The sequence below is a fragment of the Pocillopora verrucosa genome, chromosome 9, assembly GCF_036669915.1.
Source record: "Pocillopora verrucosa isolate sample1 chromosome 9, ASM3666991v2, whole genome shotgun sequence".
NCBI lineage: Eukaryota > Metazoa > Cnidaria > Anthozoa > Scleractinia > Pocilloporidae > Pocillopora > Pocillopora verrucosa.
Window position 1 is genome coordinate 11,166,710 of NC_089320.1, and position 71,569 is coordinate 11,238,278.

General features: G+C 37.6%; 5 protein-coding genes across 7 annotated transcripts in view; 3 read left to right on the top strand and 2 right to left on the bottom strand.

Annotated features, from left to right (window-relative positions):
* Positions 1-4,813, bottom strand: part of LOC131793880 (cationic amino acid transporter 4) — a 6,444-nt gene extending 1,631 nt beyond the window's left edge. Inside the window, exons 1-4 of the mRNA XM_059111385.2 lie at positions 4,681-4,813; positions 3,629-3,671; positions 2,064-3,196; positions 682-1,240 (exon numbers count right to left, since the gene is read on the bottom strand). Coding sequence (XP_058967368.2) covers positions 682-1,240; positions 2,064-3,196; positions 3,629-3,668 — 1,732 coding nt within the window. The 5' untranslated portion in view covers positions 3,669-3,671; positions 4,681-4,813. The remainder of the gene's footprint in view (positions 1-681; positions 1,241-2,063; positions 3,197-3,628; positions 3,672-4,680) is intronic.
* Positions 4,814-21,682: 16,869 nt separating this feature from the next.
* On the top strand, positions 21,683-22,984 carry LOC131793886 (uncharacterized). Its single transcript, XM_059111392.2, has 3 exons — positions 21,683-21,832; positions 22,116-22,223; positions 22,418-22,984. Exons 1-3 carry the CDS (start codon positions 21,739-21,741, stop codon positions 22,597-22,599), a joined length of 384 nt encoding a protein of 127 aa, XP_058967375.2. The 5' UTR covers positions 21,683-21,738; the 3' UTR covers positions 22,600-22,984.
* Positions 22,985-34,576: 11,592 nt separating this feature from the next.
* On the top strand, positions 34,577-42,473 carry LOC131793870 (interferon-induced very large GTPase 1-like). Its single transcript, XM_059111371.2, has 4 exons — positions 34,577-34,588; positions 35,218-35,262; positions 35,880-37,823; positions 38,611-42,473. The coding sequence occupies exons 3-4, from the start codon at positions 35,901-35,903 to the stop codon at positions 38,905-38,907; spliced, it is 2,220 nt and encodes a 739-aa protein (XP_058967354.2). The 5' UTR covers positions 34,577-34,588; positions 35,218-35,262; positions 35,880-35,900; the 3' UTR covers positions 38,908-42,473.
* Positions 42,474-42,612: 139 nt separating this feature from the next.
* On the bottom strand, positions 42,613-47,400 carry LOC131793809 (epidermal retinol dehydrogenase 2-like). Its single transcript, XM_066172438.1, has 5 exons — positions 47,256-47,400; positions 45,902-46,173; positions 44,354-44,598; positions 43,736-43,867; positions 42,613-43,178 (listed from the first exon to the last, which is right to left on the bottom strand). Exons 1-5 carry the CDS (start codon positions 47,398-47,400, stop codon positions 43,070-43,072), a joined length of 903 nt encoding a protein of 300 aa, XP_066028535.1. The 3' UTR covers positions 42,613-43,069.
* A 17-nt stretch (positions 47,401-47,417) lies between these two features.
* LOC136276904 (uncharacterized) lies at positions 47,418-58,819 on the top strand. Of its 3 annotated transcripts, none has more exons than XM_066172018.1 (5): positions 47,418-47,833; positions 48,805-48,857; positions 50,501-56,010; positions 56,157-56,227; positions 56,923-58,819. In XM_066172018.1, the coding sequence occupies exons 3-5, from the start codon at positions 51,420-51,422 to the stop codon at positions 57,322-57,324; spliced, it is 5,064 nt and encodes a 1,687-aa protein (XP_066028115.1). In that variant the 5' UTR covers positions 47,418-47,833; positions 48,805-48,857; positions 50,501-51,419; the 3' UTR covers positions 57,325-58,819. The 3 variants fall into 3 exon arrangements, 2 of the variants coding, with proteins under 2 accessions (XP_066028115.1, XP_066028116.1); XM_066172019.1 differs by having other exon boundaries at positions 48,805-48,854; XR_010718714.1 differs by having other exon boundaries at positions 50,501-56,227; positions 56,923-57,000.
* The last annotated feature ends 12,750 nt before the right edge of the window (positions 58,820-71,569 follow it).

Sequence of the window (71,569 nt, forward strand, 5' to 3'; positions counted from 1 at the left end):
AACATGGAAAAAAATAGACGATCAAATGAAATTATTCACTTAGAAAAAATTGCTGAAGGGAATAGTACAAATTATAGCTGTAAAAAAAACGTAACCATCTTACTTTCCAAGAATAGGAGTTTCATTAGATAATTGCAGAACAGACTTTCGTTTGGGCATTAAGTAGAGCATACATAGCGTTGAGAGCGAGACAGCGAAACATCGGCATCGGTTCTACCATCCGTTCTGGGCTCATTCTCCTTGTTATTTTGTTGTCCCATTGGAGATCACAGATCATGGGATAGGACGCCAAGAATTGTTGTCTTAGAGATTTAGTAATGTCAATGCTTGTTTGTACCATTGATTTCCACAAAAAAAAAGCACAGGAACGACCCAAAGATTGCAAATGTATTTGTAATTTTCAAATTGTTTCTTTGCTTTCGCATCATCAACCTATAGTTATATCATCATCATCATTATTATTGTAATCGCTCGTTGCGACAGTAGGGGCTTAAGGCCGTCACATTTTCCGCCCAACCCCTTCCGTGTGTCGCGTGCTAGCTATATATGGGTTAAATTTTCTCGGTACTCGTTTCTTGTTGGGAAGATGACTATTAAAAATCAGAGAAACTCAAGAAGTCGGTAAAGCGGTAAGTCACTATAAAAACGTTCGAAAAAGAAGTGTCCTCGAGATTATATTACCTGGAATTAGCCACGCGCCAAATCGTACAAAAGACAAATAATCCAACCCGGAGATCAGAAGTATATTAACAAAAATGGTGATGATTGGTAGCCAGGGAGAACACGGCACCATGATAGGAAACTCTGCATGGTTCTTAGGCTGTCGCGTTAGGAATGTAACAGCAGCAACTATAAAAACTCCACTCATGCCAGCAGCAAAGAATGCCCAGCTCTCCCCCTTTAGGATGCCATTTGACATAGTCATGAGGACAGCGGCGAGGCATGAAAGACTGAGAACCAATAAAAATACAGCAAAGGTGGCATTATCACGTGTCATCGTGTTAGGCTTTTTCCTAGTGTTACTTTTTTGGATGTCACTTTTCTCATGTTCTGATTGATCGAAGAATGGAGGTGGATATCGTGATGCCAATGTGATTGACTTCAGCCACTCGTTTGTTCGTTCAAGCTTAGCTGCTTTCCCGTACACTTGACTTTCCACACCAGGCTGGTAACGTGCTATTAAGATCGAAATAGCAACCAAGGTGTAAGCCAAGAGGGTGCCAATTGAGAGAAGCTCAATCTGAAAAGAATGCAACACCTGATGGGATGTTCAGTGATATCAAATGTACCACCCAGCTCGGAGACAGAAATTCTAGGTAATTCAGCTATATTATGATTGTTTGTGAAATAAAATAAAGACGTGATATTCAACAGAAAGGATCAGGGCTGTTTTTGAGGCCTGTGAGGTATTTCAATTATACCAGAATCATTTTTATACCACCACAAGTTTAAGCAGCTTGTCTTTATTACGATTATTCTGTGTTAACAAGACACCTCTACAGCAACTCTTCAAGAGCCATGCAAGTGTGAGCTTACCGTGATTGCGAAGTATTACTCGTGGGAAATATAATCTTGATGTAAGAAAATATTACTCGTGGGAAAAGAAACTGTATCACTGTTAATCAGACAACGAGCAACCCCTTTCTGGTACGAATCAGACTAAACTGGGACGGAATTTCATGAACATTTTTCTGATAGGCACATGACAAAAATGATACGACAGAAAAAAACATGGTGTTAGCACTATATTCAAGAGCTTGCCGGGATGATTACTGTACCGCGAGGACTCTCATAATCGCGGCCCCCTGATACACTCACACCGTATCTTACGATTGCTTACTTTAACCAGAGAAACAATGTCCAAAGATGTAATTTTGACGCAAATAGTTGTGTAGAGCCGGGTGTCAAAGAACTGTCTATCAAGGAAAAAACAAAGCTGTAGAGATTTGCTTGGAGGCAAAGATTTCTGTATGCAAGTACACACTGCGTGGAATGAAAAGCATGCAAACGAAAAATAATATCAACAACAACAACAATAATAAAGAAAGTTAGCCATAATATACCAAATGTTCTGTGGAGAACAAAGCTGCCAAGCATCCACTGAACACACCATGGACAATGGAAATTGTTGTTAAGGGACTGGATATTTCATCAATACAAGCAAAGCCAAACAGAAGGCCATCAAAAACCATAGTGCAGAAAACGCGAGGTGCCGCCAGCGAACACGAGATCAAACCATGTGATGTTGCTGAAATTGCTCCAATAGCAACGGCATAGTCAGCCCCTGGAATAACGCGAAAGATCTTAGCGAGGGGCGCGAAACCGCTCTTTTCATCGAAAGGTATTGCCAAGGTGAAGATAACAGTAGTTCCGCAATACATTATTGTTATTAAAGTAACTGTTAAGATTGCAACTAGGGGAACCGATGACCCTGGTCTTTTTATCTCTTGGCTTGCAGAAGATATGGCATCCAGGCTAATGAAGGTGAAGTAGCTCTTAGCAGCGGCTCTCAAAATGTCATGGGCACCATATGGCAAAGCTTTATTGTGTGTCCAGTTATCTGGTTTTGCAAAAAAAAGACTGATGACAAGAAGTAGGATTAATATTGCAGAACTGAAAGCTAACATGGTGTGGTTGAAGAATATGGCCCATCGCATTCCCGCAGCAATGATACAAGTCACGGCTATTGGTAGAACGAATGCAAGAAAATCTGGAAATGGAGCCAGAAAAGGATCATTCCAAGTTGCCACCTCGTCTTTAAAAAACTGGTAAGCCCTTCCTCCGAATATGTAATCAATGTACTCGCTACATGTTCTTGCTAATACTGCTGTTACGATCACATATTCTAAAATCATTGTCCAGCCCACGATGAAAGCCCAAATCTCACCAAGAGCTGCATAACAATAAACGTAGGCTGAGCCACACTTTGGAATCCTTGAGCTGAACTCGGCGTAACATATCCCGGATAATAAAAAGGATAAAGAAGTCACAATGACGGATAAAATGACAGCAGGCGCTGCAATATCTCTTACAAGCTTTGGAATTATGATGTATACACCAATACCAATTGCTGTACCCGTTCCCAAGAGTGTCAAATCCATAGTTGATAAAATTCTTCTGAAAGAACCCTCTGACAAACGTGAAAGGTCGGGTTTGGTTCTTGTTATTTTTGTCAACAAACTCGGGTATTTTGAGCCTAAAAATGAAAAGACTTGTTGTTAACTATATGATACGTGGTTGGATCTGTTTAAGATTCCCCACGAATTAACTATTATTGAACAAGGTTACTCTTATACTACAAGGCAATATTTGGCTATCGTCTCCTCATATTTGCACAAGCAAGGGTGCGAATATGTTACTATCACGTTTACGCTGTAAATGAAACTTTCAGAAGTAATAGTTTCACCTCAAACAACTTCCTTGGAAAATTGTTGTCGTTAGAGAGGTTTTTTGTCATACACAGACCTAAAAAAGCCCAGAAGGGGAGCTTTAGTTGCGTGATTTATACTACCCTTCACCAAACAAATTTCCTTAGAAGTTTTTGTTGAAAGGGAGATTCTGTTTTACATGCTGAGCTGCAGCTACAATGCACCATGATTAGGAAGATTCTAAGGCGCATTTCTCTTACCGCTTTGTCCTTCGTCGTATTCTTCGAGATTCTCTGACATTTTCTGCAAAACAGAATGTATAATTCATTAGCTTAACATCGCTTGATGTCGGTGTAATCAGTATTTGACTTTCAAATTTTTTTAGAGATATATCCTTCCTTCCTCAAGCTATCTTTATCAAAGTCTATTTTTATCACTTGGTTCCACGTAGACATACAAGAGATTGAAGAAAGATTCTAGACTATCAGGAATATCAGGCAACCAGAGCGGATGTTTTAAGATTCTCTTCCTTGACGTTATTCGAATACTCGCTTGTTAACTCAGATTTTCTCCTTTCGCCCAACGCACGAGACGACGCCGTTTAAGACATCTTTCTTTATATCTCTCATCTATTTCCATAAAAACGAGATTAGTTGTAACTTGACACAATAAGGTAAATAAAAAGTAAAATGAGGTGCTCGAGTTCATTGTTGGTGACATAGATAGATCGAAAAATCGAAGGCATGGTCGATATTTTAGTCTTTATATATATAACACAATCAACCTCTTGGAATATTCATGTTTTCTTGTTGTAAGGACAGTAAAATTACGAGAGTATTCCGATAGGAAAGATTTTGTGCTTTATTATGGGAAATAATTTATGCTCTACCCTCAAACGTGTTTCAAACATTTGTATTTCTCGCTTGTGGCCATGTAAATTTTTGTTTAAATGGTTATAAAATTGCCTTGTTCTTTTTCAAGAAGCAAATAAAATCCTAATTCCAATCCATTCCGCAGAGAGCTAGAAAGGTAGCATGGTTTTGTTTCATACATTTCCATGAATTTGATCAAACGATAACATGGAGTATCTCTTGATGAAACACTGACCTACCACTTTCTATACCAGCTAACCAGTTTCTCTGCCAAATTATTCTGAATAACTTTTCGAGGATTAATATCTTTAAAGAGTTTGTTAAAGGCCAAAGTTTATCAAGGAACTGTTAAAAATTAAACCTACCTTTTTCATATCGATATTTGAAATGCAAGGCCTCACTACAACATGAAAACAAAGAAGTCATGCCAGTTTACTTACCCTGAAGGTTTCCGGTTGGTCCGTTCGATTTGTTTTGCCGTAGTAAAATCAAATAATAAGAACTGTGTACTGAGTACTGTGCTTATTGATAGTTTGATTTAAGTTACTTTCCTTTTTCTTTATTGTAGTAACGTACCCGTCAGTCAGCACCGGCTCCTGGGTGATGGTTCAACGTCAAAAGAACTTTTCTTATATTAGCATTTATTTCATGCCAAGGCAACCAGATTTGGGAATATTAAATAACGCCCAAATTAAAAGGTACGATACCATTTATTCAACAGGAACACGTATATGTTCTAAAGACACACATCTCACAACGGCAGTTAACAGAATGATAAACAAAGAAGTTATGTAGGGGCCCGCACCACGAAAATGATTTTAATAGAAGATCTTTCGCTCCTGAAATTGTCCTTAAAGATGCCAAAAACAAGTGCAATTATGGCATTGCTTTTTAGTCATAATCAATCCATTTTAAAAGTTACACAGAGCTGGAACCCAAAGTAATTCCCCTGTAAAAATAGCGGTCGAATTTCAAAACTCATCGAAACAAAAAATTAGCCCTATGGCAATACTGTAAAAGGTCAAAACATGCAATACTTGCCAGAATTTTCACACCAATACAACTTCCCTTCAGTTGAAAAATAGCCCCTGAAATTATTCATGTCTTATCATAAACGTTTATGTGATTGCATTATGGTCTGATCAACCATGCAAATGTCGATAATTTTCTTCATCAAATTTAACTCAAAATTTTAATACCTCTCTCAGTTGATGCTCGCGCTATAATATAGCTCAGTTTTGCTGTACAGCCCCCTTGATTCAAAAGTTTGTTTGAAATGAAATCTTATCCTCTATCTCAACCCATTATACTATAATAAATATCTTGCTAACCTCGTCTTTTTCGGTCGACACTGTAAGTTACGGAACCTCGATTTCTTCCACTCGGATTCAAACTCGGTTAGTAAGAAATAATTAAGTAATTTTTCTATTGAAGCGTATGTGGCTAAAAATTTTACGTTTTGATATTTCCAAATACAGGGTGGCTATTTGAGTGTCGATTTAAGTTTTCTTAGCATTTTGATATGTTTTATTCTTCTAGCCCCCGTCTTAGATATCTTTCGAACAGCAACTGTTGTGGAGGATATAATTTGCATCTTTCAACTTGGGTCCTCCAGGCGGCTATGAGCTGGTTCTTCACGTACAAATGAAACTGCTCTTGATGAACATGGGGGATTGGGAAGGGGTGCAAGCGTTAATCGAGGCCCAGGCTTTTGATCGGGATCAAGTAACAAGTAACTAGAATTATGAGCAGCTTTACTGCGACATACTGCTGCTTTAATTTGGTAATTTTTTACATGAAAATGTTCAAAGGAAATGGAAGAATTCTCATGGAAGACCCAACGACAGATTGTTGCGGCTGGACAAATTTAAGGGGAAAAAATATGCCATCTTTACCCTCTATTTCCGAATAATCGCCGGTTAGTGGTTGATTCGAAAAGGCCGGGTTTCAGTGAAGTAAACACTGGGGGCGGTTAATCGAAAAAGAAGAAGTAATAAAACTTAAATTAATGATTTCACAATTCAAAATATGTAGGGTGAGTTGTTTCTTCGATTTTGCTCTCAGTTATGGTCTTTCACGACTGTTGCTGTTAATTTCGATCTTCAGTTAAGTTGGGCTATTACAAAGTGGGAATCAATGCATGATCATGCAAATATTTCTATGTTAGATATATCACTTTCACCAAAGAAGGCTTCTTCCATTTCAGTTTCTGAGTAATCAACACTTCTGTTTGCTCTGTGGTGTATAGTAATTCCCTACGCTATTAATATGAACTTATTTGTAGGGGCAAAAGATGAAGCCCTTCTCTCAAACATAACTACCGTTGAAAATAAAAAAAAAAAAGAAAAGAGAAAAAAATAAGCGAAACAGTCCTCGCTTTCAGTTGATTGATAATGTGTTTTGACTGGGAGACTTCGTAATTTTTGCAATGCTCAAAGCGGAGCGTTAAGTGTCGTGTACCTTACTGACTAAACCGAAGCTCACTAGAAATATCACTATTGAACACTAAGGTGCAACGTGCTCGCCAGACGTTCAATTGAATGCTTTGTTCCATTTCATAATTGCCTAATTTTCAGAAGTCGTTACCACCTCAGTTATAATAGAGTGTGAATGCGAACGAAAACTCGGTTAATGAAAAAAATTGAGGGTACACAGAGAAACTGCCCCACGTAAAGAAAGAGACTGAAAGGGAAATCCAAAGACCAGTAGCAGTGACAATCATATGCTGCCGACAACGGTAATGTTTAAGGTGATTCACAGAAATGGTTAACCCTTTAACTCCTAAGACGGACAAGCATGTAATTTCTCCCAACAGTATCACTTCTGAATTACACATTAAGGTCATGAGAATAAAGGAGATGGTCACCAAATATAGAAGCTCTTGATTGTTAAATGAATTCTCCTTGTCAGCACCTTAGAAACTGTATCGAGAACTGTATGGAGAATGTGCATACTGATTTTAGGGTGTAAGGAGTAACTGTTAATTATCTATTTTCTGTATGAGGGCTGTCAGACTTATACCTGATTGAGATAAACTCATTTAACAAATCAGACACATTTTTATTCTGTTTTACACAAATTGATTACATGAAGGTGTCGACTTCTCAGCGTCTAAATGCGAAGATCGAACTAAGCCTTCTTTGAGCTGTGTCTCAGGTTGCTCTAATTATCAAGAGGCTGTCCTTTCGCCCTCAAGCCTGCTTGTGTAAAACAGCAATACCATCTTCCATTCACAATCCCTGGTTAAAAAAAGTTTTCAACTGATCAGTAAAAGCGAAGCAAAGAAGTCATTGAACAGATCTTAACGATCCTATAATTAATCAACTTTATATAAAAGATAAGTTAAGAAGCGTGAAATGCAAAGTCAATTTTACCTTCCTGTCATTATGAGTTTTTTCAACATCGGACGTAACACTTTACGTCGGGAAATACTAAAAGAAGCAAGCCTGATTAATTCTTACGGTCGTTTCTTCATAATGCATATTTCTTTAACTGACAACATCTCTAGCTACTAAATCATAAACTTAAAATGTCGAACTTGTAACAGTTTATCAGTGGCTATGATTGCATATGTGACGTGAGAAATAACTTCATAAATATCAATTATCGAAGAATGATCAGTTCCTCATTGAAGCTGAATAAAATAAGGATAAGATCTGAATAACAAACCTAATGTGCGTTTCTCTCTGGAGAAGCGACCATGATTAAAGGTTTTCTCTATGTGAGCTCTTTGGTCTCTTGCCTTCCAGTCGTTCCACCAAGCAATTATTGCCTCGTTCTCATAATAATAATCAGAGATACTGTCCAAGGCTAAGAATATTAAAAATAAATGCGTAGATAAGAAACTTGAAAAGTTAATAAAATATTGACGTTATCTTTTCAGAATACCGCAATCATTCGTTTAAAGCAATTCAAGATATATCACTTTGTGGAGTAGTACTGTTTTCAAAGCCTACTATTTCGAACTCTCCTGTAACTCGAACTTGAAGCCTCGTTCCAAAGCTTTGTCAGCAATTTTGTTCTGATTTGACCTGGTCACTAACTCAAACAACAAGAGTCTTTCTCACAAGGTTACCCGTTTAACTCGAAGTAGCATCAAGCGAGAGCAAATAAAACAAATGTTTATTACGAGTCTCCATCCCCATAATGGCATGGAATGCTCTGTTGCCTTAGTAAAATTTCACCTGCCTCGAATGGCATCTATTTAGACTCGCCGCAACCACCAGTAATCTTTGCGATTTGACATTGTTGTTGCGGTATTTCTACTCAGTATCTGAAATGAACCTGTCAATCCAGTATCTTAATGAGTATTCGGTATTTATATGGGAATGAAATCCCGGACAGCAACTGCGTTACTCGAGCAACTATCAACATTTTGTTAAGCTTCCATATAAAAAGACACTCCGAGGAATCTAATTTGCAATCTTCCACTATACTGAGCACTAACCTTTCGTTCCAGTTTCTATCGCCTGGTTTAGAACTGCAAGTCCTGCTTGAGCTCCTGCCATAATGACTGTTCTCTATTTCCCAATACTTCTTACAAATAAGTCTATTAAAAAGATTGTCCAGTGTTATAAATTCTTAATCAATACTGCAACCCGCTAAATTATTACAAAAGGGATGTGTTTTTACACCAGAAATACGGCGAAGGGTTGTGTTGGGTGAAGGATGAAAGTATAGTCAAGAACAGCCTAATGCCCGTGTCTGCCATTTGTAAGACGAGCAAGTTAGGAGTAGTACTCGAAAATAAAAAGTATTACAAAGCAAAAAATGGGCCTAACCTTTTATAGCGTCTCGAGTGACCTCCGAATGATTTAGCGAAGTAAGCCGTTCTTGACTTATAAACTTTCAATCAGGAACTAGATGTCAACATGCCAATCAAATCAAAGATGGTAATAAATGATCGCCGAAAATGAAGAATGGGTTGGCCCTTGCCTGTTCGATGTTTAAGGTGATCTTTGAAAACAGGAAATTGTATAGTAAAATAGGAACGGGAAAAAAGAAATACAATACTAAGATTCCACTTAAAACTAAATCAATCAAAACAAGATACTCTGTGCCAGCTCTACTGTGCTACGTGACTTTTCTTATTTTTGAGTAGTTTTATATTTAGTGAAGAGTTGTTCTCATAGAAATGATTGTGAAGATCACCCAAACACTTTGGTATTTCCATCGGTTTTAGATGTTTAGTCAAAGTACAAAGAACAATTGCTGGGCAAGTCTTCGGTGAAAGCAAATCTAATGAATTTGCTTGTTAGGACTGGCCACTGCAAAACAATAGCATATTCCTCTAATTGATAATATTGATTTGGCTTTGTATGTTGTACTGATTGACAGAACTCAATAACATCCTTCTAGAAACATTTATTTCCTCATTGGAGCGGATGAACTGAAATGTGAATCATTTCTTAAAATATTTGGAAATTATGCAATGAAGGGCCGGCTTGTACTTGCTTTATGGTGCAGTTTGATGAGCGGGCAGGTATTCCGGCTGAATAATCCCCTTGCAAAAGTTCAAGACGTTCTTCACGATTGCAACACGGATAAAATCTTCGGAGGGCTTGGTATGTTAGCTACAGCAAAATCTTGTATGTTTCAGCCGCATACATGGTCACATGTTATTATTGAGTGCTGTCTGCAGTCAGTGAAACGACAATCGTTCTCTCAGGTACACAAGATTTTAAGACAGAATGAAAAGAAAAGAGCGCAAGACTCGCACGCCGGTGGTCTCTGATTTAAGTCCTGAGCCACGCCTGTGCAGAGTGCAGAGCAACAAGGGCTGGCAACTTTTTTCTGGATTCCTTCAAACTGCAAACTTGAGCCAAAAATGAGTAAAGGGTCATACGATTTTAGCGGTTACATCTCGAGCTCACTACCTGATATAACAATTACTTGTTTACTATAGTCACAGCGCGAAACTATTTCAAGTAAATATAATTAGAGTGAGGTGCAGGTGTACTTGGCCATAAGGAGCCAATTTTTTAAAACTTTTGTAGCAAGAATGACGGCTCCAATTTAGGATATTTTGCAGATAATATATCGCAAGTGTGATCCAAACCCAATCTCTTAATGAACACTTTCTTTAGTAATCAACAGTCAGCCAATCGAGAAAATGTAAAAAGAGAAACTTCAGTGTATGCAGTTATCACGAGCCAACCAGGTAGATGTTTCTGATCTCAGGAATAAAAGAGTCACTTCTAGGAATACTATTGTGTGTTTCTTATTCTTGTCGTCGCTGTCTCTGTTGCCAGCGCCAATTCCTTATTGCGCGATTAATTAGAGAAAGCCACTTTAAGTTAAACTGCAACATTTTTCCAAATCAATAATAAGATTACGAAAGGGCTTGCTTGATGTTGTATCGGGTTCCCGGCGACTAATTGCGGTCGAGCCAACGTTTTTGAGCATAAACACTTTGAAAGGTAAAATAACACTAAGAGTGATAATTCTCAGAAATTAACCCAACGACAGTTTGTTGCGGTTAGACAAATCAAAGGGAAAAAATCATGCCGTCTTTACCCGCTAAACCTGTGTCTCCTAAGCAGTGTAAAAAGAAACAAAATCGGAGAAATGTGATGGGTATGAGTTTATTTGACAAAGCAAGAGTGGAAGTCCTTCACTTAAACATAACTACTGTTGATAAGAAAGATGTTGACCTTCGTCTTAATTTAATAGATGAAGTGTTTCTGTTGACTAAAAGGTCAGTTCCAAGCTGAAAATAACCCTTTACATTGAGGTGTCCCTTCCTGACTGAACCGATTATCAAATATCACAACAAACTCTGACATGCAACGTGAAGGCCAGACGTAATCGGCTTCTTGATTTTGTACTTTTGTACGATGCTTTTCCTTGTCGTGCGATAATCTTCAATCTCTAACCCACTTTAAAAATTGGATTTAGGAATTGAACGGCGTTTTAATTCTCTTATCTTTTCCACTTTGTCTTCGTATTCTTTTGAATGCTTTATGTTCCTACATATACTTTTTGTGGGCGATCAGTGAAATGAGGGAATATTTTGGCCTGTTCTTCGCAGGGAAGATTTACACTTGGGTCAGAAGAAATGAACAATATTGCCCGCGTGAATATTTTTACAGTTTGAGAAACATCAAAAAATTGTGATTGCAGGTCCAAATGTGTAGATTGCTTTGTGCGTATCACGTGGAAAACTTATCCATTTGTCTTGATTGAGCTGAATCAAGAGAACGCAAGTTCTCTTGGCCGAAGAGATGGAGTAATATGGGTTATTACACAAGCGATCTCATCATGATGGCGAAATAGGACTTTGAAGTCTTTCCTTGATGAGTTTGAACAAATGTTTGAGAAAATCGAGTCGAGCCTACGATTCTGCCGCCTCTGGCTTGAGAATATTCGTACATTATAGATTTCACCATTTTGCATGTCATAGTCTTCAGTTCACTTGACTTTCGGGCCAACTGAACTGTAAGTTTACTATTTGCATTTTAAACGACATAACTTTAATGGAACGAAAAAAGTGAGAATGGAAGAACGTACCCACGAATGAACTGTTGAACGGTTCAGTTCAGTATCAATTCAAGTAAGATTCCATGACAGCTTTTAAGACTTTGGTTTCAGTCAAATTAGCGGAATAAATCACAGGATCCGGAAAGAGGGAAGGATGGGCCCATGCCTGTTCGACGTCTGAGGTCATTTTTGTAAACAGGAATTCGTTATTTTTCCCTTTTGCAACAGGCAGTGGCGTGAGCCTTGTTCACTTAAACCGGCCGTCATTTATCATAGTGGCACATGCAGGCCCAACTAATTGACCCATTGTTTGCATCGTTACCTTTCGCCGTAAAGTGTTTGATGTGTACTGAGATTTATTCGCTGGCAGAATGCCTTGATTAACAGGAAACACTCAATTCACAAAGTCACAATTCGTTTTCAAACAAAAGCAGAAACATAGACTGATTGAATTTACAACTTCTTGCAAAATCATGACAAGAATGCAACCATTTCTCTTCCACGGATGAAGCCGAACAGAAGGAATGCATCGTCACTTAAGCAAGATAGAGCGCGCCTCTTCACTAAAGTTCTTGATCTTGAGCACAAGGAACGTGACGGAATGAGAGACTTCGTAATTTTTGCAATGCTCAAAGCGGAGCGTTCAATGCGTTTGCCTTGCTGACTAAACCGAAGGTCACCAGAAATATCACAGGTGAACACTAAGGTGCAACGTTCTCGCTAGACGTTCAATTGAACGCTTTGTTTCATTTTTTAATTGCGCCGTTTTAAGAAGTCGTTAATGAAAAAACTGAGGATACACAGAGAAACTGCCCCATATCAAGAAAGAGACTGAAAGGGAAATCCAAAGACAAGTAGCAGTGACAATCATATGCGGCCGACAATGTCAATGTTTAAAGCGATTCACAGAAATGGTTAACCCTTTAACCCCTAAGACGGACAAGCATGTAATTTCTCCCAACAGTATCACTTCTGAATTACACATTAAGGTCATGAGAATAAAGATGATGGTCACCAAATATAGAAGCTCTTGATTGTTAAATGAATTCTCCTTGTCAGCACCTTAGAAATTGTATCGAGAACTGTATGGAGAATGTGCATGTACTGAGTTTGGGGTGTAAGGAGTAACTGTTAATTATCTTTTTTCTGTATGAGGGCTGTCAGACTTATACCTGATTGAGATAAACTCATTTAACAAATCAGACACATTTTTATTCTGTTTTACACAAATTGATTACATGAAGGTGTCGACTTCTCAGCGTCTACATGTGAAGATCGAACTAAGCCTTCTTTGAGCTGTGTCTCAGGTTGTTCTAATTATCAAGAGGCTGTCCTTTCGCCCTCAAGCCTGCTTGTGTAAAACAGCAATACCATCTTCCATTCACAATCCCTGGTTAAAAAATATTTTAACTGATCAGTAAAAGCGAAGCAAAGAAGTCGTTGAACAAATCTTAACGATCCTATAACTAATCAACTTTATATGAAGGATAACTTAACAAGCGTGAAATGCAAAGTCAATTTTACCTTCCTGTCATTATGAGTTTTTTCAACATCGGACGTAACACTTTACGTCGGGAAATACTTAAAGGAACGAGCCTGATTGATTCTTACGGTCATTTCTTCATAATGCATATTTCTTTAACTGACAACATCTCTAGCTACTAAATCATAAACTTAAAATGTCGTACTTGTAACAGTTTATCAGTGGCTATGATTGCATATGTGACGTGAGAAATAACTTCATAAATATCAATTATCGAAGAATGATCAGTTCCTCATTGAAGCTGAATAAAATAAGGATAAGATCTGAATAACAAACCTAGTGTTCGTTTTTCTCTGGAGAAGCGACCATTATTATAGGTTTTCTCTATGTGAGCTCTTTGGTCTCTTGCCTTCCAGTCGTTCCACCAAGCAATTATTGCCTCGTTCTCATAATAATAATCAGAGATACTGTCCAAGGCTAAGAATATTAAAAATAAATGCGTAGATAAGAAACTTGAAAAGTTAATAAAATATTGACGTTATCTTTTCAGAATACCGCAATCATTCGTTTAAAGCAATTCAAGATATATCACTTTGTGGAGTAGTACTGTTTTCAAAGCTAACTATTTCGAACTCTCCTGTAACTCGAACTTGAAGCCTCGTTCCAAAGCTTTGTCAGCAATTTTGTTCTGATTTGACCTGGTCACTAACTCAAACAACAAGAGTCTTTCTCACAAGGTTACCCCTTTAACTCGAAGTAACATCAAGCGAGAGCAAATAAAACAAATGTTTATTACGAGTCTCTATCCCCATAATGGCATGGAATGCTCTGTTGCCTTAGTAAAATTCCACCTGCCTCGAATGGCATCTATTTAGACTCGCCGCAACCACCAGAAATCTTTGCGATTTGACATTGTTGTTGCGATATTTCTACTCAGTATCTGAAATGAACCTGTCACTCCAGTATCTTAATGAGTATTCGATATTTATATGGGAATGAAATCCCGGACAGCAACTGTGTTACTCGAGCAACTATCAACATTTTGTTAAGCTTCCATACAAAAAGACACCCCGAGGAATCTAATTTGCAATCTTCCACTATACTGAGCACCAACCTTTCGTTCCAGTCTCTATCGCCTGGTTTAGAACTGCGAGTCCTGCTTGAGCTCCTGCCATAATGACTGTTCTCTATTTCCCAATACTTCTTACAAATAAGTCTATTGAAAAGATTTTCCAGTGTAATAAATTTCTGAATCAATACCTGCAACCCACTAAATTAGTACAAAAGGGATGTGTTTTTACACCAGAAATACGGTGAAGGGTTGTGTTAGGTGAAGGATGAAAGTATAGTCAAGAGCAGCCTAATGCCTGTGTCTGCCATTTATAAGACGAACAAGTTAGGAGTAGTGCTCGAAAATAAAAATTATTACAAAGCAAAAACTGGGCCTAACCTTTTACAGCGTCTCGAGTGACCTCTGAATGATTTAGCCAAGTAAGCCGTTCGTGGCTTATAAACTTTCAATCAGGAACTAGATGTCAACATGCCAATCAAATCAAAGATGGTAATAAATGATCGCCGAAAATGAAGAATGGGTGGGCCCATGCCTGTTCGATGTTTAAGGTGATCTTTGAAAATAGGAAATTGTATACTAAAATAGGAACGGGAAAAAAGAAATACAATACTAAGATTCCACTTAAAACTAAATCAATCAAAACAAGATACTCTGTGCCAGCTCTACTGTGCTACGTGACTTTTGTTATTTATGAGTAGTTTTATATTTAGTGAAGAGTTGTTCTCATAGAAATGATTGTGAAGATCACCCAAACACTTTGGTATTTCCATCGGTTTTTGATGTTTAGTCAAAGTACAAAGAACAATTGCTGGGCAAGTCTTCGGTGAAAACAAATCTAATGAATTTGCTTGTTAGGACTGGCCACTGCAAAACAATGGCATATTCCTCTAATTGATAATATTGATTTGGCTTTGTATGTCGTACTGATTGACAGAACTCAATAACATCCTTCTAGAAACATTTATTTCCTCATTGGAGCGGATGAACTGAAATGTGAATCATTTCTTAAAATAGTTGGAAATTATGCAATGAAGGGCCGGCTTGTACTTGCTTTAAGGTGCAGTTTGATGAGCGGGCAGGTATTCCGGCTGAATAATCCCCTTGCAAAAGTTCAAGACGTTCTTCACGATTGCAACACGGATAAAATCTTCGGAGGGCTTGGTATGTTAGCTACAGCAAAATTTTGTATGTTTCAGCAGCATGCATGGTCACATGTTATTATTCAGTGCTTTCTGCAGTCAGTGAAACGACAATCGTTCTCTCAGGTACACAAGATTTTAAGACAGAATGAAAAGAAAAGAGCGCAAGACTCGCACGCCGGTGGTCTCTGGTTTAAGTCCTGAGCCACGCCTGTACAGAGTGCAGAGCAACAAGGGCTGGCAATTTTCTTCTTGATTCCTTCAAACTGCAAATTTGAGCCAAAAATGAGTAAAGGGTCATACGATTTTAGCGGTTACATCTCGAGCTCACTACCTGATATAACAACTACTTGTTTACTATAGTCACAGCGCGAAACTATTTCAAGTAAATATAATTGGAGTGAGGTGTACTTGGCCATAAGGAGCCAATTTTTTAAAATTTTTGTAGCAAGAATGACGGCTCCAATTTAGGATATTTTGCAGATAATATATCGCAAGTGTGATCCAAACCCAATCTGTTAATGAACACTTTCTTTAGTAATCAACAGTCAGCCAATCGAGAAAATGTAAAAAGAGAAACTTAAGCGTATGCAGTTATCACGAGCCAACCAGGTAAATGTTTCTGATCTCAGGAATAAAAGAGTCACTTCTAGGAATACTATTGTGTGTTTCTTATTCTTGCCGTCTCTGTCTCTGTTGCCAGCGCCAATTCATTATTGCGCGATTAATTAGAGAGAGCCACTTTAACTTAAACTGCAACATTTTTCAAATCAATAATAAGATTACGAAAGGGCTTGCTTGACGTTGTATCGGGTTCCCGGCGACTAATTGCGGTCGAGCCAACGTTTTTGAGCATAAACACTTTGAAAGGTAAAATAACACTAAGAGTGATAATTGTCAGAAATTAACCCAACGACAATTTGTTGCGGTTAGACAAATCAAAGGGAAAAATCATGCTGTCTTTACCCGCTAAACCTGTGTCTCCTAAGCAGTGTAAAAAGAAACAAAACCGGAGAAATGTGATGGGTATGAGTTTATTTGACAAAGCAAGAGTGGAAGTCCTTCACTTAAACATAACTATTGTTGATAAGAAAGATGTTGACCTTCGTCTTAATTTGATTGATGTTTCTGTTGACTAAAAGGTCAGTTCCAAGCTGAAAATAACCCTTCACATTGAGGTGTCCCTTCCTGACTGAACCGATTATCAAATATCACAACAAACTCTGACATGCAACGTGAAGGCCAGACGTAATCGGCTTCTTGATTTTGTACTTTTGTACGATGCTTTTCCTTCTCGTGCGATAATCTTCAATCTCTAACCCACTTTAAAAATTGGATTTAGGAATTGAACGGCGTTTTAATTCCCTCATCTTTTCCACTTTGTCTTCGTATTCTGTTGAATGCTTTATGTTCCTACATATACTTTTTATGGGCGATCAGTGAAATGAGGGAATATTTTGGCCTGTTCTTCGCAGGGAAAATTTACATTTGGGTCAGAAGAAATGAACAATATCGCCCGCGTGAATATTTTTATAGTTTGAGAAACATCAAAAAATTGTGATTGCAGGTCCAAATGTGTAGATTATGTTGTGGGTATCACGTGGAAAACTTATCCATTTGTCTTGATTGAGCTGAATCAAGAGAACGCAAGTTCTCTTGGCCGAAGAGATGGAGTAATATGGATTATTACACAAGCGATCTATCTATGGCGAGATGGGACTTTGAAGTCTTTCAATTATGAGTTTGAACAAATGTTTGAGAAAATCGAGTCGAGCCTACGATTCTGCTGCCTCTGGCTTGAGAATATTCTTACATTATAGATTTCACCATTTTGCATGTCAGTCTTCAGCTCACTTGACTTTCGGGCTAACTGAACTGTGCGTTTACTATTTGCATTTTAAACGACATAACTTTAATGGAACGAAAAAAGTGAGAATGGAAGAACGTACCCACGAATGAACTGTTGAACGGTTCAGTTCAGTATCAATTCAAGTAAGATTCCATGACAGCTTTTAAGACTTTGGTTTCAGTCAAATTAGCGGAATAAATCACAGGATCCGGAAAGAGGGAAGGATGGGCCCATGCCTGTTCGACGTCTGAGGTCATTTTTGTAAACAGGAATTCGTTATTTTTCCCTTTTGCAACAGGCAGTGGCGTGAGCCTTGTTCACTTAAACCGGCCGTCATTTATCATAGTGGCACATGCAGGCCCAACTAATTGACCCATTGTTTGCATCGTTACCTTTCGCCGTAAAGTGTTTGATGTGTACTGAGATTTATTCGCTGGCAGAATGCCTTGATTAACAGGAAACACTCAATTCACAAAGTCACAATTCGTTTTCAAACAAAAGCAGAAACATAGACTGATTGAATTTATAACTTCTTGCAAAATCATGACAAGAATGCAACCATTTCTCTTCCACGGATGAAGCCGAACAGAAGGAATGCATCGTCACTTAAGCAAGATAGAGCGCGCCTCTTCACTAAAGTTCTTGATCTTGAGCACAAGGAACGTGACGGAATGAGAGACTTCGTAATTTTTGCAATGCTCAAAGCGGAGCGTTCAATGCGTTTGCCTTGCTGACTAAACCGAAGGTCACCAGAAATATCACAGCTGAACACTAAGGTGCAACGTTCTCGCTAGACTTTCAATTGAACGCTTTGTTTCATTTTTTAATTGCGCCGTTTTAAGAAGTCGTTAATGAAAAAACTGAGGATACACAGAGAAACTGCCCCATATCAAGAAAGAGACTGAAAGGGAAATCCAAAGACAAGTAGCAGTGACAATCATATGCGGCCGACAATGTCAATGTTTAAAGCGATTCACAGAAATGGTTAACCCTTTAACCCCTAAGACGGACAAGCATGTAATTTCTCCCAACAGTATCACTTCTGAATTACACATTAAGGTCATGAGAATAAAGATAATGGTCACCAAATATAGAAGCTCTTGATTGTTAAATGAATTCTCCTTGTCAGCACCTTAGAAATTGTATCGAGAACAGTATGGAGAATGTGCATGTACTGAGTTTGGGGTGTAAGGAGTAACTGTTAATTATCGTTTTTCTGTATGAGGGCTGTCAGACTTATACCTGATTGAGATAAACTCATTTAACAAATCAGACACATTTTTATTCTGTTTTACACAAATTGATTACATGAAGGTGTCGACTTCTCAGCGTCTACATGTGAAGATCGAACTAAGCCTTCTTTGAGCTGTGTCTCAGGTTGTTCTAATTATCAAGAGGCTGTCCTTTCGCCCTCAAGCCTGCTTGTGTAAAACAGCAATACCATCTTCCATTCACAATCCCTGGTTAAAAAATATTTTAACTGATCAGTAAAAGCGAAGCAAAGAAGTCGTTGAACAAATCTTAACGATCCTATAACTAATCAACTTTATATGAAGGATAACTTAACAAGCGTGAAATGCAAAGTCAATTTTACCTTCCTGTCATTATGAGTTTTTTCAACATCGGACGTAACACTTTACGTCGGGAAATACTTAAAGGAACGAGCCTGATTGATTCTTACGGTCATTTCTTCATAATGCATATTTCTTTAACTGACAACATCTCTAGCTACTAAATCATAAACTTAAAATGTCGTACTTGTAACAGTTTATCAGTGGCTATGATTGCATAGGTGACGTGAGAAATAACTTCATAAATATCAATTATCGAAGAATGATCAGTTCCTCATTGAAGCTGAATAAAATAAGGATAAGATCTGAATAACAAACCTAGTGTTCGTTTTTCTCTGGAGAAGCGACCATTATTATAGGTTTTCTCTATGTGAGCTCTTTGGTCTCTTGCCTTCCAGTCGTTCCACCAAGCAATTATTGCCTCGTTCTCGTAATAATAATCAGAGATACTGTCCAAGGCTAAGAATATTAAAAATAAATGCGTAGATAAGAAACTTGAAAAGTTAATAAAATATTGACGTTATCTTTTCAGAATACCGCAATCATTCGTTTAAAGCAATTCAAGATATATCACTTTGTGGAGTAGTACTGTTTTCAAAGCTAACTATTTCGAACTCTCCTGTAACTCGAACTTGAAGCCTCGTTCCAAACTTTCTCAGCAATTTTGTTCTGATTTGACCTGGTAACTAACTCAATCAACAAGAGTCTTTCTCGCAAGGTTATCCCTTTAACTCGAAGTAGCATTAAGCGAGAGCAAATAAAACAAATGTTTATTACGAGTCTCCATCCCCATAATGGCATGGAATGCTCTGTTTCCTTAGTAAAATTCCACCTGCCTCAAATGGCATCTATTTAGACTCGCCGCAACCACCAGAAATCTTTGCGATTTGACATTGTTGTTGCGATATTTCTACTCAGTATCTGAAATGAACCTGTCAATCCAGTATCTTAATAGGTATTCGATATTTATATGGGAATGAAATCCCGGACAGCAACTGCGTTAATCGAGTTAAGCTTCCATATAAAAAGACACCCCGAGGAATCCAATTTGCAATCTTCCACTATACTGAGCACCAACCTTTCGTTCCAGTTTCTATCGCCTGGTTTAGAACTGCGAGTCCTGCTTGAGCTCCTGCCATAATGACTGTTCTCTATTTCCCAATACTTCTTACAAATAAGTCTATTAAAAAGATTGTCCAGTGTAATAAATTTCTGAATCAATACCTGCAACCCACTAAATTGGTACAAAAGGGATGTGTTTTTACAACAGAAATACGGCGAAGGGTTGTGTTGGGTGAAGGATGAAAGTAATAGTCAAGAGCAGCCTAATGCTTTTGTCTATCATTTGAAAGACGAGCAAGTTAGGAGTAGTACTCAAAACTAAAAATTATCACAAAGTAAAAAATGGGCCTTACCTTTTACTGTGTCTCAAGTAACTATCGAATGTTTTAGCGAAGTAAGCCGTTCGTGGCTTATAAACTTTCAATCAGGATCTAGATGTCAAGATGCCAATCAAATCAAAGATTGTAATAAATGATCGCCGAAAATGAAGAATGGGTGGGCCCATGCCTGTTCGATGTTTAAGGTGATCTTTGAAAACAGGCAATTGTATACTAAAATAGAAACGGGAAAGAAGAATTAAAATACTAAGATTCCACTGAAAACTAGATCAAGGAAAACAAGATGCTTTGTGCCAGCTCAACTGTGCGACGAGACTTTTGTTATTTATGGGCAGTTTTATATTTAGTGAAGAGTTGTTCTCTAAGAAATTACAGTGAAGATCACCCAAACACTTTGGTATTTCCATCGATTTTAGATGTTTTGTGAAAGTACAAAGAACAATTGCTGGGTAAGTCCTTAGTGAAAACAAATCTAATGAATTTGCTTGTTAGGACTGGCCACTGCAAAACAATTGCATATTCCTCTAATTGATAATATTGATTTGGCTTTGTATGTCGTACTGATTGACAGAACTCAATAACATCCTTTTAGAAACATTTATTTCCTCATTGGAGCGGATGAACTGAAATGTGAATCATTCCTTAAAATAGATGGAAATTATGCAATGTAGGACCGGAATGTACGACGTTGTATCGGGTTCCCGGCGACTAATTGCGGTCGAGCCAACAATAACCTTTCAAATTTACGTGTGCCTTCCTGACTTAACCGATTGTCGAATATCACAACAAACTCTGGCATGCAACGTGAAGGCCAGACGTTCAATCGTTTGCTTTGTTGCATTTTGTTTCTTATAATTGGCTGCTTGATTTTGTTCTTTCGTGCTATGCTTTTCCTTGTCGTGCGATAATCTTCAATCTCTACCCCACGTTAAAAATTGGATTTAGGAATTGAACAGCGTTTTAATTCCCTCATCTTTTCCACTTTGTCTTCGCATTCTTTTGAATGCTTTATATTCCTACATATACTTTTTGTGGGCGATCAGTGAAATGAGGGAATATTTTGGCCTGTTCTTCGCATGGAAGATTTACACTTGGGTCAGATGAAATGAACAATATCACCCGCGTGAATATTTTATTTATGAGCAATTTTATATTTAGTGAAGATTTGTTCTCTAAGAAATTATCGTGAAGATCACTTAAGCACTTTGGTTTTTCCATCCCCTTTAGACGTCAAAGTACAAAAACAATTGCCGGGTAAGTTCTTGGTGAAAACAAATCTAATGAATTTGCTTGTTAGGACTGGCCACTGCAAAACAATTGCATATTCATCTAATTGATAATATTGATTTTGCTTTGTATGTCATACTAATTGACAGAACTCAATAACATCCCTCTAGAAACATTTATTTTCTCATTGGAGCGGATTAAATGATGAATCATTTCTTAAAATAGATGGAAATGATGCAATGAAGGGCCGGCTTGTACTTGTTATATAGTGCAGTTTGATGAGCGGGCAGGTATTCCGGCTGAATAATCCCCTTGCAAAAGCTCAGGACGTTCTTCACGATTGCAACATGGATAAAATCTTTAAAGGGCTTGGTATGTTAGCAACAGCAAAATCTTGTATCTTTCAGCTGCATGCATGGTCACATGTTATTATTGAGTGCTGTCCGCGGTCAATAAAAAGACAATCATTTTCTTAGGTACACAAGATTATACGATGAAATGAAAGAAAAGAACACAAGACTCGCGCACTGGTGGTCTCTAGTTTACGTCCTGAGCCACGCTTGTACAGAGTATTTATCGGGATACTTTGAACTTGAAATAATTATTCGTTCCATTTGAAACTTTTAGTTGATTTTGTGCCGAACAATTTTTGCAGGTGTTGTAACTGGAAAATTTTACAACATGCATCAGGATTGGTCAAAGGCCCCAGAATGGGTGAAGGAACATTACAAGATTGAGGAGCAACAACATTGTGGTGATATTAGTGAGTAAAGCACAACTGGTTTATCTTGTTTAGGTGAAAACATCTATCATCAGAGCGTTAAAAGTCAAGTTGCTGAGGCGCTAGCACCCAAGCAGATTTGTTTTTCTGCCCACCAATGACTTCTTAACCTAAACAGTAAATGTAAATTTATTATTTAATTGGCATAACCTGGCTTTTGAATGTCTTAAATTCAGCCACTATTCCACAAGGCGCTGTGAAGGGAGTGGTTGAGGCGGTCGGTGTATTTGCCAAGGAAAATCCACACGACGCAGCTCTGATGGGTAAGAAGATCGCCCAGACTGTAGGAGTTACAGAGCAACAAGGGTTGGCGTTTTCTTCTGGATTCCTTCAAACTGCAAACTTGAGCCAAAAATAAGTAAAGAGTCATACGATTTCAGCGGTTACATCTCGAGCTCACTACCTGATATAACAACTATTTGTTTACTATAGTCACAGTGCGAAACTATTGCAAGTAAAAATAAATGGATTGAAGTGTACTAGCCATAAGGAGCCAAATTTTAATTTTTGAAACAAGAATCTCGGCACTAATTTAGGATATTTTGCAGATAATATATCGAAAGTGTAATGCAAACCCAATCTCTTAATGAACACTTTCTTTAGTAATCAACAGTCAGCCAAACGAGAAAATGTAAAAAAGTAATTTCAGCGTATGTATATTTAAGTTCAGCGTAGGAGGTTATCACGAGCCAACCAGGTAGATGTTTCTGATCTCAGGAATAAAAGAGTCACTTCTAGGAATATTTTGTGTTTTTCTTATTCTTGCCGTCTCTGTCTCTGTTGCCAGCGCCAATTCCTTATTGTGCTCTCAGAGAGAGCCACTTTAACTTAAACTGCAACATTTTTCCAAATCAATAATAAGATTACGAAAGGGCTTGCTTGACGTTGTATCGGGTTCCCAGCGACTAATTGCGGTCGAGCCAACGTTTCTGAGCATAAACACTTTGAAAGGTAAAATAACACTAAGAGTGATAATTCTCAGAAATTAACCCAACGACAGTTCTCAGTTTGTTGCGGTTAGTCAAATCAAAGGAAAAAATCATGCCGTCTTTACCCGCTAAACCTGCGTCTCCTAAGCAGTGTAAAAAGAAACAAAATCGGAGAAATGTGACGGATATGAGTTTATTTGACAAAGCAAGAGTGGAAGTCCTTCACCGAAACATAACTACTGTTGATAAAAAGATGTTGACCTTCGTCTTAATTTGATTGACGAAGTGTTTCTGTTGACTGAAAGGTCAGTTCCAAGCCCAAAATAACCTTTCATATTGACGTGTCCCTTCCAGACTAAACCGATTGTCAAATATCACAACAAACTCTGACATGCAACGTGAAGGCCAGACGTAATCGGCGTCTTGATTTGGTGCTTTTGTGCGATGCTTTTCCTTGTCGTGCGATAATCTTCAATCTCTAACCCACTTTAAAAATTGGATTTAGGAATTGAACGGCGTTTTAATTCCCTTATCTTTTCCACTTTGTCTTCGTATTCTTTTGAATGCTTTATGTTCCTACATATACTTTTTGTGGGCGATCAGTGAAATGAGGGAATATTTTGGCCTGTTCTTCGCATGGAAGATTTACACTTGGGTCAGAAGAAATGAACAATATCACCCGCGTGAATATTTTCATAGTTTGAGAAACATCAAAAAATGGCGAAATAAGATAAGTCTTTCCTTTGTAAGTTTGAACAAATGTTTGAGAAATTCGAGTCGTGCCTACGATTCTGCTGCCTCTGGCTTGAGAATATTCTTACATTATAGATTTCACCATTTTGCATGTCATAGTCTTAGCTTAGTTGACCTCCGGGCCATCTGAACTGTGCGTTTATCATTTGTATAACTTTAAGGGAACGGAAAAAGTGAGAATGGAAGAACGTACCCACGAATGAACTGTTGAACGGCTCAATTCAATATCGATTCAAGTAAGATTCCATGACAGCTTTTTAGACTTTGATTTCAAATTAGTGGGATAAATCACAGAGTCCGGAGAAAGGGAAGGATTGGCCCATGCCTGTTCTACTTCTAAGGTCAATTTTGTAAACAGGAATTCGCTATATTTCCTGTTTGCAACAGAGAGTTGCGTGAGTCTTGTTCACTAAACCGGAGGTCAATTATTATAGAGGCACGTGCAGGCCTGACTAATTGACCTATTTTTTGCATCGTTGCCTTTCGTCGTAAAGTGTTTCATATGCACTGAGATTTATTCGCTAGCAAGATCCCCTGATTAACTGGAAACACTCGAATCACAAAGTCACAATTCGTTTTCAAACAAAAGCAGAAACAAAGACTGTTTGAATTTACAACTTCTTGTTTTAATCATGACAAGAATGCAGCCATTTTCCCTTTCACGGATATAGTTGAACTGAAGGAATGCATCATCACTTAATCAAGAGTGCGGCTCTTCGCTAAGGCTTTTGATCTTAAGTACAACAAGTGCCTTTGTATCTGTAAATCTTTGTTTTAGGTTGTTTTTATTCCTTGTAAGAACTTTGCTGCCGGTAAATGACTTCATTTACTTGTACTTGGAATACTATTGGTCAACTCACAAGGTAAAGATAGCATTAATGGAAAGCTATTTGGTTTGATTCAAACACCGCTTTGAATGGTAACATAGAATCAAAAATCGATTTTAAGAATAAAAAAATTTTTTTAACTGTTGTAAAGGATAGATAATAAACAGGTTGATTAATCCTTTGACCCTCAAAAGTGACCAGCATCTGATTTCTCCTTACAATATCATCACTAAATCATACATGAGGGTCACGGGAATAAAGTTTATGATCACCAACTATAGAAGCTCTTGATTGTTAAACAAATTCTCCTTTTCAGCTCCTTAGAGAATGTATAGAGAAGCGTAAGGAGAATATACATGTTGATGTTAGGGTGAAAAGAGTTAACAAGTGCTATAGCAAAGAAGCCAGTGATGAGTATCAGTGTCCCAAATGAGGTCATTAAAGGCGAATACTAAGGAAGCTGATAGTCGAAATAAAATTTTGAGTCTTGATAGAGAGGAGGAAAATTATTTGAAAGCGTCTTTTCGTATTGTCTCGCACGAAAGAGGTCAAAATTCTCTGTAATTAATACTGCGACATAAAGACGCTTGCCCTGTGATTATTCAAACTATTCAACCTTTTTCTCTTCTTTCATCTGTGCCCATATAAAGTATACATTGAAAAGCCAAGTGGTTTTTTAATAAATATTTGTGATAGATGGATTTTGTTGGCGAATGACAAAAAACTTTTGCCTCAGAGGGGTCTGGTAAGCTGTGTGATTCAAGTGGGGGTTTGCAAAAGCATTTAGTTCTGAAGTGTTCCGCTTCGATCGCTTCTGCTCCTCCTGAACAAGCGAAGCAAATAAACAAAACGTTTTTTTAATATTAAAAAAGGACCAAAGTCATTTTATTACTTTAGAACAATCCATAAGAACATTTGGTCACACAATCAGTAGTAAATACATTAATGAAATAAAACCCTAGTTTTCATCTTACCGATAGCTACAAGGACTTACTCCAGCATACAAATTAATGCACAGATTGGAAGTAAATGTGACCTATCGACTAATTAATTTTATCTTATTTACTTAAGTTTACCTATTTCCTTAGTGCCCTGATTAAGAAAATCCGGTTTGGGAGACTTAAGGCCTAAAAACACAGTACAGACATACATGCAAACTTTAACGATCAAAGTGAGAACCAGTTTTATTGAAAATAGTCGATTCTGGACTCATTATAGCGATATATATTGTACACTACTCAAAAACTAATGACATGAATCACAATTTTGAATAGGTGATGAACAGTTATTCAAATGAACTTGAGTGGCTTTGAATGATCATCGCTCTGTTTAAATGACTCTTATAAGAATCTAATCAGGCCACAAATGATAGAAACCAAGTTACAAATCCTGTTATGATAATAAAACACTGTTAACAAGATATAAGCTTTAAAAGTAAAAGTGTCCCTCGCCCGTTTTACAGTCATTCCACATTCTTGTTTTGCTATCTTCCTCTATTTTCAGGTGGTTAAAATTCAGGTGCAACACAACATTATCTTTGACTTTCTTCAACTTTGGCTTATGTTCACTTTTCCAGCATTTTAGCCATGTATCTGGTCCAACAGTACAAAACGCGCAATTGGAGTTTTTCTCGACGAATTTGCCAGCTTTTCGATAGGCTTCCTGTATTCCGTCCTTAACGTAGTTTTCCTCTAAGCTCGGTGCACCGCACTGGTCCGGTGCATAACCAGGAAACCAAGCTTTGTATGAGGACGAACAGTTACCCATTCTCGATATCGTCGACGGTCAGAATCTGTTTGGCTAACAGGTTAAAAATAATAAGTTGGCTTTTTTCGGGGTAGTCTATGTACTACTTAAATGCCAAATTTTTTATGTGGCTTTACAGAAACGATTGCTGATTGCGTTTTGTTTACTTCAGTCTTCCCTTAAGCGAAGATAAGATCCTAAGAAAATATTTTATCTAATTCCCCCCTTCTGATAATGAGAAATCCAGAGCAAGTTAATCTGTAAATCAAACATTGACATCGATCGCCCCAAATGTTTCATGAACAGCGCCACATTATTCTCAGTAAAATATTACGTGATAGATCTGTTTTGGTGCAAAAAGGAAATCGTCATTTGTCAGAAAATTATTTTGTTTGAAATGTATTTGCTATTCTTACAAAAACAGAATTTACCTTAATAGAAGAAGGTCTCTGAACACTCGACAGATTTGACAGCAACCCTCCAATTGCGCAATTTAAAATAGAGGTATTTATGATACGCTCCCTCTTTGGCACTCTTTGGCACTCAAGGGTAACTGATGTTCCAAGGCTTTAAGTGTAGGTTATATCTGAGAATTTTGAGCATTAATAGTGAATGACATCTGTCCATCACTAGCCACAAATCATTTGTCAATGCTAGTCTATTATACCTGATGAGTTTTGACCTTGATTTGATGAATAACAAGATACTTTAATTTGTGTTCAAGGCAATAATATTTTTCCTCATCAGAAGCGGACGTAAATTCCACGACGAATGGGCTTGTTTGACGCAACTTCTGTTCTCGAGTTGTCTTTAAAATATTGAATAGATTAAATAGATTGAATAGATTGAATAGATTGAATAGATTGAACAGATTGAATACAATATTTGCTAAAAGTTGTTTTTTTTCCCTTGTTTAGCGGTTTTAATCATTAAATGTCCTCTATTCCTAGCGTGTGGAAAACCTTTTTTTTTGATAAGAAGCCTAACATTAAAAAAACAGTCAGACTATCAAAATGTTGACAAGGAATTTAAGAAAAAGAGGCCTTGAAAGCAATAAGCTAGAAGTTGTTGTTGTGAAAATTTACATACCATTAACAGAAGTAAAAAATAACTCCAAGCAAAGTGACCATCAAGGAATGGAGCTCACTTTAACTGATCAAACTTAAGAAAAATTGGGACTTTCTTCACTAGATTACTCACAACCGTTGTGGAAACCCGCCCATTACGTATTAAGATGAGAGCCTCACCACCGACCAAAATAAGAAAATCAATTATTAACTTAAAAGGATTAAACCGAGAATCCTCACAAGGAGCCCCAAAACTGCTTGTAGTTCTGAAACAAAATAAGCACTGCTAAGAATTTGACTTATCTATGGACCATACGATATGACTCAGCGGATGAACATTCCACGAGAATGTGATCAACATGTAACTTCTATTTTACTTATGAGCAACTTTACATTTATATTAGTGAAAAGTTGTTCTCTTGGAAATGATCGTTTTTTGACAAAAAACCCAACATTTTAAAAATAGTCAGATTAGTAAATGTTGACGAGGAATTTAAGAAAAAGACGCCTAAGCAGTAAACTAGTCACTGATTTAATGATTTCAAAAGCAAGTAGAAGTTATTGTTATGTAAATTTACATATATTAATGGACGTCAAAAAAGAATTAAAAGGCAAAGCTGACTGCAAGTAAATTCACCTTCCAAAAATGGAGCTCACTTTAAGTGATCAAACTTAAGAAAAATTGGGACTTTCTTTACTAGAATACTTATAACCGTTATGAAAAACTACCCACTATTAGATAAGAGCTTCACCACTGACCAAAATAAGAAGATCAATAATTAACTTAAAAGGATTAAACCGAGAATCCTCACAAAAAACCCCAAAACCGCTTGTAGTACTGACGCAAAATGGGCACCGTTAAAAATATGGTTTTGAAAAGAATTGTTTTTACAAATATATTCTTTATTTCTATGGACCATGCGATATGACTCAGCGGATGAACATTCCGCGAGAAGTGGACCAATCGAATTTAATTGCATCACTGTCAAAACACCGATATTGATTGTCTATGCTGTTTGATAAGTACTAAACACAAGCAAATTGATCTTTCGTAAGGGAATATAAGATTTTTGAGGGTGAACCCAATATATCACTCAATGTAATTTCGTAGTATCAAAACAGGAACAATTTGTAAACAAAGTACTTGGTAACCATCGATGCGTAACAAATCCTTTGTTTTCTGCCGAGGACGGATGTAAATTCCAAACATGTCAGCCCGTTCCTGAAGGTCGCTAAGAACACGTAAAAAGTTGCGAAACAACCTGTTATTAACCGTTCAACCCCGGTTGTGATCAACATGTAACTTCTCCTTATAATGTCCGTACATTATCCAGTAAACAGATAATGTGAATACTCAAACTTAAGAAGTTAACTTAATTTAACACCAAAATCAGGTAACTTGTGTACAAGGAAATGTGTAGGACCGTGTAGCAGCCAGAGGGGGGAATTAACAATTTTATCATGGGAATTTAAGGGTTTCGAGCCGCTAAGAACACGTCAACAGTTTCAAAATAACTTGTAAGTAATTATTCTATCTTTATTGTGGGGACTAATTAGTTCTTTTCGTTTTTATTTCTCATCTTATTTTTGATATAATTGCGCAAATCTGTTCTTTGTAACAAACAACGAAACGGAAGAACCTGTGAGAACACCATACGTACTTCAATCCTGCAATACGATATAAAAGCATTCTGTTTCGTTGAAGAAACAGACAAGTCTTGATAAAAAGGAACATTAAAACTCTGTAAAACCACTTTATTCCCAAAGTATTACTTCAACAGCCTTGAATGTCCAACGAAACCATTTACATTGTTCCGTTTACAATACTTGTTGTTCCTGATATAATACTTCAGTGCACGTTTATACACGAAAAAATTATCCAACGGTTGACCAATTATTCCTTTTAGCAACTATATAAACAAGCATTCTTAGTTCACTCAACGGGCTCAACCTCCAAAACATCGAGAGGTAAGTAAATTTCGTGTTTTGGCAAAATTCGGCTCTTCGGCTCCTATTTTCTCCTCCATTCTTATGCCCAATTTTATTCAGTTGTGACTTGGTGGTGATGTTAAGCAAACTTCGAGACGTCGTTTCTTTTCAAAATTCTTTAACCCAGACGATTTACTAAGTTTTTTTACAGCAATCGCAATGTTTTATAGTTGGAATGCAAGGCAACTCTCTTCGTCCAGCATTCCTGTATAGACTCGTAATTACCTTGTATCTCACTTTAATTTTGTTTTCATTGCCTAACTTTTTAGCTGCACTTCTCATTTTAAAGAGTAATAATTGCACGTGGTTTTGGATTTGGAACGAGTCGTTTGTTTCATTCTTTTAAATAACAATTAGTCAATCATCTTCAAGATTCTTCCTTTGGACAAAGAAAACTTGTAAAAATAGTAACACTATTGGGAGGAAAAATTTTGTTAAGGTGGATTGTGATTTTAAAAATTTCTGACATCCACAGGTACATGTCACATTTAATTTTTTCCACGCACTGTTTGCTCTGTTTCTACTTATCTTTTTTATGTCACAATTTCTCTTGTAGGCTGCTAACGACATCTGCTAGAGCATTCGAAGTTTTCCCACCGAGGTCAGTTAACCTTGATTGACGTAGTGATTAGTAATGTGCGAGTCTTGAAACGTATTTCTATTAGTCTAACGAATAAAGCAAAGGAGTTGTCGGCCAGATAGGAATTGGCGACTTTAGAAAACTCTTCGCTTCGTTTCCAATTTGTAACAAAGATATTTCCATTGTTTGATCCTTCTTATGGTCAGTCTTATAATCCTTAGGGTATATTACGTAGTTTTTCTTCTGGAGCTATCTAGATGTTAACAAACATTTTCTTTGAATGTATAGTTCAGATGACACCCTTGTGTTCTATTGCGTTCTGTGCATGATATACAAGATACTCGATATGTTTAAGGTGGCCAAAGGCGGTTTACACGCGCTGAGCTATTACCCTCTGCAGTTTTTTTTTCCACCCAGTCAATTGTACCAAATCACCTTCAAAGTTTTTGAGAAATTTGAGTCCTGTTTATAATTCTGGTGGCTCTAGCGTGAGAGTTTTTGCCATACCCTTCAGCTAACTTTTCCATATGTCTTAATTGAGCTGAATCAAGAGAACGTAAGTTCTCTTAGCTGAATTGATAGAGTAATATGGGTTATTACACAAATGACTGATCAATTCTTTCCTTTTGTAAGTTTAAGTAAATTTTTGAGAAAATCGAGTCGTGCCTACGATTCTGCTGCCTCTGGCTTGAGAATATTCTTACATAATAGATTTCACCATTTTGAATGTCATAGTGTTTAGCTTACTTGACTTCCAGTCAAAATGAACTGTGCGTTTACTACTTGAATTTTTAACGTAGCTTAAAGGGAACGAAAAAAGTGAGAATGAAGAACGTACCTACGAAAGAAATGTTGAACGCTTCAATTCAATATCGATTCAAGTAAGATTCCATGACAGCTTTTTAGACTTTGGTTTCAAATTAGCGGAATAAATCACGGGATCCGAAAAGAGGGAAGGATTGGCCCATGCCTGTTCGACGTCTAGGGTCATTTTTGTAAACAGGAATTGGTTATTTTTCCCCTTTGCAACAGACAGTTGCGTGAGCCTTGTTCACTAAACCGGCGGTCAATTATCGTAGTGGCAGGTGTTGGCCTGACTGATTGACCTATTTTTTTGCATCATTGCCTTTCGCCGCAAAATGTTTCAGACGCACTGAGATTAACGGGAAACACTCGAATCACGAAGTCAAAATTCGTTTTCAGACAAAAGCAGAAACAAAAACTGATTGAATTTACAACTTCTTGTCTTAATCATAACAAGAATGTAGCCATTTTCCCTTCCACGGAAGAAGTTGAACAGACGGATTGCATAGTCACTTAATCAAGAGTGCGGCTCTTCACTTAAGTTTTTGATCTTAAGTACAACAAGTGCCTTTGTATCTCTGAATCTTTGTTTTAGGTTGTTTTTATTCCTTGTAAGAACTTTGCTGCCGATAAATGACTTTCTTTACTTGTACTTGGAATATTTTTGGTCAACTCACAAGGTAAAGAAAAATCAAAAAATCGATTTCAAGAATCAAAAAAAATTTTTAAACTGTTGTAAAGGATAGATAATAAACAGGTTGATTAATCCTTTGACCCTCAAAAGTGACCAGCATCTGATTTCTCCTAACAATATCATCCCTAAATCATACATTAGGGTCACGGGAATAAAGTTTATGATCACCAACTATAGAAGCTCTTGATTGTTAAACAAATTCTCCTTTTCAGCTCCTTAGAGAATGTATAGAGAAGCGTAAGGAGAATATACATGTTGATGTTAGGGTGTAAAGAGTTGACAAGTGCTATAGCAAAGAAGCCAGTGATGAGTATCAGTGTCCCAAATGAGGTCATCAAAGGTGAATACTAAGGAAGCTGATAGTCGATATAAAATTTTGAGTCTTGATAGAGAGGAGGAAAATTAATTGAAAGCGTCTTTTCGTATTGTCTCGCACGAAAGAGGTCAAAATTCTCTGTAATTAATACTGCGACATAAAGACGCTTGCCCTGTGATTATTCAAACTATTCAAGCTTTTACTTTTCTTTCATCTGTGCCCGTATAAAGTATACATTGAAAAACCAGGTCACACATTTGTGATAGATAGGTAGTAAAAATTCAGGTGCAACACAACATTATCTTTGACTTTCTTCAACTTTGGCTTATGTTCACTTTTCCAGCATTTTAGCCATGTATCTGGCCCAACAGTACAAAACGCGCAATTGGAGTTTTTCTCGACGAATTTGCCAGCTTTTCGATGGGCTTCCTGTATTCCGTCCTTAACGTAGTTTTCCTCTAAGCTCGGTGCACCGCACTGGTCCGGTGCATAACCAGGTAACCAAGCTTTGTCTGTGGACGGACAGTTACCCATTCTCGATATCGTCGACGGTCAGAATCTGTTTGGCTAACAGGTTAAAAATAATAAGTTGGCTTTTTTCAGGGTAGTCTCAGTACTACTTAAATGCCAAATTTTCTATGTGGCTTTACAAAAACGATTGCTGATTGCGTTTTGTTTACTTCAGTCTTCCCTTAAGCGAAGATAAGATCCTAAGAAAATTTCTCACCTAATTCCCTCCTTCTGATAATGAGAAATCCAGAGCAAGTTAATCTTTAAATGCAACATTGATATCGATCGCCCCAAATGTTTCATGAACAGCGCCACATTATTCTCGGCAAAATATCACGTGATAGGTCTGTTTTAGTGCGAAGAGGAAATCGTCATTTGTCAGAAATTATTTTGTTTGAAATGTATTTACTATTATTACAGAGACAGAATTCAACTTAATTGAAGAAGTAGGTCTCAGGCTCTCTGAACACCCGACAAATTTGACAGCAACCCTCCAATCGCGCAATTTAAAATGGAGGTATTCATGATAAGCTCCCTCTTTGGCACTCAAGGACAATTGATGTTCCAAGGCTTTAAGTGCAGGTTATATCTGAGAATTTTGAGCATTAATAGTGAATGACATTTGTCCATCACTAGCCACAAATCATTGGTCAATACTAATCTGCCATACCTTTTGTTTGATGATTTTTGACCTTGACTTGATGAATAACAAGATACTTGAATTTGTGTTCAAGGCAACAATATTTTTCCTCATCAGAAGCGGACGTAAATTCTACGACGAATGGGTTTGTTTGACGCAACTTCTGTTCTCGAGTTGTCTTTAAGATATTGAAAAGATTGAATACAGTCTTTGCTAAAAATTGTTTTTTTCCTTGTTTAGCGGTTTTAATTATTAAATGTCCCCTACTCCTAGTGTGTGGAAAACCTTTTTTTGACAAGAAACCTAAGATTTAAAAACACAGTCAGATTATCAAAATGTTGACAAGAAATTTCTAAGCTATAAGCTAGAAGTTGTTGTTTTGAAAACTTACATAACATTAACAGAAGTAAAAAATAATTCAAATCAAGGCTAACTCCAAGCAAATTCACCATCAAGGAATGGAGCTCACTTTAACCAATCAAACTTAAGAAAAATTGGGATTTTCTTCACAAGAATACTCTTAACCGTTATGAAAAACCACCCATCTCGTATTAAGATAAGAGCATCACTGCTGACCAAAATAAGAAAATTAACAATGAACTTAAAACGATTAAACCGAGAATCCTCTCAAAAAGCCCTAAAACTGTTCGTAGTTCGGAAACAAATTAAAATGAGCACTGCTAAGAATCTGGCTTTGGAAAGAATTTTTTTACAATTATATTTTTTATATCTATGGATCATACGATATCACTCAGCGGATGAACATTCCATGAGAAGTGGACCACTCGAATTTAATAGCAACACGGTCAAAACACCGATATTGAATGAGAACGTAAACACGTTATTGATTGTCAAAGCTGTTTGACAAGAACTTAACACAAGCAAATTCATCTCTCGTAAGGGAATATAAGGGTTTTGAGAGTGAACCTAATACATAACTTAATGTGATATCGTGGTAACAAAACAACAAGAATTTGGAAACAAAGGACTTGAAACCAGAAATACGTAACAAATCCTTTAATTTGTTTTCTGCCGAGGACGGATGTAAATTCCAAGAATGTCAGCCCGTTCCTAAAGGTCGCTAAGAACACGTAAAAAGTTCAAAAACAACCTGTTATTAACCGTTCAACTTCAGTTGTGATCCACATTTAACTTCTTTATTACTTATGAGCAATTTTATATTTACGTTAGTGAAAAGTTGTTCTCTTCGAAATGATTGTGAAGATCACCTAAACACTTTGGCATTTCCATCTACAACGCATTTAATACCAGGAGCATAGTATCATGATTAGTTAACCATACCTTCAAGTCCTTTAGCAAAAAACAAAATTCAGACCATTTTTTAAATTCCAGTGATACAAGTGTTTCAGTGCTTTAGTGCACGTTCATACACGGAAAAATTAGCCAATGATTGACTAATTATTCCTTTAGCAACTATATAAACAAGCCCTCTTAGTTCACTCAATTGGCGCAACCTTGAAAACATCGAGAGGTAAGTAAGGTTCGTGTTTTAGCAAAATTCAGTTCTTCGGCTCCTATTTTCCCCTCCATTCTTAAAGCATCTTCAATCAGCATCTTCAATTTTTACCACAGAATTCTTTGCATTTATAATTATGCCTAATGTTATTCAGTTGTGACTTGGTGGTGACGTTAAGCAAACTTCGATAAGTCGTCTCTTTTCAAAATTCTTTAACCGAGATGGTTTATTAAGTTTTTCACTGCTATCGCAATGTTTCATAGTTGGAATACAAGGCAACTCTCTTCGTCCAGCATTCTTATATAAACTCGTAATTACCTTGTATCTCACTTTTGTTTTCATTGCCTAACTTTTTAGCTGCACTTCTCATTTTAAAGAGTAATAATTGCACGTGGCTTTGGATTTGAAATGAGTCGTTTGTTTCATTCTTTTAAATAACAATTAGTCAATCATCCTCGAGTTTCTTCCTTTGGACGAAGAAAACTTATAGAAATAGTAACACTATTGGAAGGAAAAATTTCGTTAAGGTGGATTGTGATTTTAAAAAAAGTCTGACATCCACAAGTACATGTCAAATTTAATTTTTCCACGCACTGCTTGCTCTGTTTCTACTTATCTTTTTTATGTCACAATTTCTCTTGTAGGCTGCTAACGTCATCCGGAAGAGCGTTCAAAGTTTTCCCACCGAGGTCAGTTAACCTTGATTTTGTGTTAAACAACTTGGAATTGACGTAGTGATTAGTAATGTGCGAGTCTCGAAACGTATTTCTATTAGTCTAACGAAGAAAGCAAAGGAGTTGTCGGCCAGAAAGGAATTGGCGCTTTCAGAAAACTCTTCGCTTCGTTTCCGATTTGTAACAAAGATATTTCCATTGTTTGATCCTTCTTATGGTCAGTCTTATTATCCTTAGGGTATATTACGTGGTTTTTCTTCTGGAGCTATCTAGATGTTAACAAACATTTTTCTTTTAATATGTAGTTCAGATGACACGCTCGTGTTCTACTGTGTTCTGTGTATGATATACAAGATACTCAATATGTTTAAGGTTGCCAAAGGCGATTTACACGCGCTGAGCTATTACTCTGCAATTTTTTTCCCACTCGGTCACTTAGACCAAATCACTTCAGCTTTACATTGCAAAGAATAGATAGTCAGTAAACCAAAGTTTATGTACACTGCTTCGCCCCTTCTCTATGCTCAATAACAAGTTAAAAAATGTTGCTTTTAAAAAATTTGATAAAAGTCAAATCTCGTCGGTAAACACATCATATCAAAGAGTAAAGTTTTCCATTCATTTGCACGTAGGACTGGATAAAAAGATTTAACATGGCTAAACGACAAGGAAAAAAAGAAATTGCAGTGCGCGAAGAAGAAGAGAAGCATATAGAACAGATGAAAATGGAAGTAGAGGATGAAATATCCAAGCTCCCTCAAAACAATCCTTCAAAGTGCGAAGGTCTCATTCGAAGGTTGCACAAAAAAGTAAATGCTCTTAAAAAGCAAGACGTCAAAAATGATCTCCTAAATCAGCTAGGATCTGCTTCATGCTATGGATTAGAACCAGAACTCAAAGATATGATGGAGAAAAACGGTTTGGAGTTAGAAGGACTTGAACTTGTGGTACACCACCTAACAAACAAGGCAGAACTTGCAAGATACTTCCACCTCAATCCTCAGGAGGTTGTGGTCAAGGACGGCCTGAGTGTCATAAAAAGACGACTTGGACCAAGTCTAGAAGTGCTTGGTGGCTTGAGCTCCAAGGGAATTGATGTTGAACAAGATTGGGTCAAGTGGTTGGTTGGAAAGGCTCCATCTCTCGAGGCGCTCGGTCGTATCTCCGCTGAAGACTTTGATGCTCTTAAAGCTAATACTGGAGAAAAAAACGAAGTTAGGCGCCTGTTTAAAGCTGAATTGAATAACACTGAACCTTCTGAAGCTGAAAAATCTGGCGAAGAGAAGAAAGCTATTGATGAAGAAAAGCTAGAAAAGGCTAAGGCTCTGATGAAAGAGGCAAGTGAAAAGGCAAAAGAGGAGTCAGAGCGAGCAAAAAAAGCAGTAAGTGAGAAGATGGCTGAAATTGGAAAAATCCTCCAGCTGCCACCTGATTGGAATAAACAGGAAAGTGGAAAAGAACCTGACGAACTGTTGACGCACTTAAATCAAGTAATTGAACAGTTCGAAAACGCTGTAGAAGTCAGTGAAAGTTACAAAAGCGACCTCGAAATAGTTAAGAAAGCCAGTGGAGGCCGAGCGCTCTGTGGAATCTATCACTCAGCGTACAACCCGCCAAAAACGGCGGAACGACCTCTCATCCTTATGCCCACAGAGGTAACACTGGGTAGTCCTAACAACTCTCAGCAGATCAATTACTTGAAGTTCTCTGAAAGCATGGCTGCCTCAAAGTATGCTCACGCCGTAAAATCGTCAAGCACTAATATTGGGTTCAGTGTCGGTGGTTTTCTACAGCTTTTCGTTGGAGAAGCTCATGGTAGTTACGCCTCCAGCTCCGAAAGTCAAGGGACAAGTTCAGTAAAGAAGAAAACCAGTAGCGTCTCTGTACTGCAATATGTTTGGATTGCAACCAAGACCTTTAAACTAGAGCAAGAGCAGATGAGGCTGTCCATGAGTGCAAGAAATATGGCAAGATCCATTACGAAAGCCTCTGATCCCAGTGAAGCAGCTCGTCGATTCATGAATCGCTACGGAAGTCACTTTCCAGCAGGCCTGCACTCACTTGGTGGTGTCCTCTTTCGGATTGTAGACGCCGAGAGCAGTGCAGAAATAGAAACGTCTGTCTTCACGGAGAAAGCGGCGAAGGAGCTTCAAGGTCAAATATCGGTTGGCTTCCTTGGAGGAGCATTTGGAATCGGAGCCAGCATAAGCGGCGGACACAGTAATACTAGCGGTGAGCTACAAGCAGAAGAGAAAAAAGCTGAAGCTGCTTCTTATAGGTACTCCTTCCAGGCCATGGGTCCAGCAGCCACAAACCCTACTACGTTCACTAAGTTGCTGGCTAACAACTCAACTTGGGCTTTAATTGATCGTGGTAGCCCTCTGGCTTACATACCAGTTTGGGAACTGTTAACAGACCTTGGTGACCCTGCCTTCAACATGGCAGCCGGAGTCCTAGAAGAGACTTGGAAAGAAGACGAGTTGAAGAAAAGTAAGAAGATTGCTCGCGCTGAATTCAAAATATCAGAGATCATTAGGGGAGAACTAGAAACGCTGGCAAATAGTTACATAAACAAGGTTTGTTTAGTTTTCTTTCTTAACTTTTGTTTTGCAACCTTTCGAAATCGGCTCTTAAGTCTTAAAACCTGCTGTGAGAGACCAAGTAACTTCTTTTCTGATCTTTAAACTCCTCGAGGGAAATTGAAAAAAATTTTGGAGATATTTAAAGACTACTGTTGAAAGAAACTTGAGCTAGGTTTGTATGTAACATTATTGTTATGGTTTTAGAGCTGATTATTTCAAATAAAACATACAAACGTTTTGCAGTCTATTTTTATCTGGTGAAACTTTTCCTCGAGAAATGTATTTGCGTACTCGGCACGGGTACGCGAACTTACTGCTTGTGAATTCAGCTTTGCCTCTCATCTTACATAGGTTTGCCTTTCTTTCAAACTGTGAAATATAGATAGTTCTTCGCTAATTTGTTTTCAGTCGGCTAAATGATTAAATGAAAGTTATGCAAGTAAGAAGTTTAGGTAACAGTTTGATGATCTTTAAAACTGACGAGTAAGACCAAAAGATTATAATCTTGAGGAAACCTAAGAAAAAAATATTGGTAACAGACATCCAAGGAATTGAGAAATTCCTTCATCGGAAATAGCAAAAGTCGGATGGAAATATTTAAAATCTATAACTTAGTCTCAGAGATAAGTTAACTGACTCTTCTCCCTGGTGCTTTTTTTTTCATAAAATCTTGTGCTATCTTAAATGTAATGATTATGAAAATGACAATAAGTTAATGGTTTTACATCCATGCATGTTTATAAACTGCGAAAAGGGGATAATGATACTTTTTCTCCTGCAGAAACCAAATCCGAAGGGTTTTGGACATAGGCCGGAAAATGCTGCTCAGCTGTTCAAGTTCCAGGAAATCAACTTGTCGCGTGAAAGTGCCTACACCAAAGCTGTGGATATCATTATGGAAGATCCAAGGTACCGTATTTGCAAAATTTCTTGGTGTGTTGGAGATTTGTACACTTTGTGTTGTTGGCAGGCAGCAAAAAAGGTAGAAATGACCCACCAAAAAGTCAATGGAGAACATGTCCTGTTTTACAGTAAAGCGCTATTCCGGTGGAAAGATTTAGTTCCACCTGAGCAGTAAAAGGTATTGTTACCAAATTGAGGCTTAGAGTAATCAAGCAGGTTGATACTGGTCATAGTGCTCTTATCCTAAAGAAATGCAAGTAACACATCTACCGCCTTTTTAGTACTTCCACCACTTTCTGATCCTTCATCAAAATGGCGACCAAAGCAGAAATTTATTCATGTAATATTAGCCTCAGAGCTAGGAATGCAGAAAGTGTTCAACATTTGGATCAAAACTACTGGGGACAATCTGAGTGTTTCCAATATCAAAAGACTCTATAATGACCCTCCCTCCCCCGAAAAAAAAAGGGTAGGTTAATATTCTGAATTTGAATGATATTTTCCTGGCTGAAACTACACTTGACTAAATGAAACTTTACAAGATTACAAAATAAGGTTATAAAATGATAGGTACCCATTGTGAGATCGGTTTGATTTTCCAGCAAATTTTAATTATTTCAGGCTTCACATTTGGCAGCTATTTTGGGTCAGGGTCTGTTGATAATTAATACTTATAAACAGTTGTGAGGTTACAAAATAGAATAACAGGTATCTAGAGTGAAAGTGATATGAAAATCATGCGAAGTTTGACAATTTGAGATTGGACATTTGATCGCCATTTTGGATAGGGGTCGGTACGTCTTATAGCAGAGTTCTTGTAAGATGTCTCTTGTAATGCATGGGCTCTGTCCACTTTAAAGGAGAGCGAACTGCGCAGTGTAGTTTTTCTGAAAACATGTACAATGCAATCTACCTTTGTTAACTAATATTTAGAAAATCAACTTTTCCTGTTGTCCTGTTAAGGAATCCAATGGATAGTTTTGTTTTTTTTTTTTTAGCCAGACTTTTTCCTACTGTACTTGAAGTACATGAGGCAATACTTTTCCTAGTTGTAATGTTTATTTTAAGGGGTTGTTATTATATACTTTGGAGTTTGATATGATCCCTTCCCATGTTGCCCACCCTTTTGCTTTGGAATTTTTAAGTTCTAACTTAATGAACACCAACAATCTTGAGTGAATGTTGATGCGCTATTGGCTTCAGTTGGAGTGAACTTATGATTCGACCACAATTTTTGCGCCCTCTTTCTTAATTCTTGGGATCACCTTATAATTCAGTGTAATTTGTGTGCAATTCAAAAAAGGGTCTGCATTTTATAACTTTTGCTGTTTCCTAGAAATTACATTGCCCTCAAATAGAAAAATTGGAGGGCATTAAAGGCCTTTTATCAACTAGACGCAATAGACATTTGTTCAGAGTTTTTCGTTACTTTGTTAGAGTGCTAAAATTTTAAAGTTTTTACAAAAAACCAACAATAGTTAGATGAAGGAGGCTGTAGGTGTTTGTCCTAGTGAAAAAGTTTGTGTGGACGCGTGAAATTTCAGTGAAGGTAAATATGTTTACTTTCGAGTGCATTTATACAATACTAATGTTATCTAAGCAAATATGTTTGTTTGATTAGTTGAGTGTTTTTAAGTTTTTTCTATTTTGATAATTACGGTTTTCCTCCACTGAAAGTTAGTAGAGGTGAATCGAGTGCGTGTTTGATAACTGTATCAACTTGTGGTTTTTTTCCTTTGGAATTTGAGTGTGTTGAGAGTCAGATTTTTAGGGCAGAGCTACAATCACTTCAATTATGCTGATTTCTGAACTGGACAGCCGGACTATCGAATGTCACGTTCTGTTGTTCAGATTGATCCAATTTCTTGATTATCAGCCAGCAACAGAAAATGGTCTATCCTGGTTAAATACATCGACGAGGTAACAGCTACTGAAAGAGAGAAGCCCCATGGCTTCAATCAAAATGATATAGAGCTAGAATACTAGTGATAGCAGAGCTAGAGTAAAGTTTTATGCCGGAAAAGTGTATTTGTAAGTAATTGCACATTGTTGGAAATCACAGTTTGAGTTTAAGAGGTGAACGGAGTCATCGATTACCAAACAATTTAAAATTATTTTGGATGTAATAGAGCAATTTTCCATCGAGTGTTGAAAGTAATCCGGAGTTACCCTGTTTTTGCTTTACTTCGTTCTATGATTGGTCATGAAAACTCTCACCTCTCTCTTAACCAATCAGATGCAAGACCAGACTAAAACCAATCCTGACTTGATCACCCGCACTTTAGGCAGTTAACTCGTTTTTACTTTGAGTTCTCATCGGATCTTAAAAGATGTTTTCCATTCTTCTGATTGGCTGTTGCGAGTACTTTGGTTTTGGTTTTGTGACACTCAATCGAAGAGTGCTCTATAATTTATCGTAGGTTTTTATTTTAGTTGTCAGTTAATCTAATGAAGAAGTGATAGAGGCAGAGACAGTATTAAATAACGAGAGCAGGATTTAGTGTGACTGATAACAACGCTGGCCAATCGCAAGAAATTTGTGCAGTTCAACTTTTCAGCCTTAAAGTTTTAACTATGCATATATTTAATGAAAGTTTTTTTTAGGTAGCAGCTATTTCCTTAAGGTTGTCCGGAACGAAACATTTTGTTACCTTCAACCTAAGTGGTGTGAAGTCAGAATATGCTGTGGAAAGATTGCGTTCATTGAATACTCGTGGTTTGTAACTGCATGTACTGCTATTAAGTGCTTACTTTTGTACATTCTCTGAGAAGAGAGAAAAAATGGATTACATTGAAGTTTTACCACTTGCTCGTTCTTATTTTTACGGGAACTCCTTATGAAAGAGCGGCAGTGTTAGTTTTAATTTGTTACTAGCGTCGGATATAGAAAGGTTGAACGATATCAACGCTTATAGCAAACAGGGTTATCTTATTTTCAACTCTGCCTTAGTGCCTCTCTACTAAATGTAATCAAGAACTTAACAAGCAATAAACTGACTCGGTGTGTTCAAGTTTCATATTGTTCTGATTATTGGTGGTGATCCCGGGGACAGCGTACCATAGGGTATGGTTACTGGTCCAAGAGCGGGCATAGACTTTGAACATTACGGTCTTAAATCAAGAACAGCTTTAAAAGGAACCGTGGGAGCGTACATAATTACTTTTCTTTACCACTCTATGTGAATCATTGAGAGAGAGAGATGGGGCCAAAAATAAGCGTACACTTATGAATCGTTTCATGGTGAAACTAAATATAGAGCAACATTCGATTACGTATCTTAAGCATTCACAACGGAAAATCAGAAGATTTTCATTCGCAGATGTCAGCGAAACTCGAAGTATGTCACAAGTAATGGCTTACATTTGACGCGGGAAAACGTTATAGGCCAAGTCGTGATTGGTTTTAGTTTCGCATCCGATTGGTTGAGGAGGTAGTGGGAGTTTTCTTGACCAATCATGGAGTTTAGTCAGGGCAAACCAATGCAATACAGGATCACCCTTAACTGCAATAATCATTCGTTCTGAAATTGATAATGGGTAATGTCTAGCCCCAACCCGCTCGGTGCATATGTTCAACTAAATTACCACGTTGTCTAAGTATTAGCTGTCTATGATCTGTGGGTACCTTCTGTAAGAGATACTGGCTCAACATGCTTATTAACCCTTTGATCCCTAAGAGTGACCAGCATCTTATTTCTCCTCACAATATCACCCCTGTATCAAACATGAAGGTCAGGAGAGTAAAGGAAATGATCACCAACCAAAGAAGCTCCTGATTGTTTAACAAATTCTCTTTGTCAACTCCTTGGGAAATACATGGAGAACAGTATAGAGAATGTTCACACTGATGTTAGGCTGAAAAGGGTTAAGTAAGCACAAGTTATTGCACAGACACTATATTGATACATCATTTATATCATTACACATGTACTGATATCTCTTTTCACACTGTTAGTAATTTGAGATTCATTTCATGTTATCACTTTCATAATAAATTGACATCATTCATCTTTATTACACATAGAAACAAAGTAACAAGTTTAGTTCCAAGTAGTTCTTTACAGCAAATTTGATTTGACAAATAATTTAGTGAATGATTGTTCCAATTTTAGCAAGATCATTTGCCAACACTATTCTGTGTGGGGTAAGGGTACCCTAAACCAGCCCTTCAGAAGCAAGGAGGGCTGTCTTTTTGTTTGGCCATCCTAGGTTACCCATCTTAGTGCAAACAAGGTCTTAACCACCCTTCTGTTGAACAAATAACCCAACCCCTAATCACCCTTCTGTTGAGCAATAATAGATTTGCTAAAGTATATTTCTGAAAGGTTGCTCTAACTTCACATTTTATCATTGATGTCATTTTTTTGCCGCCCTGTGAAAGTGTTCATTGCCACATCTGCTCCAAGGAAGGTCAACAGCAGGTCTGTAGCTCTCTCTGGTAGGATACTAGAGGACAGAACAAGGGAAGAACATTGTCACAATGGGTTTATTGAAGGTTTCTAGTTCAAGGTATCGGGGTGTTTACCTATGATAATGGTTTTAAACTAGTATGAAAATTGCGCTGTATCTATTCAAATGTGAAACAATATTAGTGTCACTTTGTAGGTAATTATGAGTTGTGTCAGGGTCAGGGTCACCAACTTTTATCATGTAGTGAATGTTGTTGAAACCTTTGGAAAGGTTAAAATCACCTCAGGCCATCATTTAAAGTTATGCAGACATCAAAAAAGATGTGTCATCTCTTTGCAAAAAGCAATTTTGTATGAAAATTCTCTCCAGGTTTCCTACAGATTTCAAATGCAAAAAATTAATAGGATTGTTTTTGGTGTAACCAAATTTACATAAAAATTGGGTCAGTTTGACTGGAGTTAGTGAGGCAATTTGTCTTGTTAGCAAGAGCTGCATGTGATGACATTTGGAAGTCAAGACATATGGCAATCTTACTACAATACCTAATAAGCCCAAGCCATTGTTGAGCTCATGAACTAAACTGAAAAACTTACTGTTGTAGGGCTGTTGATAAATAAGCACCTCGAGGCATAGTGAGGTGAATTTGGTTCTTTTCAATAGCATCAATGACCTTGGATGCGGCATATTGTGGAGTAAGAGTACCAAAGCCTACCAAGTTAGGAAACCTAAAAAACCAAGAATAATTTCCAATGTAATAAATTGGGTGCAGTTGTGGTATCATCTGACAAATAAGTTTTTGTGCGAAGTACACAGAAGCCACCTTTCATCACATATTTTGTAAACTTACATGTATCTTGTAAATTATTATGTCTTATTTGTTCCCCTTTTCCTCCTCACAGCTGCATCACTCCTTTCACAGCACAAGCACTACCACCTTTCCCTTCTACCAACTCTGCTTCATCAAGCATATCAACCATGACTTTGAACTCATCTTACCTACTTACCTACCTCCTTTCTACCTAAGGACTTGACAAATCTAATGTAGGGGTTAGGTGGTGGTGGGAGGGGAGGGGATGCCGGGGGAAGACAGAGTTTGAGGTGCAGCCCTCTCTGATTGCTTCCCTCAAGGTGTAATTACAACTAAGCAGGAGGATACTTTTCTTCCTATGCATATGAACTTCTCATATAGCGACATAAGAAACTTCACCAACCTGAACCTAACTCCATCAAACATTCCAGTGGTTATAAGTGAAGGACATACTGTTGTCAGTTGAATACTATTCTTTTTCTGGCTTAACAATTCTTGACGTAATGCCTCCATCAGACCAACAGCTGCAAACTTGGATGAACAGTAGTCAACAGCACCAGCAAGACCAGTATAACCAGCAATAGATGCTATGCTTACTATGTGGCCTCGGTTTTGTTGAAACATGCTTGGAAGGAACTCCTTAATAGTCTAAATGAGGGAGAAAAGAACTTTAACAAAAGGAAATTTTAAAAACATGACACAGCAGTTCACAAAATACTATAATAATAATAATAATTGCAATATTTCTATTTCTCGAATAAACAAAAATCTTACACATGTGTTGTTTTCAATGTATGAATAAGTTACATAGATCCAGTGAAGATGGGATAAGAGTCCATGTAAATAACAGTGAGATCTTCCTGTTTATGTTTGAAATGCTTTGAAGTAAGGATCCAAATCAAGAGCAAAATAAATCTTAATGTACATCAAGTCTGTGAATCAAATATGGAGGTAGGTCAGGTAGGTCAGGTAGGTGCTCTCACCACTGCACCATCCCACCTCCTCCTAACCCTTTACACCCTAACATCAGTATGCATATTCTCCAAACTGTTCTCTATACATTTCCAAAGGTGCTGACAAGGAGAAATTGTTTAACAATCAAGAGCTTCTTTAGTTGGTGATCAATTCCCTTATTGTTGCAGCGGTGGATCCAGGGGGGGGGCATGAGGGGGCCTGTACCCCCCCCCCCCTTTTAGGTGGACCAAAAATTAATATTAGTGCTGAACTGAGTTTTTTAAAATCAAAACTCTCACTATAAGAAAGATTCTAAAAAATGTTATCAGACAACTTTAGACAACTTTCAAGATGTAACCAGCATCAGTTGTGGCCCAAATCTTTGTTATAAACGACAAATAGGTGGCTGAGCCGTGGGTGCGGTGAGTTGGAGGCCGCTAATAACAAACTCTGCATTTTCATGCCCCCAGACCCCCCTAGAAAGCTTGTGCCTATGGTGCTTGTGGTGCCACCCCCCCCAAGGAAATCCCAGATCTGCCCCTGTCTTGTGACCTTATTGTGTGATTTGGGGGTGCTAATTATTGTAGGAAGAAATTAAATGCTAATCACTCTTCCAGTTCAAAGGGTTAACCCTTTCACTTTAAACAGCTAAATATCAATTCTAAGTCTCTGCAATGTCTGTCTGACATTTCTTTCAATTTCTTAATTTTAAGCTGTGAGAATTTGGTGGCAAAAGAACAAATATCTCTCAGTAACTGACCTTTTTCTTACTTCTCATCACTTTTCTGCTTAACAATAGAGTGGCATTGTTAGGAGAAGTTCTGTCTTGGTCACCTCTAGCAGGAATGAATGGGTAAATAAGAAGTAGAGTCTGTTGCCTCTAAATTTAAGGTTTCATGAAATAACACAAGTGCCCTTGGAGCAGTTAATTAAGTACTGACTACTGCCTGCACAACTAACCTACCTAATTTGAAGCCATAGACAAAAAAGAACTCACCCAGAAATGTGATAAGATGTTTACATCGATAGTGGCTGAGATTTCTTCATCACAACAATCCATGAACTTCTTTCCTGTTATGATACCAGCGTTATTAATGAGAAGGGAAACTTCACCCACTTCCTCCTTCACTTTCTCTGCTGTCTTGGAAATTTCCTTCCTATCTCGCAGGTTACATTTGTAAGAGTGCACCACACCATCAGCTGCTTCTATTTCCTTGGCAACAACCTCAAGTCCATCACCATTGACATCCCATATCACCAATTCACAACCTGGAAAAAAAAAAAAAAATTAATGATTTTCCTCACCATGACATGCTGTTGATCATGGTTCAGTTTTATTCTTAGCTTAGTAATTTTAGATTCATTTGTTCTTGTATATTTCACAGAGACATCTATTCTTGTATGTCAACTCTCCTGCATTATAAAGGAGTATTTCCTACATTTACATGGCACATCTCATGGTCTCCCCTAAAGTTGGCTAAATCTCTTGCACGAAAGTACATTTGGATACTAAATTTTCTCTACTAAGTTAAGAAAATTTTATCTTTATTGGCTGTTCTTTTCAAGTAAAATAGTGTTGCATGTCAGGAATTGTTTACACTAGTCTTGTAGAAAGTGAGAGTACATTGCAACAAATTCTAGGTTAAAGGGAGGGACTACTACAGAGCTGTCAATCAAAAAATTTGAAAGGGGTAGGGACAACATCATTCAATGTCCCAGATCTCTAGATTCCAGATTTCAATAAAAGAACAAAGGGAAATAAATTTTCAACAAGAAAAAGAACAGCATTAAACTACATCATATATTAAATTGAAGCTGATAAACTCACTACCATGACTGACCAAAGAGAAATTTCTCCTTACTATAAATGTAAATTTTCAATCAGAAAGGTGATGAGAAGAAATACATTGAATAAAGGATATTTTTTTGATCAAAAACTAAATTCTCAAAGGTAAAATTATACAAAACGTACAGCAGACAGTGCAGAGAATTGAGATTCAGATAGTCTGATGAAGTCATATATTTACATGGATCTCTTTTTTGAAATCTCATGAGAACCAATAGTAGATTACAACTCTCTCCCAGTTACTTTCAAACAAGCATAATAAAGATTTCATTACCAATGTTTAAATTATCCCCATGGCTATAGAATTCTTTATTATTTTGTAATTGATAATAGTGGTTAAAAAATTGAGGCATAAGTAGTGGAAAGGTGGTAAGCAGTAAGTAAGCTTTTATATGGGCACAAGTGGCCCATGGGGCCGGTGCTTAACTCCGGTTTTCTTAGCATGATGTGGCTAGGAGTATTGCTACTCCCCCCTGGATGGGATGCTAGTCCATTGCAGGGTTACCCCTAGCACATTGACTGGTACTCATTTGTACACCTGTGTGAAGAGAAGCACTGTGAGAGTAAAGTGTCTTGCCTAAGAACACAACATGACCCCAGCCAGGGCTCGAACCCAGACCACCCGATCTGGAGTCGACCGCACAAACCATGAGGCCACCGTGTGTAGCGTTGCAGTTGTGTCTTCCGTTGTAGTTATGTCCTCACACCTAATAACCAATAGAATGCGGTTTTATTTCTTCCAATCAAAGTGCGTTGTGAACGTGTCTTCTGCGTGTCACTTCCCAACTAGGGGAGGGATGCAATGCAAAATTGTGAGACTATCGTTAAGTTTTCCGCGCTCGAAGGTTGAGAATTTTATGGGCTATTCTTGTTTCATGGGCTTATCCTTGATGCCTTTTGGGACACTTCGGATTGTTGAAAGATTAATATTCTTGTTGCGTTTTTAAGCGCGAAGTATCAGTGAAATTTTCTTCGATACGTTGGAAAGGTTAGGAAGACGAGAATTTGACGTAGCTTCCCTTATTGGTTTGGAGTGTGCTGGTGATCGAAGTTGTGCTTTTTTGTCGGAACTACTAAAGGAAGGTAAGGTTTCGGTTGCATTTTATGTTAGTATTTTGTTAAATTCAAATATTACAACCATTCTTCAAAGATCACGTTCAAGTTTTGGGCTTAATACTGTAGATTTCATGTGACAGCATGGCGAAGCGTGCGAGTAACTACTAACTTGGATTCATTGAATCCTTCAGTGTCGAGGGCTGATTTTTATATTTTGCGTGGGACATGTAAAACTAGATGTTACATAATTGAAAAACAGGGCAGATCTCGGTGTTTCAATGCCCAAAAATGTGTGATTTTCTCCATCTCATTGTGCCTACAATGATGGCTATTATGGATACAGTGGAAGACATGTATTCATTGTAAATGTATGGGACTACGCAAAAATTCAACCTCTGGTATGGTTGATGTCAAATATCACATATCCTGGGAGGTTAACTCACAAACTGCTAACTCGTATGATGAAGATCTGGTCTCTTTCATAAAGGATAGGGTGCTGTCTCCCAATGCTCTCCAACAAGTAACAGTTGGGTTACAATATATTAAATCACTCTCTTTGCTCACCCAGAAGGGACAGAATTGCAGCAAAATTACTCTTCACTTAATAATTAGTGCTTTGCTATTTAAATCAGTGGCTGACATATGCCACTTTCTTTATTTTGATCAATTTAGAGTAAAGTCCCCTGTACCAAATTATAAGGAATATGATAACAATATGTATGTTATATGTTACCACATTATCCATACTTTTTCAGCTATGTTTCACAAACATTAAAATGAAATAAACACTAATTCATGCAGAAATGAATACTTAATTCAATACAGACTATTGCCTACTATTAGCAATTATTGCTCCTACATGTGTTAGCAAGAACTTGGTCTTGTTGGCATTCATTGTGAGCATTTGGCGATCTGTATATTAGTGGAGAAACTCTCTGCAACTATCTTTGCTAAGAAAATACCAATCCTTTCACCCTTACTAAATATCATTCATACAGGCATGGATGAGAACCAGCAGCAAAGCAAAGAAAACAAAAGTGCTGATGAGGTGGTAAGCTCTATTCTAAACATTTTCTTGGCGAATTATGCACTAGTTATAAAAAGGTATATGTTGTGCTTAATTTTTGTCCTTGGTATAAACATCATTTTCCTTTGGTTTTGTTAATGATATGAATGAAAAATGTATTTTGTGTAAAGAAAGATAAAATTTAGCTCCTAGCCTAAGTTATGATGAGATGATGTGTCACTATCAATTTGGCCTCTATTAAAAGTAAAAGAATTAAACTAAGGATAAAACTAAACCACAGCATACCTATACTAAACCCTCAGCCTATTTGTATCAATATTACTATTTTTTCTGGTGTTCACCCAATAGATTCAATCCACTCACAGACAAATATGGCACCTGTGCATTTTACTATTACTCTTAGGCTAAGGCACTCGTAGAAAGCAATATTTCACAAAACAACAACATTATGTATGCAAGGTTTAAATTTTCAGACCTTTACTGCTTGTTTTTATGATTGGTTCCAGTATTTTCTTGCACAAAGAGTTCTGGTTGAATGTACCAGTCACCATGTTTTTTGGTATGGTGGTTTACAGTAATTGTTGTATGAAGTAACCTTCACCAATATTAATTTTGTGAACTTGTCACTGACAAAGAGCTAGTTCATGATTAGACATTGATCGTTTCATTAATTGCCATGCTCTACATTTATCATTGAAGTACTGATTAACTCCTTTGCCATCAGTAATTGCATTAAAGATACTGTGTTAGAAATCACAGCACTGTACCCCAAAATCTAATGTCGTCCTCAGCACAATCTCATTTTTTGAGCAAGGCAAAAGTAAAAATCAAACAAGACCACACAGACATCATCACAGAGACAACATTGCTATGTATAATGTTTATATAGTTAGTTACATAAAAGGTACTCTATTCATTAATTCAGTGTCAATACTCACCCTCGTAGCAGCTATAATTTTTAGCCAACTTGGGAAATAGTGGCCTAAAATGGACCCTTTTGGACATCTGAACTTTTAAATTTCCAGGGGAAGGTTCCCCAGACTTTGCCATCCAAGTGGGAATAAATGGCTGTCACACTGTCATTTTGGTCCCTCCCAGCTGCTCAAACGTTGTCCCTCCTTTCCACAATCTTACCAAAGCCCCCATATGTGTAGTAATAAAAACATTGAAGTGAAGTGTGCTATCTCAGCAAGAGGTGATAATCATGCACACTTTTAAGTGAGTCATCATAGCAGATGTTTGGTGAGGTATTGCATTCTGTGCTCAAAATCTAGTTCATGTAGACCTGGGAAAAAAGAATGGGGTGTAGCAGCCATTCATGTTGTTTAATTGCTCTAAGCTCTAATTCGATACTACTGTTCATTTGGCTATCTTTCTTGCCAATACTGTTTCGTTATTTGAGTTTTCTTGAAGACACTTCCCATTGAGAAGAAGCATTATATGTGTTTACAAATTAGAAGTAAAGAAAAGTGAAAAAAAAATAGGAGAGTGACAGGATGGTATCAAAGACAGTGGTACAATTTCTTTTGCAGGGGGGTCATTTTTTTATTTTTGAATCAGAGTTTTAGCCTAAGTATGTCTAAGTTTCTACACTTGTTGTTTAGTCTTGTGACTTCTTGCTTTAAGAAGTGAGGTAAAATTGTTTGAATTTGTTTTTTTCATTACAGCCACTTGAGTCTGTAAATGGAAAGAAAACACTGAAAAATGACGGTAGGGAATACATTGCTTGCACTATAAAGTATTGAAAGTAATTTGCAACTCTCCATATTTGTTATTTGTAATTGACATGCTTTGCACAGGTGTTGTGGGGTTAGTGGAGAAGTTAACTGTATTTCAAAAATTAAATCACTTTAAATTGCAGTGAAAGCTATTACTTTTATAGTTATAAAAGTATCAAAGGTAACTTCTCTGAGAACCTTCTCCAGTGTCTGTGATATAGAAGTGTCCACTAAATATAGGTTCATTTATTAAGAAATGTGGGAAGAATAGTATGCAACTGAAAATACAAGTAAGGACTGGAAAAGAATATTTATTCCTTGCTAATAATCTCAGAACAGCTGTGTGGAGCTGGAAATTAACAGTGCTGGAATACAACAGTAAATCCTGCTGATAAACTGAGAACAGCTGTGTGGGGCTGGAAATTAACAGTGCTGGAATACAATAGTTAACTCCTGCTGAGAAACTGAGAACAGCTGAGAGGGGCTGGAAAATAACAGTGCTGGAATACAACAGTTATCCACGACTGAAATTCAGAAACAGGAAACTTTTAAATACTTTTGTGCAACAATATACTGAGCATGCAGTAATATCTTCCATTGCCTCAATTCCAGTTACTTGTAGAAAGGTCATCTCTGAACCATTAAATAGGATCTGTTTTACCGGTTATGGAAGAAAAAATCTTAACCCTTTAACCCCTAAAAGTGACCAGCTTCTAATTTCTCCTTACAATATCTCCCCTGAATCAAACATTGAGTTCATGAGAATAAAGGAAATGACCAACAATTTATAAATCTCTTGATTTTTATAAAAACTCTCTTTGTCAGGGCTTCAGGAAATGTATAGAGAACAGTATGGAGAATATGCATAATGATGTTAGGGTGTAAAGGGTTAATCAATAAATGTATGTTAAAGGTAGCAATCTTCTATAACTATTACTTATTCACAAATACTATATTTTATTTAGCAGATTGTAGCTTCAATGGATGCCAGAAATATTTTTATGAAAAACTGGCAGATGCAGTTTTGTATTGTACTCCAGGATATACATCTTTCCCAAAAGATGGTATTTCTTCAGAGAAGAATGAAAACTTAAATGCTTTCTTTAATCAGTATAAAAGACGATTTTTTGAACGACGTAGCCTGAAAAGACCAGTCTACACACTAAAACTTGACCAAGAAGGTAAGATTGTCCGTGACAAAAATGGCATCCTTGTTGTTTTGGTCAACAGTTATGTTCAAGGAGAGCTTAAGACTACAAAGCAACTTCTCTACAGAGAGGCTGTAGATGGTGTATTAAGCAGTTTACACTACATTAAAGGTGTCCTTGGAGAGGATACTTGCCTCCCTGGAGGGGTGAATGCCTTGAGTAGGCTATTCAATCAAAAATATGTATTTAAGGGTATTTTCAACCTTATTAGGGCCTTCTTGGCTCGATGCTCAACATGTCAGGTCAACAACCCCTTGCCAATGCGAGTGCTTCCCCCTCCTGTCCCCATTAGATCTTTTCGCCCCCATTCCAGACTACAGTGTGACCTTATTGACATGGCCCCAAAGAAGCACCGTAGTTTTATGCAGAATAATTGTTGGAGCTACCGTTACATTCTAACAGTCAAGTGCTGTTTCTCGAAGTTTTGTTGGCTGTTCCCGTTAAAAACAAAGTCTGCAGAAGAAGTGTATGCCGTTCTGAAGGCCTTGTTCATCAAGGAAGGGTCACCTACTGTAATTCAGTCAGATAATGGTGGTGAATTCATTGGAGAGGTAGTGCAAAAACTTTGCAAAGAATTTGAAGTTTGCATGGTTCATGGTAGGCCACACCACCCACAGTCTCAAGGCCAGATAGAAAATCTCAACAAGCAAGTCAAAAGGTTACTTGCAAGGTTTTTACAACAGTTGCCTAGAGATCTTCAGGCCAATGTCTGGCCTTTACTACTCTCTGCTATTGCAGACCTTTTGAATTGCAAGTGGCACAGCACAATTAATGATGTGCCTTTTCGAATATATAAGAACCGTGAGCCTTCCTGCTTGGTGGACTACATCATCCCAGATGATAGTATGTGGACAGAAAGTATTGAAGATGGTTGCCTTGAGGATTATGAATTTTCATCAGAAGATTTCATTGAACTTGAGAGACATGGGGAAAGCACTTCCATGGATAAATCTAAATTAGAAGAGATAACAGAGGCCATCCTGCAAATTTCTTCTGAGACCATATTATTGTCCTCATTGGGTGTTTCAGCTAAGCAGCTGTCAGCAGCTGTTAAGAAGATAGTGCAAGGAAATTCACATTCTCCACCTTCTCACAGTCACAACAACATCCCACTTCAATCAGTGGATTCAGAGGCAGAATTCCAGGTAGAGAGCATCACCAAATACCTCTTCAACTTGAGTGAAGAATACAAATCTAAGATGGTGGATGTGCTTGAAGCAACAGAACACACCATTCAAAAGAATCACAAACGGGCTCTTAAGAGGGCTAAAGAGCGGGAATTTAAGGTGGGAGACAAAGTTCTCTTCCAAAATCCACGTTCAGAAGGATTGCATTTTTCAAAGCCAGATCCCTTTCAGCCCTTGAATGTTCTGGGGGTCATCAAAGAGGTGCGTCCTGGAGGAATGTTCAAGGTGGAGATAGAATGTGGAGAGCAACTGGTAGTTAAATCCATTTTTGGTGGCCAGATGGTTTTGTTCAAGGAAAAGCAGTGTGAACTTCCCCTTTGTGAAACACCCCCCAAGTTATCTTTGCTGAATATGCACAATTTCATTTCAGAGTTTGGCCTAACTGTGCGTAAGGAGATGTATAATCGAAGTCTAAGGTTGAGGAAAGTGGCTCACCATAGAAGTATTGATGATTTATTGAAGAGTTATTGTCAGGTTCTGGATTATGGACTCCTTGCCATGGTATCGTCGTTTTCTGACAGAGAGGAAGATGAAGCTGTGTTTCACCAGAAGTTTGTAACTGGCCTTCAAACTTTACAGGCTTTGGGTTTTCAGTACTTTCTCTATGGTACAATCTTTTGGGAGAGAGACAGAAAGCAAAACCTGGGAAAGTCAATTCTAAGTCATCTCACCAGTTACGAGGAGCACTCTGACTGCTTGTCGTGCGTTGGAGAGCAAAAAGAAACTCCATGCTTTCATCCCTGCTGCCAGAATCTTGTGCTTCAGATGGCTGTTAACTGTGGGCTCTTCTGTGTAACAATAGATGGTTGCATTGTACCATCTGATGATAGTATAATGAAAACATCTCAGACAGCTCCAAAGGAAACCCCTCTGTTAAGTAGCCATACAACTGAGGCTAGTACTTCATGCCATGATAAAGACAGTATCAAAAGACCTAGCACCCAAGTCGGTGTTGATGAGCCAGTGTTCAATAAGGATGATCTGCTTGACCATACAAATGATGTAAATGTTGATGTTGGATCCAACAGATGCAGTACACCCCAAGGAAGTCTGAAAACCCATGAAGTCACCCTTGGTGAGCCATCCACATCATTGCTGTTCATGCCAGGAAGCAATCAAGGAATGCTATGGAAGCCAGCTGAGTTGAAGGACAAGTGTCAGCAACATCTAGAGAACATTGATCCTTATTGCAGTGAACTGGCCAAGTTTGTAATGCCCTTGAAGGGCTTTCTTGCAGCCATAAATCCTTCTCAAGATAATGCCACAGAAAGAAGTAACTTGAGGTACTTTTTAAAGATTATTGACAAGCATGCAAATAAAGATGTACAGAGCCAAGTGCGCCTAAGTAGCAACAATGGCAGTCAGGAGTGTATGCAAGTTCAAGGGTACAGCTCATTCTGTGGACTTTGTGCAATGAACAATGCAATAGGTTGTTCCAGGAAAGGACCTACTATGTTCAATTTGTTTGACCTAGATTTGGCAGCAGACATCATTTGGTTAAAACAGGTTTGTGAAGTTGGCTGTGGATTTTCTGTACCTTTAGAGCCTATGCGGGGTCTTGATGGTGACTACAGTATTTTAGCAATGGAGGAGGCAGCAATTAGGAAGAACTGTACATTTCAAAGACTAGATTTACCCTTGAGGGCACTTGTGGATGGTGCTGCAATTAATTCCCTTGACACCAGCAGTCTCCAGGAATTTTATTCCCTTCTTCTGGGATTGTTCCAGGCAGATGAGAGACCATCACTCATTGTGAGGACAAAGGAATATCACTTTGTTACTCTGCTCTTTAAAGCAGATGCAATTGTACTTCTTGATAGTCGCAGGACATCTGCTCTTCCACTGTCCCTTAAAGATGGCCTAGGTTACATTCAGAGAGAAGCATATCAGAACCCAGATTTTGCTGCTGTAAACCTTCAAGGGCCTGGAACTTATGGCAATCCTGTGAGAGTGAATGACTTGCCAGAAGTTAAGCTGCACACAAATTTTCATTGCACACTGGATGAGGTGTGGGATTTAAGCAGTACTATAAGTGATGATACCATCATTGCCACACTCCATGGACAAGTCAAAGCAAAAGATGTTCGTACCCTCAAGCCAGGTAACCAAATAAATGATGTTGTGATCAACTACATTGGTCCATTCTTAATGAGTCAGAAAAAGGATGTGTATGTGGCAAGCACCTTTTGGCTAAATCACAGCAGCCAAGAGCTGGGTGTTAAGGAAATGCTTAGGTGTGATTTTCACAAGTATGAAAAGTTTGTATTTCCTGTTCATTGCCCTGGTCACTGGTGGTGTGTCTTAATAGACAGGCCAATGAAGTTGTATGGGGAATTTGACTCCCTTTGTAAAGATCGAAGGAGTGATTATGTTTTTCAGGTCTTGTGCAGGGAATTCAAAACTGCAAATATTGATATTTCTTCATTTCGAAGGTTAAGTCAGGAGGAAAGAGAAAAGTTGCCTTCTCAAGGACAGAATGTTTTTGACTGTGGTGTCTTTGTGTTGGGTTTTATCAGTGCATTTGTCAACAACTTGGAAATGAATTTCAGCTTAAGGGATATGCCATTCCTGCGGAATTCATTTGCGAAAATTATCATGAATGGGCAACCAGTATGTGACATTAAAAATTGTCCCAGTACCCAAGAAAGTTGTCATCCAGCTTGTGAAGAAGGTGGCCATGGAAGTGTCCTTGGGCTAGTTGGTTGCTCTACCATTGAAACTATGAGATGTAGGGGTCAAGAGAATATTTGCAGTGACAAAGAATCTGGAGTAAGTGGTACAGGACTTATACATTGTGCTGGTGAAAACAGCAGTGCAAGAATAGGTGAAGATGGAATTAAGAAATGCAGAACAGGAGTGAGTCCATTTAGTCCTGACAAAACCATGGAAGAGGTTTCTGTTGGTTTTGGTGTTGCTTTTCCTGGTAAGTATGAATTAGGGGATTTTGAGAAGGATTATGAAGATATGGAAGATGATCCATTTGTTGTCCCCCCTCCTCTTCTGCCATTAGACATTCAACTACGGGACAAAGACACAGAGTTGTCAAATGAAAACAATATTCAAGGTAATTAATATGTTGACCATTTTCACTCTTTGTCTCTTTGTTTTTGTAATATGAATTTTTTGCTATATTGTTCCATAATTATTCATCTCTATAAACCTTGTTTTTTTGTTATATGCTAAAGAAAGCATTGTTGTGCCTTTTTACAGCCAGTGAACCAGATGATGAAGATTTGGTCTTGTATGAGCTCCTCAAGCCTCCTTATGATGCTTCTCACGAGGTATGCAGAATTTGTGAGTGATCTGTGGTTTTCTTCTGCTTGGGTTTTCTCTTACATTATTATTATTATTATTATTATTATTATTATTATTATTATTATCATCATCATCATCGTCATTATCATTATTATTTTTTTTACTGCTGTTGTTGTTGTTGTTGTTGTATACTATGCAGAGATGTTCTTGTAACATGCCCAGTAGTTTAGGGGAATATCATTATTATTATTACTATTATTATAATCATTTTATATTATGCAGAGATGTTCTTGTTAACATGTCAAGTAGTTTAGGGGAATATCATTATTGTTCTTATTATTAAATTATTATTATTATTATTATTATTTTAGTACTATTACTTTTGTGTTTTGTTTCCCTTTGATGACTAGTTTTGGATGTTTTTTATTGCCTTGTGTCTGCAATGAATTTTAAGTTAAATTATTATAAATACATCTAATGATTAATAGTCCTTTAATTGCTAAATTTGTTTGTTGGGTTAACATAATGATGCGGTTGTTTTCATTGTCCCTTGAGTTAATTTATAGCATATCATCATTAACATACTGATACTTGGTAAGTGGTACTTACCCGATGAAATTAAGCCAAATGTGCATTTTAGTACGAATTTGGTGAAGACAGTCTTTCACAAGCCAAGTGTCATTAGATTTTCTTTCCTAATGGAGACTGATTTTCTTCACAGCTTCCAACCCTACAGATGCTCTATTCTAAAGAAGAAAGGAAGGTATTCCAAGGCCTTAACCCCATCACTGAGCAATATCTTTTCAAACTAAGGAAGGAGAAAGGGATAAATGTTCCAAGAGGGTGTTACCATGCAGTGATGACAACAGAAGAAATGGTAGATTTTGATTACTGGAGGCAGGTAAGGAAGGGGAAGTCGAGACAAAGATTTTTCCATTACAGGTGGGATAGAGCCTTCGAAGTTTGGACCAAGGAGAACACAGAAGAGTTGATAGATGTGGCAAGTATCTTAGAGCGAGTTGATAGTGATGGATGGGTCTTATTGAACATCACAGAACAGTATCACTATGAAATGTGGAGAGACTGGAAATGGAGGCAACTTGAGGAGAAAGACCTTTTGTAATTTTAAATAAAATCAATAAGGCAAGCTATTTGGCACAGTGTAATACTAATAATTAACCCTTTAGCTACCATGTGTGACCAAGACAGAATTTCTCTTTACACTATCAATACAATATCAAGCAGACAAGTGATGAGAATGAAGAAAATTATTGATAAGGGGATTATTAGTTGATCCAATACCAAATTCTCAAAACTAACATCACAAGAACTATATGGCAGACAGTAAGGAGAAATACTAATGAGATCTTGGGAGTTTAAGGGTTAAACACTTAATGGGTCATGTGTTCATTCTAACAGTTTCAATTGGGTTTTGAAGCATGCTTAATTCAAGTCATATCCAAAATTCCCTTGCTCCACATTGTGAATTGTACTTAGACATGGCCAGAGAACATCAACAGAGAATGTGACCTCTTAAGCATGTTCGCATCAGACCTATGAATTTGTCCACAAAACTTCCTTTGGAATTGTTGAGTTCCAGAGTTTCACATCTAGTGCATTTCCAGAGCAGTAGAATTTAAAAAAATTGACACAAACATTTAAATTGCAAAGAATTTATTTAAAACCTTTATGTTTACAGCAACCCACATAAAAAGAAATCTTACCAACAATTATGAATGAATTAGTGAATAAAATAGCCTTGACTCCTCAATCTGGTGTCAACTGCTTTATTTTATTCAAAAGTATATAAGGGTAAATTGGAGAGTTACTTAATGTGATCTGTGAAATAATATTGAATAATTAGAGCCAAACAGTTGCAAGTAAGTAGGAAGGTAGAATGGATTTATGGTATATTAGTGCACTATGGTCCACTTTAAATTTCACAAATTCCAAAAAAACTATTTCACCTGAAGTTATTTGCTTGAATTATTTGTAGTGAAGATGTTTATTTCCATAGAAGTGTTGCATGTTCAAGTACAACTGGAGCAGTTTTTTTTTTTAACTATCCATTTGTGTTCGTTAAATGAGCAATTTCAGCTTGAATTTTTAGTTAGATTAATTATGGATTGCACATGTTGTGTGCACAAGTGTTTATTTGTTGCAAACACTTACAGTGTATCCTATTTATCAAGAGAATTTTGTCAACAAAGGACATCAGCAGGAAAAAGGTAACCAAAATTTGTATGAAACATTAAAAAAGGAACAACTAGCGTGATTTTACTTAACCCATGAAACAGTATGTAAACAAACCTGTATGACACCAGCGGCATGTTTGATTGTTGGATCACCCCCATGTTGTGTGTGGAAAACATGACATAAGCCAAAAATTTTTGTAACGCATAGTAGTCTATGATCAATTTCATTGGTTGGAGAAAATCACTCTATGTTCATCTACAATATCTTGTCGAGAAATAAATTATGACAGAGCTTTGCCTTAGCATGAGCATGAATGATATTGCTCAATTGTCTTCTTTAGTGAGGCATGTAATTGATGAGGAGAAAGTAATACCTGTTTATATTGTCATCTGTTAAAAATTTGATTAAATCTGAATTACTTAGGGTTGGTTTTCTTTATTTCCTCATATAGGCATCTTGCTTTTGGGCAGATGTCTCTCTGGAATGAAATTTATTTTTTCCATTTTCATCTTAATTGGAAAGGCCAAAAAATACAACAACAAAAACCACATCAAGTCTAATATTAAGGCGACAAAGTCTCTGTGAACCAGTTTAATTGCAGTATTACTCAGAGTGCTTTTCAATTGAGTACTGTGAAACCAAAACCAAAGTAACTGCAATGGCCACTCAGAAAAAGGGAAATATCACATGGAACCAATCAGGACTCAAAGTAAATACATGCAAATGGCCTGAAGTGCAGAAAAATGCGAGGAACAAAGTTATGATTGATTTTGGGTTTGCATCTGATTGGTTGAGAGGGTGGCGCAAGATTTCTGGGCCAATCACAGAGCATACTTGGGCAAAACCATCACAATCTTGGATTACTTTTGACACTCAATTGAAAATTGCTCTATCCAAAGCGGTTCCTTGCTTTTCTTTTGAGGCATATATTATGTCTCTCAAAGGGGACAGTGGGTTTAATTCACATTTGAAATCCAAATTCAAAGAATTTTTAGCACACTTAAACAAACGTGGGTGACACTGCCATAGGTTCAATTTTTCTAGGTTCAAAAAATTTTTAAAGTAGTCTTTTGAGTTTCGTTCAAGATTGCAATTGAAAATAGAGAGAACCCTCAAATTCTCACACACTGGTAGAACTTCCAGTGCAGAATCAACATTTTCTTGATTGAGGGTATGTACATTTCCTCCAATTTCTAGAACCCTAAGAACATAGGAAAAAATGTATGAATAAATTATTAACTTGCATTGAGATTATTGTCAAGTGATTACAACCCCCTGAAAGTAAATAGAGAAGATCTACGTTTTCTCGTGTTTGTGTCGTTCGTTTCGCTAAGACAGAGAATCATTCAAGGATTCAGAGTTATACCATTCCATATGATTTTAGGGACGAAGGTGATAGCACGCTCACAACACGCTTCCAATCGAAAACAAAAGAAACTGACTATAACGCTTGCTGAGCATGCTAAAACACAATTTGCTCATGCTTTTATTTCTTATAACACTCTACAAAAAATAAAGCTTGCGCCGTTGAACAGTGAAGCGCGAGCAGGCAAACACGCAAAGCGTGTTAACCTTCGAATACAAAAGCTAGCGTAATAGCGGGCACAGCATAGTAGCGTGTAACCCGGTGTGCAGCACGCATGTTAACTGAACCTAACGCTTAGTCATTACACAGTCAATGTACTCTCATTCTTACGGTAAAAACCGAACCTCCCATCGGTGTTTATATCGTAAAAAACAAAGTTGAAACATTTGGCCGCGAACGAGTTGCAAGGATTCAAGGCAGACACTTCAATTACTTTTTTTTTATGTGGAGTGGTTACTTTTGATGATATTTGTAGTATGTTGAAGCACAAAATGTAACTCAGTGCCAGACGAATTGCGCCGATCGCGTAAACAACCAAACATGTGCAAGATATTCATAAAGCGCCATAACATATAGCCGGTAAAGGCCGAAACATTTGTGTAAAAGTTTATTCCATCGGATGACCAGAGCGATTTTTAGGGGATGATAAACAAAATCAACAGTAAGGAACAATTTTTTTTTCAACAACTCTTTGTTTCTGGGAGCACTACGACTCTCAAACGATTGTTTTCTCTTAATCACGCGCTCAGTCACGTGTCTGAAACTCGATTCAATCAATGCAGTAAACAATTTGCGAAACGGGAACTTATATAAGATTACGTGATGGTGTATAACTTTTGAAGGCGTTAAAATTCATTTGTCGTACCATTATTTACCATTGTTTACCATTATGTAAGCTTGCCCATCACAATGAAGTGCTATTGAGTTCAAGAGGAAAACATTTGGATGAACGGCAGAAAAATCTAGCTACGTTTTACTTTAGTGTGTCCTCCTGTGTTAACTTGCACGCTAAGCGTAACATCGATCACGCTTTTCAAACCGAAACAAAGACCAAGCGTGCTAACTTGACCAAAACGAAACAGTGTGTACTTATTGTTAAAAAATAATATATGCGCATATTAAACACGCTAAGCGTGTTGTGAGCGTGTTATCACCTTGTCCCTGAAATTATATGGCGGGTCACATTTGTCATTTGGAGGCAATTTAAAACTAGGAGTGCGGCTGTAGCCCTGTCGGCCACTTCCCCTCTGCGACGAAGATCTTGAATAAATCTCCTAAAAGAGACGTCTGCGATTTTTGAGATTTTCAAAAGAGACACGATGATTTTAAACCAGCCAAAACTTTTCTAAACAAAAAACAAACAAAAACAAAGCAGATACTACCCTTATAAATTAGCTTTGACAGAGCCTCAACAGAGCAAGGTTGCTGGCTCTTTCGCTGTGCGGGTACTTGTGGGGTTTTCACCATCCTGTGTATGTCATGCTTACGAGCTCAGATAGTCTAAAGAGAGCGTAAAGGCCATCTACGACTGTTACGTATTTTCTTACTTTTCGCGCGTATTTTTAGCCTTGACGCTTTGTTTGTCATCTAAAATTTCAACCCCTATCCAATCGGGATGATAGAAGCAAATAAGTTCAATTGTATACCTCAGATTCTCCAGACTTTGCCGGTTTGATGCCAAGACATTTAAAATGGCAGCCATGTGGCACGTACCTTGCAGCGATAACTCTTCGACGTTGGGTTGTCGAGCGAGGAGCTTTGCCACTTGTACAGATGTAACATTGTTACAGTCACTGATATCCAAATATTTCAAATCGTGACATGAAAGTGATTCCAACACCTAAAAAAAAGACAGACAACGCAATCAAAAGGCAGGGCCAAGATAGTTTATAAATTCGAGATTCGAATTATCTCAAGATGGTGTCACCTTGTGACCAGACGTTAATAAGGGGAGGAGGGAGGGGAAGATGTGATGTTCTATGCTATATTTCATGGCGAATAAGGTGGCCTGATCGAGAGACAAAAGAAACAAAAATAAACAAGATATAATAGAAGTAATCAAAGATTATGAGAGAGCGTTAGATGCCCCAAATTCAAATTACTTTTCATTTCATTCATATTCATGCCTGAAATTGACACATTTTAACGTCTGCTTTACTGCATTTGTGGCGTTCGCGTTGTTGATATCCGCGCTTTTGCTGTTATAAATAAGGATATTTAAGTCTAGCGTGAATTAATTTCCCGTGGAATTTCCTTGTTTTATTGCTAGCAAGTAGAGCGATTTTTATATGCTGCAACTGTTTCGACTGTGGTCTCGGGTCTGTTGCGTGACAGCTTCAATGTCCGTAAAATTTATATAACTTATATAATAACAGATAAGCTAACATATGGTTTGATGCTACTCTGGTTTACAGATTTAATGAGTGTAACCGAAGAAGTTACAATTCATAGACCTAACGTTTCGACACTCCTGTCTAGTTTGAATAGCCACAACGTTAAAGTTGCTCAAAAACCTTTTCAGACTTTGGGGCATATTTTCGCCAAACCCAAGGATCCTCACGATGGCGGTTTGCTTCCTGACGGCTATTTACACTTCATCAGAAAAAAAGGCCGCTAATTAGTGATCATATAAAACGACCTCTTGTTGCATCGTTTAGATCACCTTTGATGAAGGCACTAGACAGGAGTGTCGAAACGTTGGGTTTATGGATTCTAACGTCTTCGGTTACATTCATTAAATCTGTAAACCAGAGTAGCATCAAACCAAGTCTGTTTGTCCACTTGAACTTTAATATATTTTAACAGATAAGCTATTTACATTAAACTTCCATGATGCAAAACATTTTTCTTTTTACCGATAATATTCACAGTGTGGCAAAAACTTTTTTCGGTAGAATTATATATTTTTCTATGGGCAGTGTTCCAAGCTTGTTATATCTTAGTAACAAGATATATTAGAAGTAATCAAAGATTATTGGAAAGCGTTCAGACCACAGGCAACCGCAAACGAACGCAATAATAGGCTAAGCTCCAAAACTCCCGTTTGGTACTAACCTCATCGTTAACAGCTTGATTAAGGGCAGAAAGTCCCACCATTTCCAGACTGCATCTTTGGTGCAAAAATTCCTGGAGTAGTTTGGAGGATGTCAGTCGCTCGCAATAACCAAGGTTAATACCGATCAGTCCCATCGGAACGAATTCGCAGAGTTCTTCTCCACTTATATTCGTACAATAAATGTCCAGGCTTATCAGTCGGACCATATCCTTCAACGGTGCAAAGTTACTTACTTTGACACAGAATCTAAGGCTGAGAAATTTCACGTGGGTGATGTTAGACCATATGCCTTTGTTAGGAATGTAGGTCATCCTCCTCTCGAAACATCGGAAGTCAAGAAGCGTAAATGGCCTTTTAGTAGAAACCAAAATTTTGTAAAATGTTCTGCATGTTAAAGACACATTTACAAGATCCGAAGTTGAAAGAATGTTGAATAAAGCGAGAAGGCAAACGTGGGGCAAGCGGTCAATTGTCGACATCTTTACCTATAATGTTGAAACTTTGCCGATTAAACCTGTATTAGCGGTCGGAATGACTGTATGGCCGATTATTTAAGGTTGACTGCTTAGGTCAAGACAAAAGAAAAAAGCCCTTATGACCCCTTCAAGGTTGACCGCGGTGACCACTTGATAAAGGTAACACAAAGAATAATTAGAGGAAATCAAAACTTAATTCGACAGTTGACCGTTTTATAAAGGGTGACTGCCGCTTAAAAGGCATAGGTCGCACTTGGGCAAAGGTTCTATCTTGGGGAATTTTCAGTTTCGCTTTCAAGTAAGAGTTATCATAATTCAAATTCTGCGACCCACTTTTCCTTGAGTGACATAGCGTTAGGATTTATATCTTTTGAACGAAAAACAAATTAGCTAAATGCCGACACTTTTGCTGAAAAGGGTTTCCTGTAACCCAAGGCGAAATACCAGGATTGTGCGATACACTCCTGTACGCAAAGTATCCGATCAAAGCTGGCAAAATTCAAGACAACCTAATCAGAGAAACTCTGGTTTCAGTGACTGTTGAGGTATCAAACCACTTCAAATATTTTTCGTCGTCAGGGGGTTTAAAATATACGTCTTCGGATTCTGATTTCCTTTTAGCACATTAAGCTTACTTTAAACCGAAATTTTTGAGCTGATTAGTTTTTTCTTGCATGGGAAAATAACCGAGATTGCATCGGTCTTCTGTTACTCTTTCGATGATTGTGAATACCGGGACCCTTTGTCACTTCACTTCATTTTTTTACTCAACAAAGTTTCCAACCTCTTTTCATTGCCACACCAAAGCCCTACAGCATCTCTGATGTTTTTGCCGATTTTCCAATAAACTAGGAAAATTCCTGGATAAATTCCGAAATAGAAAAGTTAGGGTGCAATTTGGAAAAGTGTCTCCTGGACAGATTTTGAACCGGCAAAACTTTGCCAAGTGCGATCAATTCTCAGATGTGAGAAAAGTCTTTGTGCCGTTTGCCGACAAATAGTACTTCTTTGTTCTGCTAACTGAAAAACTCACTCGCGATCACGTATGGTCCATAATCTAAAACCAACTTCGCCGAACAACTGCTGTTCTGCTCGCCTGTTTTTTTCAGGTAAGAAACATTTTCTATTTAACTTCTATGATCACGCAACGGTGATCGTACCCCATTATACGAAACCTAAAGGTTTTGTAGCTGGAAATCTCTCCCATGGAGAACTTTGTAACAGCCTGGAATACGATACGTATTACTACTTTTTTATGACAAAACGACTATTGCGAAAACAATTTAGTTCTAGAGGTTATTACTTTTATTCTTAAAATAAGAAAATAATATTGTAGCTGACTAGTTAAATCGCGAACTTTTCAAAACTCATCCTTTGTTGAATACGGTAAAGAGTTTGATTCGACGAAAGCACGGCATATCTAAGTTTCAGTTTATACATTGTCCGCTGTTGTCATTCAGCCGTTGGAATTTCCACGAGTATAAGCGTTGTTCGGGTGATCCTCGCTGATGATATTTCAGATGATTTGCAGGATCCTTGAAAGAAATGAATCCGTGGTAAACAGTCATTCATTTAATGGGCTACAATCTCTGACAAAAGTCTTTGAAACACTTCGAATCCTTCCGGCTTCCTGCCCATTGCAATGTTGCCTAACACAATCTAAGTGAGACTCCATGTTAGTTTAACCGCCACTAACACCGCAAGGTACGAGGGGGAGGTTAGTCCTATCTTGAGAACTGTGTTCCAACACTTTTTCACAGATTGTGGATTCTCTTTCTCCGGATTCTTAAGGGCCTATTTACACTGTACGTCAGAGTTTCTCGCATGCGACAAGCTTACGACAGGCCAACTACAGACTTGTGTCGTGTGAATCAAACCAAAAACTCGCGATCGCTTACGACTTTCACATGCGACACAAAAAATGTCGTAGGCTTTGAAAAACATTTTCTAAAACGCTGCGACAATCGTAACCGAATTCGACAGAAATTACTTAATATATTGTCACAGATTTCTAGGGGAAGGGGAGGAAGGCGAAGTTTTCTTGCGTCAAAATGTCGACAATACACAATCGAGCACAACTTTTTAAAATAGCCGTCATGAGGACCATTTTATGACGAATGCCAGACAAAATGGCATTTGAAATTGTACGCGATTTTTTGCAGGGAGTAAATAAAATGTCGTGCGCGTGTAATTGGTCCCTAGCCTGTCTTATTTTACTTCTCACCTTCAGAGACTGAAAAGATCGATTTTTCTTTTACTAGACTAAACTGAATTCAAACTTTCAACCTACCGTTTCCTTTAACAAAATTCCGAAATCTTTAAAAGCACCCGAGTTATTAAGAAAACGCATTGTCAAAAAAAAAGTTGATAAATCCGGAAGGTGTCATATCTTGGACCCTGGGGAAAATTTTCGCGGCAACCGCTCATGTTGAGGTTCGATTTAATGTTATTTCCATATTTTGTTTACAGCGCGCATTTGACAAAATTCACACATGGAAAGCTCTTTGTGTATGGAAATATTTTGATTTCGTGAAAGCGACTGGTAATGGCGGAGCTCCACGTTGGCGTCCAGATTTCGATCTAAGAAGTCGCCGTCAAACTAAAATTGGTAAAATTTCCGCACAGCCCCATACTATTGTAAAGCAAATCTGTTTTCCCAATGGCAATCTATTGTTTTGGTTATTGTCTTCTCTATCCAAAAACTGAATGCATAATGTGCGGAAATTTTACCCCAAAATTTGCCATAAAATGATGTTAAAACGAGGTTTCCTTTTCGTTACGCAAGTACCAGCCTTGTTACAAAGACATTAACAATTGCCTCGAATCGCAATTTTGAAAGCTGTATGTCGATTCGTTGTCTTGCTCCTCATCACATTTTGCGGTTTTTCCATTTTTGCCGCGGGTTTTTTTCTTGCCCTTCGCAACTTTGCACATTAATGTGTCGTCCTCCTCAACGCTCCACTCAGCGATCGAGATAAGCAAAAAAGAAACGTTGCCTGCAATGAGTTACTTTTCTTGGTTAATCTTGATCATCGTCATTGACGCCAGGAGGTTCCGTTGTCCTATTGGTTTGCGGTTTCAGGAGGCAAGCGGATAATCACCTGGCGTGACGCGGTTGTTCGCGAACCTTTATGAACTCAATCTCGCATTTGATTTTGGGAGGAGTACAACCACTTTGAGCGAATTTATGGGGTATACAGATTTGACCGATTTTTCAAATTTCGCCAAAACATCCTAGGAATAATGTCAAACAAAAGTGTCTTGGGAAGTTTGATATTTGAAATATTTATCCCGTGGCTTCCATTTACGCAACACGACTTGCACATTTTTAGTTATTCCAACTTTAGCGCCAATATCTAGACAACCAACTCGAATAGCAAAAAAGCCTATTACACTTTTGTTGACTGACGCCTTGTGAATAGGACTGTGCAGCCAATTAGTTCGTGCTGCAGCATCCCATACGCGATAAATTTAAAAATAGAAGACCCTTCGGTCGTTTCACGCCTTACCGGATCCTGACAATTCCTTAAAAGAAAAGTTGCGTGAAGTCTATTTTTATTGCAAACTGCATTTATGAAGCTTTCTTCTGATATATCGTTTGCTAGGATTGTAGTGAAACTGGTGCGCGAACGAATTTTTCCCGAAGGACACCCGCGAAGGGAAGTAACCTTAAGCTTGTCGCATGCGATTAAGTCGTACCGTATATATCGGCCCTAAACACAAAAATTATACAGTACTTTTATATATCTAAGTGAATACTCTGATACATCCTCTTATGTTTTTTTTATATGCCTGGGAGCCGAGCAAACTGATAACTACCCATATTCTCTCGTTCTCTTTAAAATAGAATTGTTGATCATTTTTTTCTGAGTTGTCTACCATTGCCCGAGTTGGATGATCACGTTGTGAGATAAACAATTTTCTTCTCTGCTGTCCTGAGAAGGTTTCCTATACTTCAGAATAGAACAGAATTCTGGCTACCCTAACAACTCAACAGGAAATCGTCACTTTTAAATTAAATGTTCTAAGGGAAGTCCTTGAAATTGCTTGGAGGTTTATCGCCTATCATGAATTAAAAGCAGTGAACAAGGCTGTAATGAATTACACACAACTCCAGATGAGGGTTTCTGGTGTAGTGAAGTACTGGTGCATTTCATCCCTGAGAAGCAATCAAACTACTGTTTTGTCACTTTTAACATTACTTAAAAATTAATAATCGATGACTTAGATGTCATGCATATCAAAGAATATTGGCACGGAAAGAGGTACTCTCTTTAATGGTTCATGTGCATATTCCAGGATGAGCTTTATTGTATCTCTAGTGTGAACATTGGTGGTGATATTTTTGACAAAGGCCATCATTGAACGGTCATGTTTACGGGTTTTGAAGGAAGATTAAACCACAGAGGCCCAGGGCTAAACAGTTTCGTAAAATGTGTTGTATATTGTTATTACTGAGTGATACAGTTCTTATGTTTGAAGAGCATGTCATTAACATGGACTGGCTGAAAGGGAAATAGTTATGGAAGAGGAACTGGAAAGAGGAAGAGAAGAAAAAAGAAAAGGTGATGAGCAAACGAAAAGAGAGGAACAAATAAAGAGAGAAGAACAAAGAAAGAGAGAAGAACAAAGAAAGAGAGAAGAACGAAGAAAAGAGAAAGGGAATGGAAAGCGCAACAGGAGAGGGTAAAAAGGTTAGGAAGAAAAAGAGAGAGACGTCAAGAGATGAGAGGCGCGGAGATAGAGAGAGGAAGAGTGGGCGTAACGGCAAAGAAAGGACCCGGGATGAAATTAACAGAGGAAGAGATAAGAGAAGAGGTAAGTGTAAAACCAAGCATTAAGCAAGTGTTGACTGACTGTAAAAGGTCCCATCCAGTGGCATGTCTAACAAGTCGCTTGGGGCTTCTTCCAAGTGACCCTTAAATGATAAGATTACACACAGCACACGATTGTAGTGAATGGTAGATGAAGTGTTGTGTTTAATCATATCTATCTCGCTCAAATATCTAGAGGAAACACTTTGGTTGAAGGAGACAAATCTTACAGTTTTAATTTGATAGCTATGGCAACATCAAAATCTTGTGAAAGATAGGAGGAGAAAGCATTGTAGGAACGGTCAAAATTCTGGTACATGTATTTCATGAAGACGAATACTAAAGGTATACACGACTGTTGGTGTGTCTGGTGCCAAAAGATTCCCTTTTGTCTAACCCTGACCCAAAAGGTTTATCGTTTGATTCTAAGGTGAGGCCAGAGGATGCTCACCTGAGGCAGGACTTTTAATTGGGAACTCTGTGTTTTTTCCGGCTCTACTCAGAGAGGTTAAAGTTACAGGACATTTTTCTGGAAAACTTCCCTTCCCTCTTATTTGGACTGCAACAACATTGTGCTTGTCTGTAATTTTCTCATTTTATTTTTTATTCCAGTTCGGTGTCACAAGTGTCGAGGGCTTGGCCACGCCGTGCCGAATGCCCAACGAGACGCGGCCCGGTTGTGCCCCACCAAGATCAAGATCAAGGAAAAGAAGTGATAGTTAATAATTATCATTTTCACGCCTCTCTTGACAATGTAAGATTTCACTAATAAGTTTAGTCAGTTATCTTACATTGCCAAGAGGTTTATTTTATACTTTAATACTAATATTCAATTAATTAAAAACGTACACGTGATTTATCAGTATTATAAATTTAATGTATATGTTTCTTTTTTTATTTTTACGTGATCGAAAGACATTAAATATTTGGAAGAGAAACTTAAAACTTGTCCTTTGCTTACATAGATTTTTCTTTTGTTACGCCCTACTAAGTGACTCTTGATGTCATGTCAAGTTCGCCATTGGTTCCACAAGTAAACAGACACCATGCACTAAACCCTTTAATTATTCTGTTACGGGGAATAGTACGCGTGGGCCTCTTCGTAGATGTTCACTTTGCTTAAACCGCAAAGATAAATCAATAGTTTGCCGTCAATGTATGCACATGCATCTGTGTATACAGAGACCTTCTGGGGAAATTTCTCATTGCCTGCAAACATTTTAACGCTAAAATGACTTAAATTCCCAGGGTGTGAGGAATATGCAGACCCTTTTAAACAATCAGGAACATCACAGTGGTAAAACATAACACCAAAACTTGCAGACTGATAAACTGCTATTTTATAGGGAAGGCTACATTCTCTTTTCCAGCAAAATAATCTCCTCAGACTCAGTGATATTTGTCGAATAATCCCCAGGCTTTGTGCAGGGGATTCCACAGTGTACCGGCTAAAATTATTGACCTCCACCCGCGGGTAAGCTTTCATTGAATGTGGAACTTCTCAAAAAATGAAACAAATTCTGACAATTTATCCAGGCGAGTTAACATACCAAATCCAATCTTCACCCCAATTTTCCATTTCTCAATCAACTCTAAAACACGTGGTTAATTGTGACAATTCATCCTACACGTAGATAATATCACAACTTTTCTATATCCAATCTTTACCCCGATTTGTTCAATGAACTTTAGAAAAACGGGGTAAATCGCGACAATTCGAGTGGTTAATATCATAACTTGCAATATTCAAAGTCTTTACCCCTGATTTTCCATTTGTTCAATGAATTCTAGAAAAACGGGATAAGTTATGACAATTCATCACGCAAGTGGCATATAACCTTAGTTGTCATGTCAAATCTTTACCCCAATTTTCTTTGTTTTAATGAATTAGTTCTAGAAAAACAGGGTAAACTCTGAGAGTTCATAATACCCTTAGCTCCCATATGCCACCTTCACTCCGCGTTTCCAATTTTGCCATATCAAATCTTTACCCTTATTTTCCATGTTTTTCGTTTATTAGAGACAAATAAGGTTAAATCTTACAATTAATCACACATGTAGGATACATCATAGCTTTTCATAGTCAATCTTCACCCCGATTTTCCGTTTCTTGAGTAATTCTGGAAAAATGGGGTAAAATCTGAGTATTCATCCTTCAAGTTGAATACATCCTAGCATGTCACATTCAATCTTTGTCCCGGTTTTTTGCTTTTTTCCAAGAATTCTGTACACAATGGGGTTGAAAAAAAGGACAATTCATCCTACAAGTGAAACATATCCCAACTTGTTATGTGTAATCTTTACCCGATTTTCCGTTATTTTCAGAGAATTCTAAAAAAACAATTCATCTCATAAAAGAATGTATTCTAACGTGCCGAATTAATTTTTCAATGATTCTGAAAACGGGCTAAATTGTGTCCATTCATCTTTTAAACTGAAATAAATTATAACTCGGGACATCCCTAATTTTCCATTTTTTTTCGAATTAATTCCAGAAAAGGGGGTTAATTCTGAGAATTGGTCCCGTAAGTGGAATACATTTTAAGTTTCCATATCCAATCTTCAACCCGGTCTTCTATTTTTATTTCAATGAATTCCAGAAAAACGGGGTAAGTGATAAGAATTTATAGCGTAAGTGGAGTATATCCTAAGTTGTCATATCTTATCTTGACCCCGATTTTCCTTTTTTAATGAATTAATTCAAGAAAAGAGGGTAAACTCTGAGAATCCATGCTACAACTTCCCAAATGCCATCTTTGCTCCGATTTTCCATTTTTTAGTGAATTCTAGAGAAACAAGGGTAAAGTCTTAGAGTTCATCCCGCAAGTGGAATGCAACCTGTACGTTGTCTTGTCAAATCTTCCCTGATTTTCCTTTTTTTAATGAATTAATTATACAAAAACGGGGTAACTCTGAATTTATGCTAATAGCGGGATTAATTCCCGTAGTTCCCTTATGCCATCCTTACTCTGGGGTGCAATTTTTTTTTCAAGGAATTATAGAAAAACGGGGTGAATTCTAGTAACTCATCCTCCAAGTGGAATAATTCTATTGACCTGCCACATCTAATCTACTTTACCCCGATTTTCCATTTTTTTTGGATGCATTATAGAAAAACGGGGCACATTCTGAAAATGCTTCCACCAAGTGGAATTTATCATGTTTATCCTACTGACTTGCCATATCCTATCTTTACCCGATTTTCCATTTTTTTTCAGTAAAGTCTAGAAAAACGGGGTACATTCTGAGAATTCACGCTACAACTGGATAATACCCTAAGTTCCCATGTGCCATCTTTACCCCTATTTTTCCATGACTTTTTTCAGCGGTGAAATTCTACGATTAGCGCTAATCGTTAGCCCCCCAAAATAAAGCGATACGCAATAACTTAATTGTGATTAGGAGTTTTTTATAACACCCGATTTCAGTTATTATTAACGTCCATAGAAATTCAAAACTTA

Coding starts and splice junctions, on each gene's coding strand:
- LOC131793886 (XM_059111392.2), top strand. CDS start 21,739: ATGAGCGGGCAGGTATTCCGGCTGAATAATCCCCTTGCAAAAGCTCAG. Junction 21,833..22,115: donor TAAAATCTTTAAAGGGCTTG/GTATGTTAGCAA, acceptor CAATTTTTGCAG/GTGTTGTAACTGGAAAATTT. Junction 22,224..22,417: donor ACAACATTGTGGTGATATTA/GTGAGTAAAGCA, acceptor TCTTAAATTCAG/CCACTATTCCACAAGGCGCT.
- LOC131793870 (XM_059111371.2), top strand. CDS start 35,901: ATGGCTAAACGACAAGGAAAAAAAGAAATTGCAGTGCGCGAAGAAGAA. Junction 37,824..38,610: donor CAAATAGTTACATAAACAAG/GTTTGTTTAGTT, acceptor TTTCTCCTGCAG/AAACCAAATCCGAAGGGTTT.
- LOC131793809 (XM_066172438.1), bottom strand. CDS start 47,400: ATGGTTTGTGCGGTCGACTCCAGATCGGGTGGTCTGGGTTCGAGCCCT. Junction 44,599..45,901: donor ACATCTTATCACATTTCTGG/GTGAGTTCTTTT, acceptor TCCCTCATTTAG/ACTATTAAGGAGTTCCTTCC. Junction 43,179..43,735: donor TTATCAACAGCCCTACAACA/GTAAGTTTTTCA, acceptor TCTGTCCTCTAG/TATCCTACCAGAGAGAGCTA.
- LOC136276904 (XM_066172018.1), top strand. CDS start 51,420: ATGATGTTAGGGTGTAAAGGGTTAATCAATAAATGTATGTTAAAGGTA. Junction 56,011..56,156: donor AAATGAAAACAATATTCAAG/GTAATTAATATG, acceptor GCCTTTTTACAG/CCAGTGAACCAGATGATGAA. Junction 56,228..56,922: donor CTTATGATGCTTCTCACGAG/GTATGCAGAATT, acceptor TTTTCTTCACAG/CTTCCAACCCTACAGATGCT.